Raw genomic sequence first — 67,549 nt, forward strand, 5'->3', positions numbered from 1 at the left:
CTTCCTTTCCACTCACCTCCACCAAGCCACCTCAGTTTTGGCAGGGCTTGCCAATGGTCTTTACAGTATCTGCTGACACCCATGCCAGGTGTACAAGCTAGACTTCTCGTGATCATGTCAAGAGGGTCTATCTGGCATGAAAAGTTACAGTCTTCAACTAGTTTATACCTCTGAGGGTCTTTTGCCAGTCCAAGCAGGAATATCTTTATTTTCTCCCGATAGTATACAGGTTAAAGGAATTGAGGTAAGGGATCTGGACTAATTAAATGGAGAGATACGGTTGTGAGGATCTTAGTAGGATGTGTTGCTTTAATCTTTCAGACCACTCAAAATCAATAAATAGGAAGCTCATGACAAAATAGAGACTAACCAAGTTATGGAGGGACTAAAGGAGATACAGGAAACACATCCATGCCAGGTTTAAATGCATGAACTAAGGCAGAAAGTGGAAAGTGGAAGATATTTTAAGTCTTCCCTTTTCCAAAATGGGGCAATTTAGCAAAAGAATTTGCTACTAGCAATGAAAAGGGGGGAATTGAGAGGGTAAGCTAAAGAATACAAGATGTAAAAATACAAGATGTAAGGGGTCCATAACATCGCCTGGTTACAATAACTCAAAAGAGGTCGCAAATAGCGTCGCTTAGTTTAAACTTTTGCTAACTCAAGGGAAATTTATTGCTTAGTCTAACCGTTTTGTCAGCCCAGGCATATTCTAAAAAGGGAGCCCTCCTCAGACAGAGGAAGAGGGGCCCCTAAGAGAGCAACGAAAAAAGGGTAGATAAGGAGAATAGGAAATTGCTGAGGCATGCAGGGCAAGAGAAGAGCCCAGAGCGGGAAAAAGGTCGGAAGGATGTGGCAAGGTAGACAACTGACTTCATCCCAAATCACCACTGAATGGGGAGGAAGACGTTGAGCCTTCATCGAATGGAAGCTACTGTGCATGCACTGGAAAGAAGGGACAGTATGTAAATGATATTCCGAAAAAGTCATGAATATGTCAATGAATTTTGATTAATACTACTGAATATGCATGAGTGGCTAATAAATGTACTGAGACACCACTCTCTGGCATGTAAGCTAGAAGGAGCAATCCCGCTTGAAACCGGCTTGTGGCGTAAAGCTGAAATAAAGACGTATCTGCTCTTTTAACCTAACATGGGTTAGAGAGTTTGATTCCGCAAATCAATACCGTCCTGACAAAAATTATTTGGATATTACCAACAATCCCTAATACCAGGGGCCTGTTCTGCAGGCCTCGTTTGGCCGCCGCAGGGGCGCCGCACTTAGAGGGCACAGCTTCCCTTCGCGGAGGCGCCCTCCCGCTCCCCCACGTCGCATCCCCGCGCGCCCGGAGGCGCGCGCAAAGTCCCTGAGCCCCGATAAGCACCGGGCCGACGGGAGCGGAGCCGCCAACAGAGCGGGGACAAGCGTAAAGGGCACGCGAGACAGCCAACCGAGGCGCTCGAACGGCCGGCGGCGCTCTGTCGACCCAATGAGCGCCGCCGAGAGGCGGGGATGGGCGGGACGGGGCGCGCCGAGCTGAGTCTAGCCGGTTCACGGCTGAGGGAGTGTTGTAGCGATCGCGCCGTCATGGCCGTGGGCATCGTTATGTCGCCGGCCACCTGGCGTGGTGGTGCCGCACTCTTCGGAAAATTCTCTCGCCAGGAGTTCTCCGCCAACGTTATCCGCGAAGAGGAGCCGTTATGGACGAGGAGGTAGCCGCGGCTTTGCCGTGCGTTGTCCCATTCTTCCCTTGCTGTGCCTTCCTACCCTTCCCACACCCTTGCGCTCTCGCAGGCCCTCTGGAACGAGCGCCCGTTGCGGTGCCGGCGAGTGCGGCGGGGCGAGCGGCGACGTTGCCGCGGGGCGGGCGGACGGGTCTTTCTGGCCGCTGATGCTCGCTACTGCCGCGCCTCCTCTAAAACCCGGCGATCCTTCGGTGCCACGGGGCTGCCGTGGCGCGTACTGGCTTGCTGGTGCCGCCTGGCTCGCCTAGCTTCCCAGCGCCCCCGTGTGGTGTGCGCGCGTGTGTAGAGGCGGGCGTATGACGCTGAAACGGCTTGGTGGCAGTCGCGGGCGCTTGCCGCGCGCGATATCTATCAGCCCTTTGGCGCTGCTAGTCGTGCTAGTTCCATTAGAATTAGTTGACCATTGGAATTAGTTGACCGTTTCCTACAGGTCGGTGGTATTCCCGTGTGCAAGGCGATAACCTTTGCGTCGATTTGGAAGTGTCTGACGTAGAGCCAGCCTCACTGCGCTAATCCAGAACGTTCTTTTGCCTGAGTACGCGGTGTTCTTGAGGACAGAGAGTTGGAAGTGTCTGACGTAGAGCCAGCCTCACCGCGCTAATCCAGAACGTTCTTTTGCCTGAGTACGCGGTGTTCTTGAGGACAGAGAGTCAACCCGGCCTCAGTCGGGATAACCCCAGGTTCTTAGTAAATGCCTTGGTCAAAAGTAGGATAGGAAGGCGATATTTGGCCATAACTGAAGGATGGTGAGCCACCGTTTGCCGCCTGAGTGGTTAAGCGGGGTCTTAATAAGAGAGTGAAATAAGCGCAAATGGAGGTGTTTTTCTTTGGATTTAAAATCGCTCCATGCTCGTAGCAGCAGGAGCCTGTGAAAATGTGTTTTGTGGATAGAAGGGAGAAGACTTTGCCAATCCAACGATCACTTAGGAAGAATCGCCGTGTTGTCTTGCGTTTGGGGTACGAGTTCAGTGGGGCGTAGCGATCTGCTTAAGCTATTGCCTTTCTCCGGAGCCAACCCCGTTTTAACCGTGTACTCTTCTTCCTCCAGTGCCTTGCGTTCCGTGATGTTTCAACGCAAGCTCCTATACTTTTTCCTAGCCGCTCGCGACAAGGCCGTTGTGAGGTTGTCCGAAGCAGAAGATTCTGGCGCACCTGTAAAGACCGTGGAAGCTTTCTGTACACCGAACGGTGCCTGTAAGTGGTGCGTAATTTAGTAGGCGCTGTCCCGTGGCCTGGTTTCCTCTTGATGTTGCAAAGAGGCACAGTAGGCTATTTGGGGTTTCCCAACACCGTAGTCTTTTGCCTCTAGCTTGTGACGGAGCTGAGCGTTTTGACTAAGGGTAGCGAGAGAAAGCGATGCTCATTTCTGGGTGCGTGCTTGTAGTGCAAAATGCCGTGCTGTTCGGAAGTATGGCCCGATGCCTGTTTTCACAGTTTCCCGACAGTGGTACTTGCTCAAATGCGGAGAAGAGGGCTTGGGGTTTTGAGCAGGTCGGAGACGAGGAAGGGGAAAGCTGTCTGAGGGGTGCTGGATGTTTCATTTTCAGCTATAGAAGTCAAGTTGGATGGCTTTTGCATGGGCTCGCAAAGCCTACATCCAGTTTTTCTTTTCTGCCAGAATGACTTAGGTTGCCCGAAGATATTATGGGAGGCTGGAACCCCGAGACAAATCTGGCTACTGGACCTGATTTGTAGTCCGTTACTGTCTAGCTGGGGGTGGGGAGGGGGTTAAAAAAAAGAAAACAAGGAAAAGAAACGATGGCAAGTTTCCATAGCTGCCCCTCCCGCCATTGTGCATAATCGGTCTTTGCAACTTTGCTTGAAATGTGTCAGTTGCAGAAAGGCAGTAATTTGAAGAGCAGCGCTTGAATGGCAAAGAAATAGTTCACCGCGTTCTGTGGATGGTTCTTTGCTCGCCTTCCTTCGCTTCCTGCCCTCTCCGCTCTTCTTTGTGTTGTAGCACGCTACGTTACGTAAAGTTATTTCCCCCTCCAGCTTCACAGGCGTTTGATGATTGTTGGCGAGAAGTGTGCTGCTAACCTGGGCCTGACCGATGGATTCCGGATGGCTGTGAGATACCCCCCTTCAGGCCCTTCCGTCTACCGCACGCGTCTCTGTATTCTGGGTGGCCGTCAGTTGGGCCAGCCTCCCGGGGAAGACGTTTGCACCGCAGGAGTTGCTGCACGCGTACGGATCGCCACCGAATGGATTTCACGTGTCGCCCGTCAGTCTAGCCTCCGTTGACATAGAATTGATTTTGGTGTGTGCCTGTATAGGGTAACCGATAGTTTTGAGCAGCATTTGCACAATAAAGATGGAGCTTGGGGATATCATCTCTGTCTCGCGTGTCTTACTGATGGAAATGGTCCTGCAAGTTAAAACGGTGGGTCTCCGTCTCCCAAAGATAATATAGGATGTGCCGTGTGTTTGAGGCCTTGCCGTCTTCCCCCAGCTTCCAAATGAAAGGGTGTGGGTTTTATCGCGTAACAGCAGCATCGACAAGCGGCAGGCGTAGAATTATAGAGGAATAAGGTTGGAAGAAAGCTTCCAGATATCATCTGTCATATGGCCCTGTCCCGAGGCCGAGCAAACTGTACCTGCATGATTTCTGTCCGGTGCTCGTCAGCCTGTTCTTAACCCATCTCGAAGCTTTGCCACTGCTTCCGCTTTCTTTCCAGTCACACATTTTGCGCTGTGGATAATTAATTTCTCCCACAGAAACTTTCCAAATTGGAAAAGACTTTGTGATTCTTTAGACCGTGTCAACAGTTTACAGGCTGGTTCGTCCCAGATCCATGAGTAGCAGGGCAGAGGGATCAGTGTATCCGCGCCTCCGGAAAAGAGAAACAGGGGACCCCAAAATAATTTAAAACACCTGCAATGATCTGAGGTGAAAAAAACTAATTTACTAAATACAGTGTCAGCAAAATCTAATCAGAGAGAAAGAGTGTGTCTAAAAGGTGGATAGGCCTCACCACAATGCTGCGGTAAGAAGCGCAGTCCATTTGAGCCAATGAAGAAAGGCATATCAAGAAGAGCAGATGGAGAAGCACAGGCGAAGAAGAGCAGGTGAAGAAGAGAGCATCAGGTGACCTTGCCAGGACATATATATCCTTGCTGAATGCAAAGCCCCCTGGGGAAATGTAGTTCTTCTCCTCCGGAAAAGCATCCGGAACTTGAGGATCAGCCATCAAACCACCAGTGCATTACATGATGTTATGGTGTGGAATGCTGATAACCAAAAATCATAAAACCATGACAGACAGCAATGTTGCGCTTCTGCTGTCTTTGATATTCGGCTGCCCTTCTGCATATTTCTTTTTTAATATGAACGGAACATTAAGAAAAAAAACAAAAAAAACCAAGGTAGTATTGTTCTGTAAATTAAAGGAGGGTTAGCTACAGGCACCATAAGGGTCGCATGGAATAAAGCAGGGAGATTCTCCTTGGCCCTCCTCTTGCTATTAATATGTTCATAAAAACTATGTTTTAATCGTCTCGAGCAATGGTGGCCACATTAAGGTCTCGCTGGGCTTTTGCCCGTCTAATTTTCTCCCTGCGTATTCTAGCAACATCCTTGCACTCTTCCCGAGTTGCCTGTCCCTTCCTGCGAAGATGGCACACTCCTGGCCTGCCCGGCGAATACGCGGTCGTTCGACGGGAGGGATCGGAACCAAAAAGCCCCCAGCGCGTTTGAGGAGGAGCAGATAAGGGCAATCCCTAATACCCGGGGCCTGTTCTGCAGGCCTCGTTTCCCCGCCGCAGGGGCGCCGCACTTAGAGGGCACAGCTTCCCTTCGCGGAGGCGCCCTCCCGCTCCCCCACGTCGCATCCCCGCGCGCCCGGAGGCGCGCGCAAAGTCCCTGAGCCCCGATAAGCACCGGGCCGACGGGAGCGGAGCCGCCAACAGGGCGGGGACAAGCGTAAAGGGCACGCGAGACAGCCAACCGAGGCGCTCGAACGGCCGGCGGCGCTCTGTCGACCCAATGAGCGCCGCCGAGAGGCGGGGATGGGCGGGACGGGGCGCGCCGAGCTGAGTCTAGCCGGTTCACGGCTGAGGGAGTATTGTAGCGATCGCGCCGTCATGGCCGTGGGCATCGTTATGTCGCCGGCCACCTGGCGTGGTGGTGCCGCACTCTTCGGAAAATTCTCTCGCCAGGAGTTCTCCGCCAACGTTATCCGCGAAGAGGAGCCGTTATGGACGAGGAGGTAGCCGCGGCTTTGCCGTGCGTTGTCCCATTCTTCCCTTGCTGTGCCTTCCTACCCTTCCCACACCCTTGCGCTCTCGCAGGCCCTCTGGAACGAGCGCCCGTTGCGGTGCCGGCGAGTGCGGCGGGGCGAGCGGCGACGTTGCCGCGGGGCGGGCGGACGGGTCTTTCTGGCCGCTGATGCTCGCTACTGCCGCGCCTCCTCTAAAACCCGGCGCTCCTTCGGTGCCACGGGGCTGCCGTGGCGCGTACTGGCTTGCTGGTGCCGCCTGGCTCGCCTAGCTTCCCAGCGCCCCCGTGTGGTGTGCGCGCGTGTGTAGAGGCGGGCGTATGACGCTGAAACGGCTTGGTGGCAGTCGCGGGCGCTTGCCGCGCGCGTTATCTATCAGCCCTTTGGCGCTGCTAGTCGTGCTAGTTCCATTAGAATTAGTTGACCATTGGAATTAGTTGACCGTTTCCTACAGGTCGGTGGTATTCCCGTGTGCAAGGCGATAACCTTTGCGTCGATTTGGAAGTGTCTGACTTAGAGCCAGCCTCACCGCGCTAATCCGGAACGTTCTTTTGCCTGAGTACGCGGTGTTCTTGAGGACAGAGAGTCAACCCGGCCTCAGTCGGGATAACCCCAGGTTCTTAGTAAATGCCTTGGTCAAAAGTAGGATAGGAAGGCGATATTTGGCCATAACTGAAGGATGGTGAGCCACCGTTTGCCACCTGAGTGGTTAAGCGGGGTCTTAATAAGAGAGTGAAATAAGCGCAAATGGAGGTGTTTTTCTTTGGATTTAAAATCGCTCCATGCTCGTAGCAGCAGGAGCCTGTGAAAATGTGTTTTGTGGATAGAAGGGAGAGGACTTTGCCAATTCAAAGATCACTTAGGAAGAATCGCCGTGTTGTCTTGCGTTTGGGGTACGAGTTCAGTGGGGCGTAGCGATCTGCTTAAGCTATTGCCTTTCTCCGGAGTCAACCCCGTTTTAACCGTGTACTCTTCTTCCTCCAGTGCCTTGCGTTCCGTGATGTTTCAACGCAAGCTCCTATGCTTTTTCCTAGCCGCTCGCGACAAGGCCGTTGTGAGGTTGTCCGAAGCAGAAGATTCTGGCACATCTGTGAGTACCGTGGAAGCTTTCTGTACACCGAACGGTGCCTGTAAGTGGTACGTAATTTAGTAGGCGCTGTCTCGTGGCCTGGTTTCCTCTTGATGTTGCAAAGAGGCACAGTAGGCTATTTGGGGTTTCCCAACACCGTAGTCTTTTGCCTCTAGCTTGTGACGGAGCTGAGCGTTTTGACTAAGGGTTGCGAGAGAAAGCGATGCTCATTTCTGGGTGCGTGCTTGTAGTGCAAAATGCAGTGCTGTTTGGAAGTATGGCCCGATGCCTGTTTTCAGGGTTTCCCGACAGTGGTACTTGCTCAAATGCGGAGAAGAGGGCTTGGGGTTTTGAGCAGGTCGGAGGCGAGGAAGGGGAAAGCTGTCTGAGGGGTGCTGGATGTTTCATTTTCAGCTATAGAAGTAAAGTTGGATGGCTTTTGTGTGGGCTCGCAAAGCCTACATCGAGTTTTTCTTTTCTGCCAGAATGACTTACGTTGCCCGAAGATATAATGGGAGGCTGGAACCCCGAGACAAATCTGGCTACTGTGCCTGATTTGTAGTCCGTTACTGTCTAGCTGGGGGTGGGGAGGTAGTTAAAGAAAGAAGAGAAGAAAGATGGCAAGTTCCCATAGCTGCCCCTTCCCCCATTGTGCATAATTGGTCTTTGCAACTTTGCTTGAAATGTGTCAGTTGCAGAAAGGCGGTAATTTGAAGAGCAGCGCTTGAATGGCGAAGAACTAGTTCACCGCGTTCTGTGGATGGTTCTTTGCTCGCCTTCCTTCGCTTCCTGCCCTCTCCGCTCTTCTTTGTGTTGTAGCACGCTACGTTACGTAAAGTTATTTCCCCCTCCAGCTTCACAGGCGTTTGATGATTGTTGGCGAGAAGTGTGCTGCTAACCTGGGCCTGACCGATGGATTCCGGATGGCTGTGAGATACCCCCCTTCAGGCCCTTCCGTCTACCGCACGCGTCTCTGTATTCTGGGTGGCCGTCAGTTGGGCCTGCCTCCCGGCTAAGATGTTTGCACCGCAGGAGTTGCTGCACTCGTACGGATCGCCACCGAACGGGCAACATGTGAAATCCGTCAGTCTAGCCACCGTTGACATAGAATTGATTTTGGTGGGTGCCTGTGGAGTGTAATGAAAAGATCTGAGCAGCATTTGCCCAATAAAGATGGAACTTGGGGATATCATCTCTGTCTCGCGTGTCTTACTGATGGAAATGGTCCTGCAAGTTAAAACGGTGGGTCTCCGTCTCCCAAAGATAATATAGGATGTGCTGTGTGTTTGAGGCCTTGTCATCTTCCCCCAGCTTCCAAATGAACGGGCGTGGGTTTTATAGCGTAACAGCAGCATCGACAAGCGGCAGGCGTAGAATTATAGAGTAATAAGGTTGGAAGCAAGCTTCCAGATATCATCTGTCGTATGGCCCTGTCCCGAGGCCGAGTAAATTGTGCCTGACTCATTTCCGTCCTGTGCTCTTCAGCCTGTTCTTCATCTATTTCAAAGTTTTGCCACTACTTCTGCTTTCTTTTCAGTCACGGATTTTGTGATGTGGAGAATTCATTTCTTTTGTAGAAACTTTCCCAAATTGAGAAGATTTTTTGATCGTTAATACAGCAGTTGTTGCGCTTCTGCTGTCTTTGATATTAGGTTTCCTTTCTCTGTTTTTCTTTTTCAATATGAACAAAACATTCAAAGAAGAAAACAACAGCATAGTATTTTTCTGTAACTAGAAGGAGGAATAGCTACAGATAACGGAAGGCTCACATCGAAGAAGAGAATAGAAATCATCCTTGGCTTTCCTCTTGCTATTGATATGTTCGTAAAAACAATGTTTTAATCGTCCCTAACAATGGTGGCCACATGAAGGTCTCGCTGGGCTTTTGCCCGTCTAATTTTCTCCCTGCGTATTCTAGCAACATCCTTGCACTTCCGGAGTTGCCTGTCCCTTCTTGCGAAGATGGCACACTCCTGGCCTGCCCGGCCAATACGCGGTCATTCGACGGGAGGGATCGGCACCAAAAAGCCCACAGCGCGTTTGAGGAGGAGCCGATAAGGGCAATCCCTAATACCCGGGGCCTGTTCTGCAGGCCTCGTTTCCACGCCGCAGGGGCGCCGAACTTAGAGGGCACAGCTTCCCTTCGCGGAGGCGCCCTCCCGCTCCCCCACGTCGCATCCCCGCGCGCCCGGAGGCGCGCGCAAAATCCCTGAGCCCCGATAAGCACCGGGCCGACGGGAGCGGAGCCGCCAACAGGGCGGGGACAAGCGTAAAGGGCACGCGAGACAGCCAACCGAGGCGCTCGAACGGCCGGCGGCGCTCCGTCGGCCCAATGAGCGCCGCCGAGGGCCGGGCCGGGCCTTGCCTTGGCTTGCCTTGTCAAGCCGAGCCGAGAGGGGGAGGTTCGCGGCTGAGGGAGTGTTGTAGCGAGCACGCGCCATCATGGACTGCGGTATCGTCAGGTCACGGGCCGCTTGGCGCGGTGGCGCCGCTCTCTTCGGAAAATTCTCCCGCCAGGAGTTCTCCGCCATCGTTATCCGCGAGGATGAGCCGTTGTGGACGAGGAGGTAGCCGCGGCTTTGCCGTGCGTTGTGCGATTCTTCCCTTCCTGTGCCTTCCAACCCCTCCCCCACCATAGCGCTCTCGCAGGCCCTCTGGAACGAGCGCCCGTTGCGGTGCCGGCGAGTGCGGCGGGGCGAGCGGCGACGTTGCCGCGGGGCGGGCGGACGGGTCTTTCTGGCCGCTGATGCTCGCTACTGCCGCGCCTCCTCTAAAACCCGGCGCTCCTTCGGTGCCACGGGGCTGCCGTGGCGCGTACTGGCTTGCTGGTGCCGCCTGGCTCGCCTAGCTTCCCAGCGCCCCCGTGTGGTGTGCGCGCGTGTGTAGAGGCGGGCGTGTGACGCTGAAGCGCTTGGTGGCAGTCGCGGGCGCTTGCCGCGCGCGATATCTATCAGCCCTTTGGCGCTGCTAGTCGTGCTAGTTCCATTAGAATTAGTTGACCATTGGAATTAGTTGACCGTTTCCTACAGGTCGGTGGTATTCCCGTGTGCAAGGCGATAACCTTTGCGTCGATTTGGCAGTGTCTGACTTAGAGCCAGCCTCACCGCGCTAATCCAGAACGTTCTTTTGCCTGAGTACGCGGTGTTCTTGAGGACAGAGAGTCAACCCGGCCTCAGTCGGGATAACCCCAGGTTCTTAGTAAATGCCTTGGTCAAAAGTAGGATAGGAAGGCGATATTTGGCCATAACTGAAGGATGGTGAGCCACCGTTTGCCGCCTGAGTGGTTAAGTGGGGTCTTAATAAGAGAGTGAAATAAGCGCAAATGGAGGTGGTTTGGTTTGGGTTTAAAATCGCTCCGTGCTCGTAGCAGCAGGAGCCTGTGAAAACGTGTTTTGTGGATAGAAGGGAGAGGACTTTGCCAATTCAAAGATCACTTAGGAAGAATCGCCGTGTTGTCTTGCGTTTGGGGTCCGAGTTCAGTGGGGCGTTGCAATCTGCTTAAGCTATTGCCTTTCTCCGGAGCCAACCCCGTTTTAACCGTGTACTCTTCCTCCAGTGCCTTGCGTTCCATGATTTTTCCCCGCAAGGTCCTTCGCTTTTTCCTAGCCGCTTGCGAGAAGGCCGGTGTCAGGTTATCCGAAGCAGAAGATTCTGGTGCACGTGTAAGTACCGTGGAAGCTTTCTGTACACTGAACGGTGCCTGTAAGTGGTATGTAATTTAGTAGGCGCTGTCCCATGGCCTCGTTTCCTTTTGATGTTGCAAAGAGGCACAGTAGGCTATTTGGGATTTCCCGACACCGTAGTCTTTTGCCTCTAGCTTGTGACGGAGCTGAGCGTTTTGACTAAGGGTAGCGAGAGAAAGCGATGCTCATTTCTGGGTGCGTGCTTGTAGTGCAAAATGCAGTGCTGTTCGGAAGTATGGCCCGATGCCTGTTTTCACGGTTTCCCGACAGTGGTACTTGCTCAAATGCGGAGAAGAGGGCTTGGGGTTTTGAGCAGGTTGGAGACGAGGAAGGGGAAAGCTGTCTGAGGGGTGATGGATGTTTCATTTTCAGCTATAGAAGTCAAGTTGGATGGCTTTTGCGTGGGCTCGCAAAGCCTACGTCGAGTTTTTCTTTTCTGCCAGAATGACTTAGGTTGCCTGAAGATATTATGAGGCTTTCTGCCTTGTCCGCTCTTTTGTGTTGCAGCCTGCTTCGGTACATAATGTTATTTCCTCCTCCAGCTTCACAGGCGCTTGATGATTGTTGGCCAGAAGTGTGCTGCTAACCTGGGCCTGACCGATGGATTCCGGATGGCTGTGAGATACCCCCCCTCAGGCCCTTCCGACTACTGCACGCATCTCTGTATTCTGGGTGGCTGTCAGTTGGGCCAGCCTCCCGGCTAAGATGTTTGCACCGCAGGAGTTGCTGCACTCGTACGGATCGCCACCGAACGGTCAACATGTGAAATCCGTCAGTCTAGCCACCGTTGACATAGAATTGATTTTGGTGGGTGCCTGTGGAGTGTAATGAAAAGATCTGAGCAGCATTTGCACAATAAAGATGGAGCTTGGGGATATCATCTCTGTCTCGCTTGTCTTACTGATGGAAATGGTCCTGCAAGTTAAAACGGTGGGTCTCCATCTCCCAAAGATAATATACGATGTGCCGTGTGTTTGAGGCCTTGCCGTCTTCCCCCAGCTTCCAAATGAAAGGGCGTGGGTTTTATCGCGTAACAGCAGCATCGACAAGCGGCAGGCGTAGAATTATAGAGGAATAAGGTTGGAAGAAAGCTTCCAGATATCATCTGTCGTATGGCCCTGTCCCGAGGCCGAGCAAACGCTACCTGCATGATTTCTGTCCGGTGCTCATCAGCCTGTTCTTAACCCATCTCGAAGCTTTGCCGCTGCTTCCGCTTTCTTTTCAGTCGTGGATTTTGTGATGTGGAGAATTCATTTCTCTCGAAGATAATTTACCAAATGGAAACGATTTTTTGATCTTTAAGACGGCAGTTGTTGCGCTTGTACTGTCTTTCATATTCGCCTTCCCTTCTCCATTTTTCATTTTTCAGTATGAACAAAACGTTTAAAAAAGAAAACAACTGCATACTATTTGTCCGTAACTAGAATGAGGGGTAGTTGCAAATATCAGAAGGCTCGCGTCGAATAAAAGAAGGGAGATCATCCTTGGCTGTCCTCTTGCTATTAATATTTTTTGTAAGAACAATGGTTTTATCATCTCGAACAACGGTGGCCACATTAAGGTCTCGCTGGGCTTTTTCCCGTTTAATTTTCACCCTGCGTATCCTAGCAACATCCTTGTACTCTTCCCGAGTTGCCTGTCCCTTGTTGCAAAGATGGACACGGTCATTTGACGGGAGGGATCGGCACCAAAAAGCCCCCAGCGCGTTTGAGGAGGAGCCGATAAGAGCAATCCCTAATACCCGGGGCCTGTTCTGCAGGCCTCGTTTGGCCGCCGCAGGGGCGCCGAACTTAGAGGGCATAGCATCCCTTCGCGGAGGGGCTGTTCCGCAAGGTCGCATCCCTACTCGTCACGATGCGCGCGAAGTCCCTGAGCCCCGATAAGCACGGGACTGACGGGAGCGGAGCCTCCAACAGGGCGGGGACAAGCGTAAAGGGCACTCGAGACAGCCAACCGAGGCGCTCGAACAGCCGGCGGCGCTCCGTCGACCCAATGAGCGCTGCCGAGGGCCGGCCCGGGCCTTGCCTTGGCTTGCCTTGTAAAGCCGAGCCGAGAGGGGGAGGTTCGCGGCTGAGGGAGTGTTGTAGCGAGCGAGCGCCATCATGGACTGCGGTATCGTCAGATCACGGGCCGCTTGGCGCGGTGGCGCCGCTCTCTTCGGAAAATTCTCCCGCCAGGAGTTCTCCGCCAACGTTATCCGCGAGGATGAGCCGTTGTGGACGAGGAGGTAGCCGCGGCTTTGCTCTGCATTGTGCGATTCTTCCTTTGCCCTTCCTACCTACCCCTCCACAACCCTAGAGCTCTCGTAGACCCTGTAGAACGAGCGCCCGTTGCGTTGCCGGCGAGTGCGGCGGGGCGAGCGGCGACGTTGCCGCGGGGCGGGCGGACGGGCCTTTCTGGCCGCTGATGCTCGCTTCTGCCGCGCCTCCTCTAAAACCCCGCGATCCTTCGGTGCTACGGGGCTGCCGTGGGGCGTACTGGCTTGCTGGTGCCGCCTGGTTCGCCTAGCTTCCCAGCGCCCCCGTGTGGTGTGCGCGCGTGTGTAGAGGCGGGCGTGTGACGCTGAAGCGCTTGGTGGCAGTCGCGGGCGCTTGCCGTGCGCGATATCTATCAGCCCTTTGGCGCTGCTAGTCGTGCTAGTTCCATTAGAATTAGTTGACCATTGGGATTAGTTGACCGTTTCCTACAGGTCGGTGGTATTCCCGTGTGCAAGGCGATAACCTTTGCGTCGATTTGGAAGTGTCTGACGTAGAGCCAGCCTCACTGCGCTAATCCAGAACGTTCTTTCGCCTCGGTACGCGGTGTTCTTGAGGACAGAGAGTCAACCCGGCCTCAGTTGGGATAACCCCAGGTTCTTAGTAAATGCCTTGGTCAAAAGTAGGATAGGAAGGCGATATTTGGCCATAACTGAAGGGTGGTGAGCCACCGTTTGCCGCCTGAGTGGTTAAGTGGGGTCTTAATAAGAGAGTGAAATAAGCGCAAATGGAGGTGGTTTGGTTTGGGTTTAAAATCGCTCCGTGCTCGTAGCAGCAGGAGCCTATGAAAATGTGTTTTGTGGATAGAAGGGAGAGGACTTTGCCAATTCAAAGATCACTTAGGAAGAATCGCCGTGTTGTCTTGCGTTTGGGGTCCGAGTTCAGTGGGGCGTTGCGATCTGCTTAAGCTATTGCCTTTCTCCGGAGCCAACCCCGTTTTAACCGTGTACTCTTCCTCCAGTGCCTTGCGTTCCATGATTTTTCCCCGCAAGGTCCTTCGCTTTTTCCTAGCCGCTTGCGAGAAGGCCGTTGTCAGGTTATCCGAAGCAGAAGATTCTGGTGCACGTGTAAGTACCGTGGAAGCTTTCTGTACACCGAACGGTGCCTGTAAGTGGTATGTAATTTAGTAGGCGCTGTCCCATGGCCTCGTTTCCTTTTGATGTTGCAAAGAGGCACAGTAGGCTATTTGGGATTTCCCGACACCGTAGTCTTTTGCCTCTAGCTTGTGACGGAGCTGAGCGTTTTGACTAAGGGTAGCGAGAGAAAGCGATGCTCATTTCTGGGTGCGTGCTTGTAGTGCAAAATGCAGTGCTGTTTGGAAGTATGGCCCGATGCCTGTTTTCACGGTTTCCCGACAGTGGTACTTGCTCAAATGCGGAGAAGAGGGCTTGGGATTTTGAGCAGGTTGGAGACGAGGAAGGGGAAAGCTGTCTGAGGGGTGCTGGATGTTTCATTTTCAGCTATAGAAGTCAAGTTGGATGGCTTTTGCGTGGGCTCTCAAAGCCTACCTTGATTTTATTTTTAATTCCAGAAAGACATGCGTTGCCTGAGGATATATTGGGGGGCTGGAACCCCGAGACAAATCTGGCTACTGTGCCCGATTTGTAGTCTGTTACTGTCTTGCTGGGTACAGGGAGGGGGTTAAAGAAAAAGGATAAGAAAGATCGCAAGTTCCCATAGCTGCTTCTCCCCCCATTGTGCATAATTGGTCTTTGTAACTTTGCTTGGAATGTGTCAGTTGCAGAAAGGCAGTAATTTGAAGAGCAGCGCTTGAATGGCGAAGAACTAGTTCACCGCGTTCTGTGGATGGTTCTTTGCTCGCCTTCCTTCTCTTCCTGCCCTCTCCGCTCTTCTTTGTGTTGTAGCACGCTACGTTACGTAACGTTATTTCCCCCTCCAGCTTCACAGGCGTTTGATGATTGTTGGCGAGAAGTGTGCTGCTAACCTGGGCCTGACCGATGGATTCCGGATGGCTGTGAGATACCCACCCTCAGGCCCTTCCGACTACCGCACGCGTCTCTGTATTCTGGGTGGCCGTCAGTTGGGCCAGCCTCCCGGCTAAGATGTTTGCACCGCAGGAGTTGCTGCATGCGTACGGATCGCCACCGAATGGATTTCACATGTCGCCCATCATTCTAGCCTCCGTTGACATAGAATTGTTCTGGTGGGTGCCTGTGGAGGGTAACCAATAGTTTTGAGCAGAATTTGCACAATAAAGATGGAGCTTGGGGATATCATCTCTGTCTCGCGTGTCTTACTGATGGAAATGGTCCTGCAAGTTAAAACGGTGGGTCTCCATCTCCCAAAGATAATATAGGATGTGCCGTGTGTTTGAGGCCTTGCCGTCTTCCCCCAGCTTCCAAATGAAAGGGTGTGGGTTTTATCGCGTAACAGCAGCATCGACAAGCGGCAGGCGTAGAATTATAGAGTAATAAGGTTGGAAGAAAGCTTCCAGATATCATCTGTCGTGTGGCCCTGTCCCGAGGCTGAACAAACGCTTCGTGAATCATTTCTGTCCTGTGCTTGTCACCCTGTTCTTCATCTATCTCAGAGTTTTGCCACCGCTTCTGCTTTCTTTTCAGTTGCAGATTTTGTGGAGTGGAGAATTAATTTCTCTTGCAGAAACTTTCCCAAATGGAGAAGATTTTTTGATTGTTAAGATGGAAATTGTTGTGCTTCTGCTGTCTTTTATATTTCGCTGCCTTTCTCTATTTCTCTTTTTTAATTAGAACAAAAAATTAGAAAAAGAAACAAAAACTAAAAGGTAGTATTGTTCCCTAACTTGTAGGACGGTTAGCTACAGGCACTGTAAGTCTCGTATCAAATAACAGAAGGGAAATCACACAGAATCACAGAATCACAGAATCACCCGGGTTGGAAGGGACCCCAAGGATCATGTAGTTCCAACCCCCCTGCCTAGCAGGGCCACCAAACATACACATTCAGATCAGGTTGCCCAGGACCCCATCCAACCTGGCCTTGAACACGTCCAAGGACGGGGCATCCACATCCTCCCTGGGCAGCCCGTTCCAGGGCCTAACCACTCTCCTTGTGAAGAACTTCCCCCTAACATCCAACCTAAATCTTCCCTCCTTCAACTTGGATCCATTTCCCCTAGTCCTGCTGTTGTCAGCCCTTTTGAAGAGTTTACTCCCCTCCTGGGTGTAGGTTCCCTTCAGGTATTGATAGGCTGCAATGAGGTCACCCCGCAGCCTTCTCTTCTCCAGGCTGAACAAGCCCAACTCCCTCAGCCTGTCCTCATAGGGGAGGTGCTCCAGACACCTGATCATCTTAGTCGCCCTCCTCTGGACCCTTTCCAAAATCTCAATGTCTTTCTTGTACTGAGGGCTCCACACCTGGACACAGTACTCCAGGTGGGGCCTCACAAGAGCCAAGTAGAGAGGGACAATCACCTCCCTGTCCCTGCTGGCCACCCCTCTCCTGATGGAGCCCAGGATCCCATTTGCCTTTCGAGCTGCCAGAGCGCACTGCTGGCTCATATTCAGTCTCTCGTCCATCAGGACCCCCAGGTCCTTCTCTGCCGAGCTGCTCTCAAGGACCGCTCCTCCCAGCCTGTACAGGTGCCTGGGGTTCTTCCGGCCCAAATGCAAAACCTTGCACTTTGCCGTGTTGAACCTCATTAGGTTCACCCGAGCCCAGCCCTCCAGCCTGTCGAGGTCCCTCTGAATGGCATCCCTTCCTTCCACCGTATCAACCGCACCACTCAGCTTGGTGTCGTCAGCAAACTTGCTGAGGGTGCACTCAATTCCGTCATCGATGTCATTAATAAAGATGTTAAAGAGCACCGGTCCCAAGACAGACCCTTGGGGGACACTACTTGTTACCGGCCTCCACCTGGACATAGAGCCATTGACCACCACCCTCTGTCTGCGGCCTTTCAACCAATTGCTTATCCATCGGGTTGTCCACCCATCAAATCCACTTCCCTCCAATTTGGAGATGAGGATGTGGTGGGGGACCATGTCAAAGGCCTTGCTCAGGTCCAGGTAAATGACATTGGTCGCCTTCCCTTCGTCTACCAATCATCCTTGGCTTTCCTCTTGCTTTTACTATGTTTGTAAAAACAATGTTTTAATTGTCTCGAGCAACGGTGGCCACATTAAGGTCTCGCTGGGCTTTTGCCCGTCTAATTTTCTCCCTGCATATTCTAGCAACATCCTTGCACTCTTCCCGAGTTGCCTGTCCCTTCTTGCGAAGATGGCACACTCCTGGCCTGCCCGGCCAATACGCGGTCATTTGACGGGAGGGATTGGAACCAAAAAGCCCCCAGCGCGTTTGAGGAGGAGCCGATAAGGGCAATCCCTAATACCCGGGGCCTGTTCTGCAGGCCTCGTTTCCCCGCCGCAGGGGCGCCGCACTTAGAGGGCACAGCTTCCCTTCGCGGAGGCGCCCTCCCGCTCCCCCACGTCGCATCCCCGCGCGCCCGGAGGCGCGCGCAAAGTCCCTGAGCCCCGATAAGCACCGGGCCGACGGGAGCGGAGCCGCCAACAGGGCGGGGACAAGCGTAAAGGGCACTCGAAACAGCCAACCGAGGCGCTCGAACGGCCGGCGGCGCTCCGTCGGCCCAATTAGCGCCGGAGAGGGCCAGCCCGAGCCGGGCTCTTCCGAGGGGACCCGAGCGGACCCGAGCCGAGCCGAGCTTGTTCGCGACTGAGGGAGTGTTGTAGCGAGCGCACGCCGTCATGGCCGACTGCATCGTCAGGTCGCCGGCCGCTTGGTGCGGTGGCGCCGTACTTTTCAGAAAATTGTCCCGTCCGGAGCTCTGCGCCAACGTTATCCGCGAGGAGGAGCAGTTGTGGACGAGGAGGTAGCCGCGGTATTGCTCTGCATTGTGGGATTCTTACTTTGCCCTTCCTACCTACCCCTCCCCCACCCTAGAGCTCTCGCAGGCCCTGTAGAACGAGCGCCCGTTGCGGTGCCGTCGAGTGCGGCGGGGCGAGCGGCGACGTTGCCGCGGGGCGGGCGGACGTGCCTTTCTGGCCGCTGATGCTCGCTACTGCCGCGCCTCCTCTAAAACCCCGCGCTCCTTCGGTGCCACGGGGCTGCCGTGGCGCGTACTGGCTAGCTGGTGCCGCCTGGCTCGCCTAGCTTCCCAGCGCCCCCGTGTGGTGTGCGCGCGTGTGTAGAGGCGGACGTGTGACGCTGAAGCGCTTGGTGGCAGTCGCGGGCGCTTGCCGCGCGCGATATCTATCAGCCCTTTGGCGCTGCTAGTCGTGCTAGTTCCATTAGAATTAGTTGACCATTGGGATTAGTTGACCGTTTCCTACAGGTCGGTGGTATTCCCGTGTGCAAGGCGATAACCTTTGCGTTGATTTGGAAGTGTCTGACGTAGAGCCAGCCTCACCGTGCTAATCCAGAACGTTCTTTCGCCTGAGTACGCGGTGTTCTTGAGGACAGAGAGTCAACCCGGCCTCAGTCGGGATAACCCCAGGTTCTTAGTAAATGCCTTGGTCAAAAGTAGGATAGGAAGGCGATATTTGGCCATAACTGAAGGATGGTGAGCCACCGTTTGCCGCCTGAGTGGTTAAGCAGGGTCTTAATAAGAGAGTGAAATAAGCGCAAATGGAGGTGGTTTGGTTTGGGTTTAAAATCGCTCCGTGCTCGTAGCAGCAGGAGCCTGTGAAAACGTGTTTTGTGGGTAGAAGGGAGAGGACTTTGCCAATTCAAAGATCACTTAGGAAGAATCGCCGTGTTGTCTTGCGTTTGGGGTACGAGTTCAGTGGGGCGTAGCGTTCTGCTTAAGCTATTGCCTTTCTTCGAAGCCTGTCCAATTTTAACCGTGTACTCTTCCTCCAGTGCCTTGCGTTCCGTGATGTTTCAACGCAAGCTCCTACACTTTTTCGTAGCCGCTTGCGAGAAGGCAGTTGTCAGGTTATCTGAAGCAGAAGATTCTGGCGCACTTGTAAGTACCGTGGAAGCTTTCTGTACACCGAACGGTGCCTGTAAGTGGTACGTAATTTAGTAGGCGCTGTCCCGTGGCCTGGTTTCCTCTTGATGTTGCAAAGAGGCACAGTAGGCTATTTGGGATTTCCCGACACCGTAGTCTTTTGCCTCTAGCTTGTGACGGAGCTGAGCGTTTTGACTAAGGGTAGCGAGAGAAAGCGATGCTCATTTCTGGGTGCGTGCTTGTAGTGCAAAATGCAGTGCTGTTCGGAAATATGGCCCGATGCCTGTTTTCACGGTTTCCCGACAGTGGTAATTGCTCAAATGCGGAGAAGAGGGCTTGGGATTTTGAGCAGGTCGGAGGCGAGGAAGGGGAAAGCTGTCTGAGGGGTGATGGATGTTTCATTTTCAGCTATAGAAGTCAAGTTGGATGGCTTTTGCGTGGGGTCGCAAAGCCTACATCGAGTTTTTCTTTTCTGCCAGAATGACTTAGGTTGCCTGAAGATATTATGGGGTTTTCTGCCTTGTCCGCTCTTTTGTGTTGCAGTTTGCTTTGGTACATAATGTTATTTCCTCCTCCAGCTTCACAGGCGCTTGATGATTGTTGGCCAGAAGTGTGCTGCTAACCTGGGCCTGACCGATGGATACCGGATGGCTGTGAGATACCCTCCCTTAGGCCCTTCCGACTGCCGCACGCATCTCTGTATTCTGGGTGGCTGTCAGTTCGGCCAGCCTCCTGGCTAAGATGTTTGCAGCGCAGGAGTTGCTGCACGCGTATGGATCGCCACCGAATGGATTTCACTTGTCGCCCTTCAGTCTAGCCACCGTTGACATAGAATTGGTTCTGGTGGGTGCCTGTGGAGGGTAACCAATAGTTTTGAGCAGAATTTGCACAATAAAGATGGAACTTGGGGATATCATCTCTGTCTCGCGTGTCTTACTGATGGAAATGGTCCTGCAAGTTAAAACGGTGAGTCTCCGTCTCCGGAAGATAATATCAGATGTGCCGTGTGTTTGAGGCCTTGTCGTCTTCCCCCAGCTTCCAAATGAAAGGGCGTGGGTTTTATCGCATAACAGCAGCATCGACAAGCGGCAGGCGTAGAATTATAGAGGAATAAGGTTGGAAGAAAGCTTCCAGATATCATCTGTCGTATGGCCCTGTCCCGAGGCCGATCAAACGCTACCTGCATGATTTCTGTCCGGTGCTCGTCAGCCTGTTCTTAACCCATCTTGAAGCTTTGCCGCCGCTTCCGCTTTCTTTTCAGTCGCGGATTTTGTGACGTGGGTAATTAGTTTCTCCCACAGGAACTTTCGCAAATGGAAAAGACTTTGTGTATCTTTAGATGGCGGTTATTGTGTTTCTGTATGCTTAGATATTCGGCTGACCTTCTCCATTTTTCTTTTTTAATATGAACAAAACATTAAGAAAAAAACCAAAAACTAAAAGGTAGTATTGTTCTCTAACTAGGAGGATGAGCTACAGGCCCTATAATGCTCGCATAGACTAAAGAAGGAGCCTTCTCCTTGGCCCTCTTGCTATTAATATGTTCGAAATAACAGTTTTTTGTTCGTCTCAAGCAATGGTGGCCACATTAAGGTCTCGCTGGGCTTTTGCCCGTCTAATTGTCTCCCTGCGTATCCTAGCAACATCCTTGCACTCTTCCCGAGTAGCCTGTCCCTTCTTGCGAAGATGACACACTCCTGGCCTGCCCGGCCAATACGCTGTCATTCGACGGGAGGAATCGGCACCAAAAAGCCCCCAGCGCGTTTGAGGAGGAGCCGATAAGGGCAATCCCTAATACCCGGGGCCTGTTCTGCAGGCCTCGTTTCCCCGCCGCAGGGGCGCCGCACTTAGAGGGCACAGCTTCCCTTCGCGAAGGCGCCCTCCCGCTCCCCCACGTCGCATCCCCGCGCGCCCGGAGGCGCGCGCAAAGTCCCTGAGCCCCGATAAGCACTGGGCAGACTGGAGCGGAGCCACCAACAGGGCGGGGACAAGCGTAAAGGGCACGCGAGACACCCAATCGAGGCGCTCGAACGGCCGGCGGCGCTCCGTCGGCCCAATGAGCGCCGCAGAGGGGTGTGCCGAGGCGTAGCCTGAGGCGAGCCGGCCAGGGCCGAGGCTGAGGGAGTGTTGTAGCGAGCGCGCGCCGTCATGGCCGTCGAGATCGTTAGGTCTCGGACCGCCTGACGCGGTGGCGCCGCTCTCTTCGAAAAAGTCTCCCGCCAAGAGTTCTCCGCCAACGTTATACGCGAGGAGGAGACTTCATGGACGAGGAGGTAGCCGCGGCGTTGCCGTGCGTTGTGCGATTCTTCCCTTCCTGTGCCTTCCCACCCCTCCCCCACCCTAGCGCGCTCGCCCGCCCTCTGGAACGAGCGCCCGTTGCGGTGCCGGCGAGTGCGGCGGGGCGAGCGGCGACGTTGCCGCGGGGCGGGCGGGCGGACGGGCCTTTCTGGCCGCTGGTGCTCGCTACTGCCGCGCCTCCTCTAAAACCCGGCGCTCCTTCGGTGCCACGGGGCTGCCGTGGCGCGTACTGGCTTGCTGGTGCCGCCTGGCTCGCCTAGCTTCCCAGCGCCCCCGTGTGGTGTGCGCGCGTGTGTAGAGGCGGGCGTGTGACGCTGAAGCGCTTGGTGGCAGTCGCGGGCGCTTGCCGCGCGCGATATCTATCAGCCCTTTGGCGCTGCTAGTCGTGCTAGTTCCATTAGAATTAGTTGACCATTGGAATTAGTTGACCGTTTCCTACTGGTCGGTGGTATTCCCGTGTGCAAGGCGATAACCTTTGCGTCGATTTGGAATTGTCTGACGTAGAGCCAGCATCACCGCGCTAATCCAGAACGTTCTTTCGCCTGAGTACGCGGTGTTCTTGAGGACAGAGAGTGAACCAGGCCTCAGTCGGGATAACCCCAGGTTCTTAGTAAATGCCTTGGTCAAAAGTAGGATAGGAAGGCGATATTTGGCCATAACTGAAGGATGGTGAGCCACCGTTTGCCGCCTGAGTGGTTAAGCGGGGTCTTAATAAGAGAGTGAAATAAGCGCAAATGGAGGAGGTTTGGTTTGGGTTTAAAATCGCTCCGTGCTCGTAGCAGCAGGAGCCTGTGAAAACGTGTTTTGTGGATAGAAGGGAGAGGACTTTGCCAATTCAAAGATCACTTAGGAAGAATCGCCGTGTTGTCTTGCGTTTGGGGTACGAGTTCAGTGGGGCGTAGCGATCTGCTTAAGCTATTGCCTTTCTCCGGAGTCAACCCCGTTTTAACCGTGTACTCTTCTTCCTCCAGTGCCTTGCGTTCTGTGATATTTCACCGCAAGCTCCTACGCTTTTTCGTAGGCGTTCACAAGAAGGCCGTTGTGAGGTTGTCCAAAGCAGAAGATTCTGGTGCACGTGTAAGTACCGTGAAAGCTTTCTGTACACTGAACAGTAGTGGTACGTAGTAGGCGCTGTCCCGTGGCCTCGTTTCCTCTTGATGTTGCAAAGAGGCACAGTAGGCTATTTGGGGTTTCCCGACACCGTAGTCTTTTGCCTCTAGCTTGTGACGGAGCTGAGCGTTTTGACTAAGGGTTGCGAGAGAAAGCGATGCTCATTTCTGGGTGCATGCTTGTAGTGCAAAATGCAGTGCTGTTCGGAAATATGGCCCGATGCCTGTTTTCAGGGTTTCCCGACAGTGGTACTTGCTCAAATGCGGAGAAGAGGGCTTGGGATTTTGAGCAGGTCGGAGGCGAGGAAGGGGAAAGCTGTCTGAGGGGTGCTGGATGTTTCATTTTCAGCTATAGAAGTCAAGTTGGATGGCTTTTGCGTGGGCTCGCAAAGCCTACGTCGAGTTTTTCTTTTCTGCCAGAAAGACTTGCATTGCCCGAAGATATAATGGGGGACTGGAACCCCGAGACAAATCTGGCTACTGTGCCCGATTTGTAGTCCATTACCGTCTAGCTGGGAGTGGGGGGGGGGTTAAAAAAAAAAAAAAGAAGGAAAAAAAACGATGGCAAGTTCCCATAGCTGCCCCTCCCCCCATTGTGCATAATTGGTCTTTGTAACTTTGCTTGGAATGTGTCAGTTGCAGAAAGGCAGTAATTTGAAGAGCAGCGCTTGAATGACGAAGAACTAGTTCACCATGTTCTGTGGATGGTTCTTTGCTCGCCTTCCTTCGCTTCCTGCCCTCTCCGCTCTTCTTTGTGTTGTAGCACGCTACGTTACGTAACGTTATTTCCCCCTCCAGCTTCACAGGCGTTTGATGATTGTTGGCGAGAAGTGTGCTGCTAACCTGGGCCTGACCGATGGATTCCGGATGGCTGTGAGATACCCACCCTCAGGCCCTTCCGACTACCGCACGCGTCTCTGTATTCTGGGTGGCCGTCAGCTGGGCCAGCGTCCCGGCTAAGATGTTTCCACCGCAGGAGTTGCTGCATGTGTACGGATCACAACCGAATGGATTTCACCTGTCACCCGTCAGTCTAGCCACCGTTGACATAGAATTGGTTCTGGTGGGTGCCTGTGGAGGGTAACCGATAGTTTTGAGCAGCATTTGCACAATAAAGATGGAACTTGGGGATATCATCTCTGTCTCGCGTGTCTCACTGGTGGAAATGGTCCTGCCAGTTAAAACGGTGGGTCTCCGTCTCCCAAAGATAATATAGGATGTGCCGTGTGTTTGAGGCCTTGCCGTCTTCCCCCAGCTTCCAAATGAAAGGGCGTGGGTTTTATTGCATAACAGCAGCATCGACAAGCGGCAGGCGTAGAATTATAGAGGAATAAGGTTGGAAGAAAGCTTCCAGATATCATCTGTCGTATGGCCCTGTCCCGAGGTCGATCAAACGCTGCCTGCATGATTTCTGTCCGGTACTCGTCAGCCTGTTCTTAACCCATCTTGAAGCTTTGCCGCCGCTTCCGCTTTCTTTTCAGTCGCGGATTTTGTGACGTGGGTAATTAGTTTCTCCCACAGGAACTTTCACAAATGGAAAAGACTTTGTGTATCCTTAGATGGCGGTTATTGCGTTTCTGCATGCTTAGATATTCGGCTGACCTTCTCCATTTTTCTTTTTTAATATGAACAAAACATTTAGAAAAAAAGCAAAAACTAAAAGGTAGTATTGTTCCCTAACTAGGAGGATGAGCTATAGGCTCTATAAGGCTCGCATAGAGTAAAGAAGAGGCCTTCTCCTTGGCCCTCTTGCTATTAATGTGTTCGAAATAACAGTTTTTTGTTCGTCTCAAGCAATGGTGGCCACATTAAGGTCTCGCTGGGCTTTTGCCCGTCTAATTTTCTCCCTGCGTATTCTAGCAACATCCTTGCACTCTTCCCGAGTTGCCTGCCCCTTCTTGCGAAGATGGCACACTCCTGGCCTGCCCGGCCAATACGTGGTCATTCGACGGGAGGGATCGGCAACAAAAAGCCCCCAGAGCGTTTGAGGAGGAGCAGATAAGGGCAATCTCTAATACCCGGGGCCTGTTCTGCAGGCCTCGTTTCCCCGCCGCAGGGGCGCCGGACTTACAGGGCACAGCTTCCCTTCGCGAAGGCGCCCTCCCCCTCCCCCACGTCGCATCCCCGCGCGCCCTGAGGCGCGCGCAAAGTCCCTGAGCTCCGATAAGCACTGGGCCGACGAGAGCGGAGCCGCCAACAGGGCGGGGACAAGCGTAAAGGGCACGCGAGACAGCCAACCGAGGCGCTCGAACGGCCGGCGGCGCTGTGTTGAACCAATGAGCGCCGCCGAGGGCCGGGCCGGCCCATCCGAATAGAGTCGAGCAGAGAGGGGGAGGTTCGCGGCTGAGGGAGTGTTGTAGCGAGCGCGCGCCATAATGGGCGGCGGGTTTGTCAGGTCACGGGCCGCATGGCGCGGTTGCGCCGCTCTCTTCGGAGAAGTCGCCCTTCAGAAGTTTTCCGCCAACGTTATACGCGAGGAGGAGACTTCATGGACGAGGAGGTAGCCGCGGCTTTGCCGTGGGTTGTGCGATTCTTCACTTGCCCCCCCTTCCCACCCCTCCCCCACCCTAGCGCGCTCGCCCGCCCTCTGGAACGAGCGCCCGTTGCGGTGCCGGCGAGTGCGGCGGGGCGCGCGGCGACGTTGCCGCGGGGCGGGCGGGCGGACGGGCCTTTCTGGCCGCTGGTGCTCGCTACTGCCGCGCCTCCTCTAAAACCCGGCGCTCCTTCGGTGCCACGGGGCTGCCGTGGCGCGTACTGGCTTGCTGGTGCCGCCTGGCTCGCCTAGCTTCCCAGCGCCCCCGTGTGGTGTGCGCGCGTGTGTAGAGGCGGGCGTGTGACGCTGAAGCGCTTGGTGGCAGTCGCGAGCGCTTGCCGCGCGCGATATCTATCAGCCCTTTGGCGCTGCTAGTCGTGCTAGTTCCATTAGAATTAGTTGACCATTGGGATTAGTTGACCGTTTCCTACAGGTCGGTGGTATTCCCGTGTGCAAGGCGATAACCTTTGCGTCGATTTGGAAGTGTGTGACATAGAGCCAGCCTCACCACGCTAATCCAGAACGTTCTTTCGCCTGAGTACGCGGTGTTCTTGAGGACAGAGAGTCAACCCGGCCTCAGTCGGGATAACCCCAGGTTCTTAGTAAATGCCTTGGTCAAAAGTAGGATAGGAAGGAGATATTTGGCCATAACTGAAGGATGGTGAGCCACCGTTTGCCGCCTGAGTGGTTAAGCGGGGTCTTAATAAGAGAGTGAAATAAGCGCAAATGGAGGTGGTTTGGTTTGGGTTTAAAATCGCTCCGTGCTCGTAGCAGCAGGAGCCTGTGAAAACGTGTTTTATGGATAGAAGGGAGAGGACTTTGCCAATTCAAAGATCACTTAGGAAGAATCGCCGTGTTGTCTTGCGTTTGGGGTACGAGTTCAGTGGGGCGTAGCGATCTGCTTAAGCTATTGCCTTTCTTCGAATCCTGTCCAATTTTAACCGTGTACTCTTCTTCCTCCAGTGCCTTGCGTTCTGTGATATTTCACCGCAAGCTCCTACGCTTTTTCGTAGGCGTTCACAAGAAGGCCGTTGTGAGGTTGTCCAAAGCAGAAGATTCTGGTGCACGTGTAAGTACCGTGGAAGCTTTCTGTACACTGAACAGTAGTGGTACGTAGTAGGCGCTGTCCCGTGGCCTCGTTTCCTCTTGATGTTGCAAAGAGGCACAGTAGGCTATTTGGGGTTTCCCGACACCGTAGTCTTTTGCCTCTAGCTTGTGACGGAGCTGAGCGTTTTGACTAAGGGTTGCGAGAGAAAGCGATGCTCATTTCTGGGTGCGTGCTTGTAGTGCAAAATGCAGTGCTGTTCGGAAATATGGCCCGATGCCTGTTTTCAGGGTTTCCCGACAGTGGTACTTGCTCAAATGCGGAGAAGAGGGCTTGGGATTTTGAGCAGGTCGGAGGCGAGGAAGGGGAAAGCTGTCTGAGGGGTGCTGGATGTTTCATTTTCAGCTATAGAAGTCAAGTTGGATGGCTTTTGCGTGGGCTCGCAAAGCCTACGTCGAGTTTTTCTTTTCTGCCAGAAAGACTTGCATTGCCCGAAGATATAATGGGGGACTGGAACCCCGAGATAAATCTGGCTACTGTGCCCGATTTGTAGTCCATTACCGTCTAGCTGGGAGTGGGGAGGGGGTTAAAAAAAAAAAAAGAAGGAAAAAAAACGATGGCAAGTTCCCATAGCTGCCCCTCCCCCCATTGTGCATAATTGGTCTTTGTAACTTTGCTTGGAATGTGTCAGTTGCAGAAAGGCGGAAATTTGAAGAGCAGCGCTTGAATGGCGAAGAACTAGTTCACCGCGTTCTGTGGATGGTTCTTTGCTCGCCTTCCTTCGCTTCCTGCCCTCTCCGCTCTTCTTTGTGTTGTAGCACGCTACGTTACGTAACGTTATTTCCCCCTCCAGCTTCACAGGCGTTTGATGATTGTTGGCGAGAAGTGTGCTGCTAACCTGGGCCTGACCGATGGATTCCGGATGGCTGTGAGATACCCCCCCTCAGGCCCTTCCGACTACCGCACGCGTCTCTGTATTCTGGGTGGCCGTCAGTTGGGCCAGCCTCCCGGCTAAGATGTTTCCACCGCAGGAGTTGCTGCATGCGTACGGATTGCCACCGAACGGGCAACATGTGAAATCCATCAGTCTAGCCTCCGTTCACATAGAATTGTTTTTGGTGGTTTCCTGTGGAGTGTAATGAAAAGAACTGAGCAGCATTTGCACAATAAAGATGGAGCTTGGGGATATCATCTCTGTCTCGCGTGTCTCACTGGTGGAAATGGTCCTGCCAGTTAAAACGGTGGGTCTCCGTCTCCCAAAGATAATATAGGATGTGCCGTGTGTTTGAGGCCTTGCCGTCTTCCCCCAGCTTCCAAATGAAAGGGCGTGGGTTTTATTGCATAACAGCAGCATCGACAAGCGGCAGGCGTAGAATTATAGAGGAATAAGGTTGGAAGAAAGCTTCCAGATATCATCTGTCGTATGGCCCTGTCCCGAGGTCGATCAAACGCTGCCTGCATGATTTCTGTCCAGTGCTCGTCAGCCTGTTCTTAACCCGTCTCGAAGCTTTGCCGCCGCTTCCACTTTCTTTTCAGTCGGGGATTCTGTGATGTGGGTAATTAGTTTCTCCCACAGGAACTTTCCCAAATAGAAAAGAGTTTGTGGTACTTGACATGGCAACTGTTGTGCTTCTGCTGTCCTTGATATTGGGCTTCCCTTCTCCATGTTTTATTTTCGTATGAACAGAGCATTAACAAAAAAAAATAAAGTAGTATTGTTCCACTATCAGATGAACGGTTAGCTACAGGCACTGTAAGGCTCGTATCGAATAAAGCATAGAGATTCTCCTTGGCCCTCCTCTTGCTATTAATATGTTAATAAAAACAATCTTTTAATCGTCTCGAGCGACGGTGGCCACATTAAGGTCCTGCTGGGCTTTTGACCGTCCAATTTTCTTTCGCTCCCCCACGTCGCCTTCGTGCGTGCCCGAAGGCGCGCCCAAAGTCCCTGAGCCCCGATAAGCACCGGGCCGACGGGAGCGGAGCCGCCAACAGGGCGGGGACAAGCGTAAAGGGCACGCGAGACAGCCAACCGAGGCGCTCGAACGGCCGGCGGCGCCCCGTCCGCCCAATGAGCGCCGCCGAGGGCCGAGCCTAGCCGAGCCGAGCCGAGCCGAGGAGGTTCGCGGTTGTGGGATTGTTGTAGCGAGAGCGCGCCGTCATGGACTGCGATATCGTCAGGTCGTCGGCCGTCTATAGCAGTGGTCCCGCTGTCTTCGGAAAAGTCGCCCTTCAGAAGTTTTCCGCCAACGTTATACGCGAGGAGGAGACTTCATGGACGAGGAGGTAGCCGCGGCGTTGCCGTGCGTTGTGCGATTCTTCCCTTCCTGTGCCTTCCCACCCCTCCCCCACCCTAGCGCGCTCGCCCGCCCTCTGGAACGAGCGCCCGTTGCGGTGCCGGCGAGTGCGGCGTGGCGAGCGGCGACGTTGCCGCGGGGCGGGCGGACGGGCCTTTCTGGCCGCTGATGCTCGCTACTGCCGCGCCTCCTCTAAAACCCGGCGCTCCTTCGGTGCCACGGGGCTGCCGTGGCGCGTACTGGCTTGCTGGTGCCGCCTGGCTCGCCTAGCTTCCCAGCGCCCCCGTGTGGTGTGCGCGCGTGTATAGAGGCGGGCGTGTGACGCTGAAGCGCTTGGTGGCAGTCGCGGGCGCTTGCCGCGCGCGATATCTATCAGCTCTTTGGCGCTGCTAGTCGTGCTAGTTCCATTAGAATTAGTTGACCGTTTCCTACAGGTCGGTGGTATTCCCGTGTGCAAGGCGATAACCTTTGCGTCGATTTGGAAGTGTCTGACGTAGAGCCAGCCTCACCGCGCTAATCCGGAACGTTCTTTCGCCTGAGTACGCGGTGTTCTTGAGGACAGAGAGTCAACCCGGCCTCAGTCGGGATAACCCCAGGTTCTTAGTAAATGCCTTGGTCAAAAGTAGGATAGGAAGGAGATATTTGGCCATAACTGAAGGATGGTGAGCCACCGTTTGCCGCCTGAGTGGTTAAGCGGGGTCTTAATAAGAGAGTGAAATAAGCGCAAATGGAGGTGGTTTGGTTTGGGTTTAAAATCGCTCCGTGCTCGTAGCAGCAGGAGCCTGTGAAAACGTGTTTTGTGGATAGAAGGGAGAGGACTTTGCCAATTCAAAGATCACTTAGGAAGAATCGCCGTGTTGTCTTGCGTTTGGGGTACGAGTTCAGTGGGGCGTAGCGATCTGCTTAAGCTATTGCCTTTCTCCGGAGCCAACCCCGTTTTAACCGTGTACTCTTCTTCCTCCAGTGCCTTGCGTTCCGTGATGTTTCACCGCAAGCTCCTACACTTTTTCCTAGCCGCTCGCGACAAGGCCGTTGTGAGGTTGTCCGAAGCAGAAGATTCTGGCGCACCTGTAAAGACCGTGGAAGCTTTCTGTACACCGAATGGTGCCTGTAAGTGGTACGTAATTTAGTAGGCGCTGTCCCGTGGCCTCGTTTCCTCTTGATGTTGCAAAGAGGCACAGTAGGCTATTTGGAGTTTCCCGACACCGTAGTCTTTTGCCTCTAGCTTGTGACGGAGCTGAGCGTTTTGACTAAGGGTAGCGAGAGAAAGCGATGCTCATTTCTGGGTGCGTGCTTGTAGTGCAAAATGCAGTGCTGTTCGGAAATATGGCCCGATGCCTGTTTTCAGGGTTTCCCGACAGTGGTACTTGCTCAAATGCGGAGAAGAGGGCTTGGGATTTTGAGCAGGTCGGAGGCGAGGAAGGGGAAAGCTGTCTGAGGGGTGCTGGATGTTTCATTTTCAGCTATAGAAGTCAAGTTGGATGGCTTTTGCGTGGGCTCGCAAAGCCTACGTCGAGTTTTTCTTTTCTGCCAGAAAGACTTGCATTGCCCGAAGATATAATGGGGGACTGGAACCCCGAGACAAATCTGGCTACTGTGCCCGATTTGTAGTCCATTACCGTCTAGCTGGGAATGGGGAGGGGGTTAAAAAAAAAAAAAAGAAGGAAAAAAAAACGATGGCAAGTTCCCATAGCTGCCCCTCTCCCCATTGTGCATAATTGGTCTTTGTAACTTTGCTTGGAATGTGTCAGTTGCAGAAAGGCAGTAATTTGAAGAGCAGCGCTTGAATGGCGAAGAACTAGTTCACCGCGTTCTGTGGATGGTTCTTTGCTCGCCTTCCTTCGCTTCCTGCCCTCTCCGCTCTTCTTTGTGTTGTAGCACGCTACGTTACGTAACGTTATTTCCCCCTCCAGCTTCACAGGCGTTTGATGATTGTTGGCGAGAAGTGTGCTGCTAACCTGGGCCTGACCGATGGATTCCGGATGGCTGTGAGATACCCCCCCTCAGGCCCTTCCGACTACCGCACGCGTCTCTGTATTCTGGGTGGCCGTCAGTTGGGCCAGCCTCCCGGCTAAGATGTTTGCACCGCAGGAGTTGCTGCACGCGTACGGATCGCCACCAAACAGGCAACATGTGAAATCCGTCAGTCTAGCCGCCATTGACATAGAATTGTTTTTGGTGGGTGCCTGTGGAGGGTAATGAAAAGCTTTGAGCAGCATTTGCACCATAAAGATGGAGCACGGGGATATCATCTCTGTCTCGCGTGTCTTACTGATGGAAATGGTCCTGCCAGTTAAAACGGTGGGTCTCCGTCTCCCAAAGATAATATAGGATGTGCCGTGTGTTTGAGGCCTTGCCGTCTTCCCCCAGCTTCCAAATGAAAGGGCGTGGGTTTTATCGCGTAACAGCAGCATCGTCAAGCGGCAGGCGTAGAATTATAGAGGAATAAGGTTGGAAGAAAGCTTCCAGATATCATCTGTCGTATGGCCCTGTCCCAAGGTCGAGCAAACGCTGCCTGCATGATTTCTGTTCAGTGCTCGTCAGCCTGTTCTTAACCCATCTCGAAGCTTTGCCGCCGCTTGCACTTTCTTTTCAGTCGGGGATTCTGTGATGTATGTAATTAGTTTCTCCCACAGGAACTTTCCCAAATAGAAAAGAGTTTGTGGTACTTGACATGGCAACTGTTGTGCTTCTGCTGTCCTTGATATTGGGCTTCCCTTCTCCATGTTTTATTTTCGTATGAACAGAGCATTAACAAAAAAAATAAAGTAGTATTGTTCCACTATCAGATGAACGGTTAGCTACAGGCACTGTAAGGCTCGTATCGAATAAAGCATAGAGATTCTCCTTGGCCCTCCTCTTGCTATTAATATGTTAATAAAAACAATCTTTTAATCGTCTCGAGCGACGGTGGCCACATTAAGGTCCTGCTGGGCTTTTGACCGTCCAATTTTCTTTCGCTCCCCCACGTCGCCTTCGTGCGCGCCCGAAGGCGCGCCCAAAGTCCCTGAGCCCCGATAAGCACCGGGCCGACGGGAGCGGAGCCGCCAACAGGGCGGGGACAAGCGTAAAGGGCACGCGAGACAGCCAACCGAGGCGCTCGAACGGCCGGCGGCGCCCCGTCCGCCCAATGAGCGCCGCCGAGGGCCGAGCCTAGCCGAGCCGAGCCGAGCCGAGGAGGTTCGCGGTTGTGGGATTGTTGTAGCGAGAGCGCGCCGTCATGGACTGCGATATCGTCAGGTCGTCGGCCGTCTATAGCAGTGGTCCCGCTGTCTTCGGAAAAGTCGCCCTTCAGAAGTTTTCCGCCAACGTTATACGCGAGGAGGAGACTTCATGGACGAGGAGGTAGCCGCGGCGTTGCCGTGCGTTGTGCGATTCTTCCCTTCCTGTGCCTTCCCACCCCTCCTCCACCCTAGCGCGCTCGCCCGCCCTCTGGAACGAGCGCCCGTTGCGGTGCCGGCGAGTGCGACGGGGCGAGCGGCGACGTTGCCGCGGGGCGGGCGGACGGGCCTTTCTGGCCGCTGATGCTCGCTACTGCCGCGCCTCCTCTAAAACCCGGCGCTCCTTCGGTGCCACGGGGCTGCCGTGGCGCGTACTGGCTTGCTGGTGCCGCCTGGCTCGCCTAGCTTCCCAGCGCCCCCGTGTGGTGTGCGCGCGTGTATAGAGGCGGGCGTGTGACGCTGAAGCGCTTGGTGGCAGTCGCGGGCGCTTGCCGCGCGCGATATCTATCAGCCCTTTGGCGCTGCTAGTCGTGCTAGTTCCATTAGAATTAGTTGACCATTTCCTACAGGTCGGTAGTATTCCCGTGTGCAAGGCGATAACCTTTGCGTCGATTTGGAAGTGTCTGACGTAGAGCCAGCCTCACCGCGCTAATCCAGAACGTTCTTTCGCCTGAGTACGCGGTGTTCTTGAGGACAGAGAGTGAACCCGGCCTCAGTTGGGATAACCCCAGGTTCTTAGTAAATACCTTGGTCAAAAGTAGGATAGGAAGGAGATATTTGGCCATAACTGAAGGATGGTGAGCCACCGTTTGCCGCCTGAGTGGTTAAGCGGGGTCTTAATAAGAGAGTGAAATAAGCGCAAATGGAGGTGGTTTGGTTTGGGTTTAAAATCGCTCCGTGCTCGTAGCAGCAGGAGCCTGTGAAAACGTGTTTTGTGGATAGAAGGGAGAGGACTTTGCCAATTCAAAGATCACTTAGGAAGAATCGCCGTGTTGTCTTGCGTTTGGGGTACGAGTTCAGTGGGGCATAGCGATCTGCTTATGCTATTGCCTTTCTCCGGAGCCAACCCCGTTTTAACCGTGTACTCTTCTTCCTCCAGTGCCTTGCGTTCCATGATTTTTCCCCGCAAGCTCCTTCGCTTTTTCCTAGCCGCTTGCGAGAAGGCCGTTGTCAGGTTATCCTAAGCAGAAGATTCTGGTGCACGTGTAAGTACCGTGGAAGCTTTCTGTACACCGAACGGTGCCTGTAAGTGGTATGTAATTTAGTAGGCGCTGTCCCGTGGCCTCGTTTCCTTTTGATGTTGCAAAGTGGCACAGTAGGCTATTTGGGGTTTCCCGACACCGTAGTCTTTTGCCTCTAGCTTGTGACGGAGCTGAGCGTTTTGACTAAGGGTAGCGAGAGAAAGCGATGCTCATTTCTGGGTGCGTGCTTGTAGTGCAAAATGCAGTGCTGTTCGGAAGTATGGCCCGATGCCTGTTTTCACGGTTTCCCGACAGTGGTACTTGCTCAAATGCGGAGAAGAGGGCTTGGGATTTTGAGCAGGTCGGAGGCGAGGAAGGGGAAAGCTGTCTGAGGGGTGATGGATGTTTCATTTTCAGCTATAGAAGTCAAGTTGGATGGCTTTGCGTGGGCTCGCAAAGCCTACATCGAGTTTTTCTTTTCTGCCAGAATGACTTAGGTTGCCTGACGATATTATGAGGCTTTCTGCCTTGTCCGCTCTTTTGTGTTGCAGCCTGCTTCGGTACATAATGTTATTTCCTCCTCCAGCTTCACAGGCGCTTGATGATTGTTGGCCAGAAGTGTGCTGCTAACCTGGGCCTGACCGATGGATTCCGGATGGCTGTGAGATGCCCACCCTCAGGCCCTTCCGACTACCGCGCGCGTCTCTGTATTCTGGGTGGCCGTCAGTTGGGCCAGCCTCCCGGCTAAGATGTTTGCACCGCAGGAGTTGCTGCACGCGTACGGATCGCCACCAAACAGGCAACATGTGAAATCCGTCAGTCTAGCCGCCATTGACATAGAATTGTTTTTGGTGGGTGCCTGTGGAGGGTAATGAAAAGCTTTGAGCAGCATTTGCACCATAAAGATGGAGCACGGGGATATCATCTCTGTCTCGCGTGTCTTACTGATGGAAATGGTCCTGCCAGTTAAAACGGTGGGTCTCCGTCTCCCAAAGATAATATAGGATGTGCCGTGTGTTTGAGGCCTTGCCGTCTTCCCCCAGCTTCCAAATGAAAGGGCGTGGGTTTTATCGCGTAACAGCAGCATCGTCAAGCGGCAGGCGTAGAATTATAGAGGAATAAGGTTGGAAGAAAGCTTCCAGATATCATCTGTCGTATGGCCCTGTCCCGAGGTCGAGCAAATGCTACCTGCATGACTTCTGTCCGGTGCTCGTCAGCCTGTTCTTAACCCATCTCCGAGTTTTGCCACTGCTTCCGCTTTCTTTTCAGTCGCGGATTTTGCAACATGGAGAATTAATTTCTCCAACAGAAACTTTCCCAAATGGAAAAGACTTTGTTATACTTGAGATGGCATTTTTTGTGCTTCTGCTATCTTTGATATTGGGCTGCCCGTCTCCTTTTTTTTTTTAATACGAACACAACATTAAAAAAAAAACCACCAATGTATTTTTCTGTAACTAGAAGGAGGGGTAGCTACAGCCACCCTTCCACTCGCATCGAACAAAGAAGGGAAATTTTCCTTGGCCCTCCTCTTGCTATTACTATGTTCAAAAAAACAATTTTTTATTCATCTCAAACAGCGGTGGCCAGATTAAGGTCTCGCTGCGCTTTTGCCTGTCTAATTTTCTCCCTGCGTATCCTAGCAACATCCTTGTACTCTTACCGAGTTGCCTGTCCTTTCTTCCAAAGATGGCAAACTGCTGGCCTTCCCGGCCAATAGTCGGTCCGGAATAGTCAGACTGAAAGGATCGGCACCAAAAAGCCCCCAGAGCGTTTGAAGAGGAGCCGGTAAGGGCAATCCCAAACACCCGGGGCTTGTTCTGCAGGACCCGTTCCACCGCCGCAGGTGCGCCGCACTTAGAGGGCACAGCTTCCCTTCGCGGAGGCTGCCATCTGCCCCCCCCAGTTCGCATCCTGAGCTGCGATAAACACCGGGCCGACGGGAGCGGAGCTGCCACCAGGGCGGGGATAAGCGTAAAGGGCACGCAAGAAAGCCAACCGAGGCGCGCGAACGGCCGGGCCAGGCCGGGTCGGACTTACCCGAGCCGAGCCGAGCCGAGCCGAGCCGAGCCGAGGAGGTTCGCGGTTGTGGGAGTGCTGTAGTGAGCGCGCGCCGTCATGGCCAGCTGGATCGTCAGATCGCCGGCCGCCTGGCGCGGTGGCGCCGCTCTCTTCAGAAAAGTCACCCGTCAGGAGTTCTCCGCCAACGTTATACGCGAGAAGAGGAGGAGCCGTTGCGGACGGGGAGGTAGCCACGGCTTTGCTGTGCGTTGTGCGATTTTTCCCTTGCCCTTCCCTCTCACGCCTACACCACTGTATCGCGCTCGCAGGATCTCTGGAAGGAGCGCCCGTTGTGGTGCCGGCGTGAGAGGCGGGGCGAGCGGCGACGTTGCCGCGGGGCGGGCGGACGGGCCGCTGATGCTCGCTACTGCCGCGCCTCCTCTAAAACCCGGCGCTCCTTCGGTGCCACGGGGCTGCCGTGGCGCGTACTGGCTAGCTGGTGCCGCCTGGCTCGCCTAGCTTCCCAGCGCCCCCGTGTGGTGTGCGCGCGTGTGTAGAGGCGGGCGTGTGACGCTGTAGCGCTTGGTGGCAGTCGCGGGCACTTGCCGCGCGCGATATCTATCAGCCCTTTGGCGCTGCTAGTCGTGCTAGTTCCATTAGAATTAGTTGACCGTTTCCTACAGGTCGGTGGTATTCCCGTGTGCAAGGCGATAACCTTTGCGTCGATTTGGAAGTGTCTGACGTAGAGCCAGCCTCACCGCGCTAATCCAGAACGTTCTTTCGCCTGAGTACGCGGTGTTCTTGAGGACAGAGAGTGAACCCGGCCTCAGTTGGGATAACCCCAGGTTCTTAGTAAATGCCTTGGTCAAAAGTAGGATAGGAAGGCGATAGTTGGCCATAACTGAAGGATGGTGAGCCACCATTTGCCACCTGAGTGGTTAAACGGGGTCTTAATAAGAGAGTGAAATAAGCGCAAATGGAGGTGGTTTGGTTTGGGTTTAAAATCGCTCTGTGCTCGTGCTGTCTCTGATGCATGGATTTGGATGTGAATGAGCAAAATCATTTGTTGCATGTTGTCACATAAGTTATATGCCCTCATGAGTTTTCTTTTTCTTGCTTTCCCTTCCACCCCTGCAACTTTTCCATCCACCTTTATGTGTCAAAAGAGCATTCTAGAAAACACTCTTCAACTGTTCATGCAAGTGCTTATCCAACCAGTCCCATGAGGCATTTGTTCTTCTTCTAGAGGTGTCCTTGTTTCTCATGCTTTTTATCTTGCTCCACAGCTTCTGCTCTGAAAACTTTTGCTTGTTTTCCCATATGGTCGTAGCAGCAGGATCCTTTAAAAATATGTTTTGTACATAGTAGGGAGAGGACTTAGCCAGTTCAAAGATCACTTTAGAATTGCTGTGTTGTCTTGCGTTTGGGGTACGAGTTCTGTGGGGTATAGTGATCTGCTTAATCTATTGCCTTTCTCTTAATTCAATCCTGTTTTAACCATGTGCTCTTTCTCCAGTGCGTTGTGTTCCATGATATTTCACCACAAGCTCCTAGGCTTTTTCCTAGCTGCTCGTGAGAAGGCTCTTGTCAGGTTATCTGAAGCTGAAAATTCAAAAGGTAACTAAAAGCTTTGTGCATCATTTGCTCTATAAAGATGAATCATGGGCATATCATCTCTGTCTCGCGTGTCTTACTGATGGAAAATTTTCTGTATGTTAAAACAGTGGGTCTCTGTCTCCCAAAGATAATATAGGATGTTGTCATGGTTTTGTTTTTTTTTCAGTATTCCACATCATAACATCATGTAGTGCACTGGGAGTTAAAGTGTTAATGCTCCAATTCCAGGTGCCTATCCCTATACATCATGGAAGTAATGGGATCTGGCCCTTGCGGGTGAGCTGGTCTCTTACTGCCATGCAGTGGATGCTGGAGGGTGCTTTCCTATCTGTTCCAAACTTTTCAGGTTTGACTTGTTCTCGGGAACTCACTCTCTCTCCTATTTTATTTGATTCATTAGTCTCACTTTTAATTAGATTGCATTATGTTATTTTATCTTGCATTCCAATATCATAGTTAGTAAAATAAGATTTCCTCCATGGACCGTTGCCGCTTTTTTTTTTTTTCCTTTCTTGAGCCCATCTTCCATCTCCCTATCCCTTTTCTCTGCTCTCGGAGAGCTTTTTTAGGGATCTTTATCAGCAGTTCAGGTTTCAGTGCTGAAAAACTTGACCTTGAAAACCCTGGCGTCCTGCCAGTATTCTGGGATATTTGTAAACTTTGAGCTCTGCTTAGTCTAGGCAGTGCTTTTTATTTTTTTTTCTTCATCTTGTCAGCTTTCATTCATTAACCCCTTTTCAGCAGCTACCAGCGATGAACCCACTCTTTGTTGTGGGGATGCTGTGTAAGGGAATAAAAGCAATCATGTTCCTCACGACTTATTGGCCCATTATCAATGTCATGACTTCTTGTGGAACTGTGTTCGTATATAACCAAATAAGGGCACTGATGGAGACACCTGCCTGGTACTTATATGCAGTGTGGTATGATTTGTATTTTGACACTTAAATCCCAGATGAAATAGCTAATTTTACAAATAACTACATCCCAAATGGAATAGCTAATTTTACAAACAACACGATGTTCAGACCAGTTTCCAGGCTTTCTTCTCAGTTAGTCACACGTTTTTCAAATGCCGAATTAATGCTCCCTTTTGTGGGCATACTGCTGTGCGTGTTACCAGTCGCCTTGAATGTACTCCTGTGTATTCGTGGTATGTGGAAGGAGTCTTCTCCAAAACAAGAGAATGCTGACTGGCAGAGAATGTGGAGAGATTTAGGAAAGGTCTTAGAAGCATGGGGACCCGCAATGTCATGGGATTTCCCTCTTGAACACCTGTGGGATCCCAAGAAACTAAGCCAGTATTTGAGTCAGGGACAATGCGGCTTACATAAATCTAAGGAGGTACAATTTACCTGGGGTTTGGCTTGTGCTTACCGTGCCCTATATAATAATATTCTGGAGAGAGAGTGTTTCCGAGCTGAGGTTCAAGCCTAAGGGGAAAATCCCCAAGTCAAATCTGATCAATCACAGGAGACACCAGTAACAATACCAGTTGCTCCTGTGGAGGGCAAGAAATGGAAACGAGTGTCTTTGCGTCTTGAACGAAAAAGAGAAGAGGAGGAGGAGGAGGTGGAGGAAGATCCAGGTGAGGGGCCCTCCTCAGAACCACCATCATCGACAAAGGCAAAAGTAAAAACTAAGAGACGTGCAGAAGAGAGTAATGTCTCTATTACTACTCGCTGGCCTCTAAAGATGACTGAAATCCAAGGCTCAAGAAAGGAGTTTACACAGCGCCTGAAGGAAACTCATATTTCCTGGTTGGTTTGCTGTTGGGACAGCGGGGCCAGTAGCTTGTTTCAAGATGGTAATGAAGCTCACCAACTAGGAAACACTGCCAGAGATCCCGCTATTGACAGAGTGATTAGTCGATGTTTGGATGGGGCTGCCAACCTCTGGGAACAAGTGTTAGTAGCCATGAAGTAAAGGGATCCCTTCAAAGACGGCTTGAAGCCTGTGATGAAAGGGTGGGATACAGTTGAAAAGGGTATCCAGTATTTGAGGGAAACAGCCATGGTGGAAATGTTGTATGACCCTAACTTTGTTCCTAACCACCCACGCCAAGACCAAGACCCTGAGAGAGTGAGGACAAAGCCTGATATATGGTGGAAACTCACAACAACAGCACCAGAAAGATACGCCGGTACACTAGCAGCAATGTTTGACAGATACGAGGACCAACAGAGAAGAGGTATCGTAAGCTAAAGAGGCCCCACCATACAATGAACTACCAGAAAATGAAAAGAAATATGCCCTGTTCACAGATGGATTGTGTCGTATTGTGGGGAAGCATCGCAGATGGAAATCTGCTGTGTGGAGCCTCACACGACAAGTTGCAGAGGCCACTGAAGGGAAAGGAGAATCAAGCCAATTTGCAGAGGTAAAGGCTGTCCAACTGGCCTTAGATGTGGCTGAACGGGAGAGGTGGCCAATGCTTTATCTTTACACTGATTCATGCATGGTGGCAAATGCTTTATGGGGATGGTCACAGCAGTGGGAGCAAACTAACTGGCAGCAGAGGGGTAAACCTTCTTGGGCTGCTGAACTGTGGAAAGACATTGCTGCCCGAATAAAGAATATGGTTGTGAAGGTGCGCCATGTAGATGCTCATATGCCCAAGAGTCGGGCTACTGAAGAACAGCAAAATAACCATCAGGTAGACCGAGCTGCCAGAATTGAGGTGGCTCAAATAGACCTGGACTGGCAGAACAAGGGTGAATTATTCCTAGCTCGATGGGCCCATGAGACCTCAGGTCATCAAGGGAGAGATGCAACATATAAGTGGGCTAGAGACCGAGGAGTGGACTTAACTATGGACGCTATCGCACAGATTATTCATGACTGTGAAACATGTGCCATCATCAAACAAGCCAAGAGGATGAAACCTCTCTGGGAGGAAGGGCGATGGCAAAAGTACAAATATGGGGAGGCATGGCAGGTTGATTATATCACCTTGCCACGATCTCGCAATGGTAAGCATTATGTGCTTACTATGGTGGAGGCAACCACTGGGTGGCTCGAAACATATGCAGTACCCCATGCTACCGCCCAAAACACCATATTGGGTCACGAGAAACAAGTCCTGTGGCAACATGGCACCCCAGAAAGGACTGAGTCAGATAATGGGACTCATTTCAAAAATTCTCTTGTAAATACTTGGGCCAAAGATCATGGCATTGAGTGGATTTATCATATTCTCTGCCATGCAAAAGCCTCTGGTAAAAGTGAACAATACAATGGGTTGTTAGAAACTGTGTTGAAAGCAATGTGTGGCGGAACATTTAGGCACTGGGAGAAGCATTTGGCAGAAGCCACCTGGCTGGTCAACACCAGAGGATCTATGGATCGTGATGATCCTGCACAATCTAGATGCCTGCATACTGCAGAGGGAGATAAGGTCCCTGTGGTACACATAAGCAGCATGTTGGGAAAAGCAGTTTGGGTCCTTCCAGCTTCTGGGAAGAGCAAACCTCACGGTGATATTGTTTTTGCCCAGGGACCAGGGTACACTTGGTGGGTAATGCAGAAAAACGGGGATGTTCAGTGTGTACCACAAGGAAACTTGATGCCGAGGGAGTGCAGTTAGTAATTCTCCGTATATGTATATAGACATGTGTGTGTAATGCATTTTAATCATTATTTGTTTGTATATATGTATATATATATAAGTATGATGTAGTGATGTAGAATAGTGGGTGGAATGTCATGGTTTTGTGTTTTTTTGCTTTTCAGTATTCCCCATCATAACATCATGTAGTGCAGTGGCAGTTTATGTGTTAATGCTTCAATTCCGGGTGCCTATCGCTGTACACCAGGAAAGTTGTTGAATCTGGCCCTTCCTGGTGGGGTGATCTCTTACTGCCTTGCAGTGGATGCTGCAGGGTGATTTCCTAGATGTTCAAAGCTTTTCAGGTTTGACTAGGTCTCGGGAACTCTCTCTCTCCTATTTTATTTGATTAATTTGTCTCAATTTCAATTAGATAGTGTCATATTGTATTATCTTGAACTGACATATAATAGTTAGTAAAATAAGTTTTCCTTGATAGATCATTGACGTTGCATTTTCTGTTTTCCTTCCTTGAGCCCAGCTCCCATCTCCCTATCCCTTTTCCCTTTCCCTTCCCATTTTGAGAGGACGGGGGGGTGCCCAGTGGCCTAATGCTCCCCTGTCACAGGCATAGATTGATGTAGTTAACTCCATGACTGGAATTGAGCAACATGTTAAGTTTTTCCTAATATCCACCCTGAAGCTCCCCCCAGCACAAGTGATGGCCATTATTAGGTGGGTCACCTGGTCGTAGAAGGAGATCGGGTCGGTCAAGCAGGACCTGTCTTTAAGGGACCCGCGCTGGCTAGGCCCGGTCCCCTGGTTGTCCCGCACACGCCCTGTGATGTCGCTCCGGGTGATCTGCTCCACGAGCTTCCTCGATACCGAGGTCAGGCTGACAGGCCTGTAGTTCCCCGGATCCTCCATCCGACCCTTCTTGTAGGTGGGCGTCTGTCTCGCTCCAGCTATCGGTAGCGAGATGGTTCGTTATATGCGTATACCCGACGTGAGATTAAGACTCAGAAAGGAGCCAACTGTTTGCCCAACCAGTTTATTGTGAAAGGTTTTGGTTAGCTAGGCCTGGGGATGGGAGGTGAGACGAAGAAAGCAATAGCAAAATGACAGAAAAGAAAAGCGAGGATTTGTTACAGGAACGCAGAGATTGTTACCACCGCAGTGTCACAATGTTTCATGAGTCTGGTTGGCAGCGGGGGTGGGGGGTGCAGGTTCTCTTTCTCGGTCGATCACAGGCGGAAGGAAAACACAACAAGGGAATAGCGCGCACAAAGTTTCGGCAGACTCCACACGTATATATACTGTCTGGCTCTCCTTGGCTTGCTCATGGTAAGGGCACGTCCAGCACAGGTGCAACAGTCAGAACAGACAGAAGTAAAGAAGGCACTGGGAATTGAGGGGCGTTTATTCCGCTCCGCGGCCCCATCTTCCAGCTCAGGGGGCTGAGTACCCTGAGGATAGCTGGTCTGACTGCTAAAGACAAAAGTGAAGAGGGCATTGAGAACTTCAGCCTTTTCCTCCTCCTCGGTGGTGACGTTCCACACCGCATCGAATAAAGCAGGGAGATTCTCCTTGGCCCTCCTCTTGCTATTAATATGTTCATAAAAACAATGTTTTAATCGTCTCGAGCAACGGTGGCCACATGAAGGTCTCGCTGGGCTTTTGCCCGTCTAATTTTCTCCCTGCGTATTCTAGCAACATCCTTGCACTCTTCCCGAGTTGCCTGTCCCTTCTTGCGAAGATGGCACACTCCTGGCCTGCCCGTCCAACACGCGGTCATTCGACGGGAGGGATCGGCACCAAAAAGCCCCCAGCGCGTTTGAGGAGGAGCCGATAAGGGCAATCCCTAATACCCGGGGCCTGTTCTGCAGGCCTCGTTTCCCCGCCGCAGGGGCGCCGCACTTAGAGGGCACAGCTTCCCTTCGCGGAGGCGCCCTCCCGCTCCCCCACGTCGCATCCCCGCGTGCCCGGAGGCGCGCGCAAAGTCCCCGAGCCCCGATAAGCACCGGGCAGACGGGAGCGGAGCCTCCAACAGGGCGGGGACAAGCGTAAAGGGCACGCGAGACAGCCAACCGAGGTGCTCGAACGGCCGGCGGCGCTCCGTCGGCCCAATGAGCGCCGCCGAGGGCCGGGCCGGGCCGAGCCGGGCCGAGAGGGGGAGGTTCGCGGCTGAGGGAGTGTTGTAGCGAGCGCGCGCCGTCATGGCCGGCGGGATGGTTAGGTCGCCGGCCGCCCGGCGCAGTGGCGCCGCACTCTTCGGAAAAGTCGGCCGCCAGGAGTTCACCGCCAGCGTTATCCGTGAAAAGAGGATGAACCATTGTGGACGAGGAAGTAGCCGCGGCGTTGCCGTGCGTTGTGCGATTCTTTCCTTGCCCCCCCTTCCCACCCCTCCCCCACCCTAGCGCGCTCGCCCGCCCTCTGGAACGAGCGCCCGTTGCGGTGCCGGCGAGTGCGGCGGGGCGAGCGGCGACGTTGCCACGGGGCGGGCGGACGGGCCTTTCTGGCCGCTGGTGCTCGCTACTGCCGCGCCTCCTCTAAAACCCGGCGCTCCTTCGGTGCCACGGGGCTGCCGTGGCGCGTACTGGCTTTCTGGTGCCGCCTGGCTCGCCTAGCTTCCCAGCGCCCCCGTGTGGTGTGCGCGCGTGTGTAGAGGCGGGCGTGTGACGCTGAAGCGCTTGGTGGCAGTCGCGGGCGCTTGCCGCGCGCGATATCTATCAGCCCTTTGGCACTGCTAGTCGTGCTAGTTGCATTGGAATTAGTTGACCATTGGGATTAGTTGGCCGTTTCCTACTGGTCGGTGGTATTCCCGTGTGCAAGGCGATAACCTTTGCGTCGATTTGGAAGTGTCTGACGTAGAGCCAGCCTCACCGCGCTAATCCGGAACGTTCTTTCGCCTGAGTACGCGGTGTTCTTGAGGACAGAGAGTCAACCCGGCCTCAGTCGGGATAACCCCAGGTTCTTAGTAAATACCTTGGTCAAAAGTAGGATAGGAAGGAGATATTTGGCCATAACTGAAGGATGGTGAGCCACCGTTTGCCGCCTGAGTGGTTAAGCGGGGTCTTAATAAGAGAGTGAAATAAGCGCAAATGGAGGTGGTTTGGTTTGGGTTTAAAATCGCTCCGTGCTCGTAGCAGCAGGAGCCTGTGAAAACGTGTTTTGTGGATAGAAGGGAGAGGACTTTGCCAATTCAAAGATCACTTAGGAAGAATCGCCGTGTTGTCTTGCGTTTGGGGTACGAGTTCAGTGGGGCGTAGCGATCTGCTTAAGCTATTGCCTTTCTCCGGAGCCAACCCCGTTTTAACCGTGTACTCTTCTTCCTCCAGTGCCTTGCGTTCCGTGATGTTTCAACGCAAGCTCCTACGCTTTTTCCTAGCCACTCGCGACAAGGCCGTTGTGAGGTTGTCCGAAGCAGAAGATTCTGGCGCACCTGTAAAGACCGTGGAAGCTTTCTGTACACCGAACGGTGCCTGTAAGTGGTACGTAATTTAGTAGGTGCTGTCCCGTGGCCTCGTTTCCTCTTGATGTTGCAAAGAGGCACAGTAGGCTATTTGGGGTTTCCCGACACCGTAGTCTTTTGCCTCTAGCTTGTGACGGAGCTGAGCGTTTTGACTAAGGGTAGCGAGAGAAAGCGATGCTCATTTCTGGGTGCGTGCTTGTAGTGCAAAATGCAGTGCTGTTCGGAAATATGGCCCGATGCCTGTTTTCAGGGTTTCCCGACAGTGGTACTTGCTCAAATGCGGAGAAGAGGGCTTGGGGTTTTGAGCAGGTCGGAGGCGAGGAAGGGGAAAGCTGTCTGAGGGGTGCTGGATGTTTCATTTTCAGCTATAGAAGTCAAGTTGGATGGCTTTTGCGTGGGCTCGCAAAGCCTACGTCGAGTTTTTCTTTTCTGCCAGAATGACTTACGTTGCCCGAAGATATAATGGGGGGCTGGAACCCCGAGACAAATCTGGCTACTGTGCCCGATTTGTAGTCCGTCACTGTCTAGCTGGGGGTGGGGAGGGGGTTAAAAAAAAAGAAAAAGAAGTAAAAAAACGATGGCAAGTTCCCATAGCTGCCCCTCCCCGCATTGTGCATAATCGGTCTTTGTAACTTTGCTTGGAATGTGTCAGTTGCAGAAAGGCGGAAATTTGAAGAGCAGCGCTTGAATGGCGAAGAACTAGTTCACCGCGTTCTGTGGATGGTTCTTTGCTCGCCTTCCTTCGCTTCCTGCCCTCTCCGCTCTTCTTTGTGTTGTAGCACGCTACGTTACGTAACGTTATTTCCCCCTCCAGCTTCACAGGCGTTTGATGATTGTTGGCGAGAAGTGTGCTGCTAACCTGGGCCTGACCGATGGATTCCGGATGGCTGTGAGATACCCCCCCTCAGGCCCTTCCGACTACCGCACGCGTCTCTGTATTCTGGGTGGCCGTCAGTTGGGCCAGCCTCCCGGGGAAGACGTTTGCACCGCAGGAGTTGCTGCACGCGTACGGATCGCCACCGAATGGATTTCACGTGTCGCCCGTCAGTCTAGCCTCCGTTGACATAGAATTGGTTCTGGTGGGTGCCTGTGGAGGGTAATGAAAAGCTTTGCGCAGCATTTGCACAATAAAGATGGAGCACGGAGATATCATCTCTGTCTCGCGTGTCTTACTGATGGAAATGGTCCTGCCAGTTAAAACGGTGGGTCTCCGTCTCCCAAAGATAATATAGGATGTGCCGTGTGTTTGAGGCCTTGCCGTCTTCCCCCAGCTTCCAAATGAAAGGGCGTGGGTTTTATCGCCTAACAGCAGCATCGTCAAGCGGCAGGCGTAGAATTATAGAGGAATAAGGTTGGAAGAAAGCTTCCAGATATCATCAGTCGTATGGCCCTGTCCCGAGGCCGAGCAAACGCTACCTGCATGATTTCTGTCCGGTGCTCCTCAGCCTGTTCTTAACCCATCTCGAAGCTTTGCCGCCGCTTCCGCTTTCTTTTCAGTCGCGGATTTTGCGACGTGGAGAATTAGTTTCTCCCACAGGAACTTTCCCAAATGGAAAAGACTTTGTGATGCTCGAGACGGCAATTGTCGCGCTTCTGCTGTCTTTGATATTCGGCTGCCCTTCTCCATTTTTCATTTTTCATACAAACAAAGCATTAAAAAAAAAAACCCCAAAAAACGTAGCATTGTTCCATAACCGGAAGGAGGGGCACTACAGGCACCGTCAGGCTCTAACGTGTAATCACGTCTCGTGCTTTGTTAGGCCTCTGGCTTTGCTTTAGTCTTTGTTGAATTGCGATTGCATTCAAGGCTGACTGGAGTGGGGGATTGTCAAAATGCTAATAGATATTTGCATTAAAAGTTGAATACTTGAAACTCGCCGAGTGAAATTATTGTGTGGCCGTTCCTCAAAGAATCTTGATTTGTCAGCAGTAGATCCGCTTGCGGGACTGGCGATCGCAGCTGTGAATGACTCTGAATTAAACCGTTTGAAGAAGCGGAATGAAACAACTTGTTACGTTTTTCCTAATATCCAACCTGAAGCTCCCCCCCGGCGCAGCTGATGGCCGTTACCTCTTGTCCCACCGCTAGTTACCTGGGAGAAGCGGCCAATCCTCACCTCGCTACAACCACCTTTCGGGTAGTTGTAAAGAGGCGATAAGGTCTCTCTCTCTGCCCTGAGCCTCCCCTTCTCCAGACAAAACAATCCCAGCTCCCTCAGCCGCTACCCATAGGTCTTGCGCTCCAGTCCCTTCACCAGCTTCGTTGCCCTCCTCCTCTGGACACGCTCCGGAGCCTCAACGTCTTTCTTGTAGTGAGGGGCCCAAAACTGAACGCAGTACTCGAGGTGCGGCTTCACCCGGGCCGAGTACAGAGGGATGATCACCTCCCTAGTCCTGCTGACTGCACGATTTGTGATCCAAGCCAGGATGCCGTTGGCCTTCTTGGCCCCCTGGGCACGCTGCTGGCTCGTGTTCAGGCGGCTGTTGACTAATGCCCCCAGAACCGTTTCCTCGGTGCAGCTTTCCAGCCACCCTGCCCGAGCCCGTAGCGTTGCATGAGGTTGTTGTGAGCAAAGTGCGGGACCTGGCGCTTGGTCTCGTTGAAGCTCCTACAATTGGCCTCAGCCGAGCGATCCAGCCTATCCGGATCCCTGCGTAGGGCCTTCCTACCCTCAGGCAGATCAGCCCTTCCTCCCAACATGGTGTCATCTGCAACCTTCCTGAGAGTGCGCTCAATCCCCTCGTCCAGATCAGACCAACCAAGATATTGAACAGGACCGGCCCAAATACTGACTTTCTGTGGTATGACGCTGGTGACCAGCACCAGTTGTACTGAACTCCATTCACTACCACTCTCTGAGCCTGGCCGTCCAGCCAGGTTTTTACCCGGCAGAGTACGCCTGCCCAAGCCATGGGCTGCCATCTTCTCTTCGAGAATACCATGGGAGACATTCTGTGATCAGTGGCTACGGAGTCACAGAATCACAGAATCACAGAGTCGTATGGGGTTGGAAGGGACCTCCAGAGATCATCGAGTCCAACCCCCCTGCCAAAGCAGGTTCCCTACACCAGGTTGCACAGGTAGGCATCCAGGCAGGTCTTGAACATCTCCAGAGAAGGAGACTCCACCACCTCCCTGGGCAGCCTGTTCCCGTGCTCCGTCACCCTCACTGTAAAGAAGTTCCTTTGCACATTTGTGCGGAACTTCCTGTGCTGCAGTTTCCGGCTGTTTCCCCTTGTCCTGTCTCCATTCACCACTGAAGAGTCCATCCTCGCCATTCTGCTCCCCACACCTTAGATATTTATAGACCTGGATCAGGTCCCCTCTCAGTCTTCTTTTCTGAAGGCTGAACAGACTCAGTTCACTCAGCCTTTCTTCATAGGGGAGATGCTCCAGGCCCCTAACCATCTTTGTGGCCCTCCGCTGGACTCTTTCCAAGAGATCTCTGTCAGATCCCTGTTCATTATGGCGGTAATGAAAATGTAGCAAGCGGAGATAAAAAGTGGGAGTCGGGGTGTCAGGAAGGATTATTTATGTTTTACAATGAATTTGTATACGATGCCTTACAAAAGATTAATAACGGATCTGAAGTTAGCATGTTTTGGATCTCTACTGTACTCAAACGCTTCCTTACTTAAAGCTATGATAATATGATCTACTAAGGAAAAGGGATAACATAAAGAAGACCAAAAGCTGTAAGTCTTCATGGGGCTTTGAGACTACAGTACCCATAAGAGCTTGCCTCCAAGCTGTGCTATCCTACGCAATTCTTAAATAATTCTTCCTAAGTATTGATGACAAGCATTGGTCTGACCTGCCGGAATTGTCCCTTAGGGGCAGTTACAAGATGTACAGAGCATACAACACTTTGAATGAGCTGAACAAAAGCATGGGATCAAGCAAAATACATATATAAATGCTGTGATAATGCACAACAGGTAGAACAAAATGGTTTTCACCCATAGATTACCTGGAAGACAGGAAAAGAAATCAGAGTCCAAGCCCTTCCGGGTTTGGACATGAATATGGGTTAGTTTTTGTATACCTTGGGTGATCTCTTTTACAACATTACAGCTGTCATCAATCTTCAGACATCAGGTGGAATCTTTCCATTTACCACAGACCCCCCCTTCTCCGGCCAGTAGAGAACCATTCAGTGTTGAAATGTTGCTGTATGCATTTGCGTGGCTTGATCAGCCAGGAGATCAAGGGCACAGGCTGTTTCATTGGTGATAATTTCAAGGACAGCTTGTAGCCTAATTATACGGTTTTTACTGTAGATACGTTCTTGAGCACCACTAACCCATTCCTTAGGGTTCCACGTTATTGGTCCACAATGCTTAATTATGCTCTGAGGAGTCCGGTCATCTTTACCCTAAGATTGGACACTTCCACTTGTTATGGAGGTATCAATGGATTACCATTCTTGTTCGAGATGTTCCATAAACTTCCCTATTCCGTCAATTAAACTTAACTTCCATATACAATCAAAACAGTTTGTCCCACTCCCTCCAAAAACACCAAGTCAAATAATAGAGTTCTCCAACTTCCATAAACACCTAGCACTTATTCTCACAGTCAGGACACTCAATTATAAGAACCGGTCCGGTTACTTCATTTATATTCCCAGTTTTCCTTAGCCATAATGGCCACAGATCAAATAATGGCCCTTCAGTGCCCAAGTGCCACTCTCAAAGGGGTCCTTTGCCTTACTCCAGGGGGATAGCAATTGAAAGTAAGTCATGTTCCCACCTCCAGAAGAGTGTTGCAGTAGCTGGGGTGAGCGGTTAGGTGGTTAGTAAAAAAAAAACAGGACCAGGCCCCATGTGGGGGAAGATGTAACTGTGGACGAGTCACCAAAGTGCTTGATAGACCTTATCACTATGAAACCTTGGGAGACTGGAGTGTAAGAAAGAGAGCAAATGACATCTGTTTGCATCTATGGGTAAACAGGAGGTTCTTTTGTATGTGCTATTAATCTTGTCACAATTGAGAAACCTTTCATCCTTTATCGATGTTTTTTGGGAGAAGTTAGGGCCAATCAACTGATTAGAGGAACTGTTAGAGGAACAAGAACTTCTTGTTTGTAACGTGAATGGTGAATAAGATGAATGTGATGTAATGTGAACGGCATATAAGATGTATGTTGAACACAATAAAGTAGAACTATTCTGATGATACAAGAAACTGAGAGAGCTCTCTAACTCGACTGAGTGCTGACAACTGGCACCAGAACAGGGACCTGAAACTTAACATCATTTGAAGACTGACCATTGAGAGAAACGCAGAGCACGTTGAGAGAAACACGGAGCACGTTGAGAAAAACCTGAGTGCATTGAAAGAAACGCAGAGCAACCTGTACAGGAGTGCGTTGAGATAAATGCAGCAATCTGAGGTTTCATCATTCCCAACTGCTCCAATTGCCTTTAGCTGGATGAAGGTAAGCGACTGTGTTACCATGGGGAATAATATGATCTTGGAACAAAAGAATGTCCTAGTTACTTTTCAAATTTTTCTTAAAAAATGGGGAAAGACGGTGTCCACGGCCACTTTACAGCAAATGCTTGTATGGGCTACCAAGAGTGACGCCTCAATCACAAATCAGACCATTTACAATCCTGAGCACCGAATTGGTGTGAGTCTATGGGACGCTGTAACTAAGGGTGACAGCATAATCAGCTCTTGTGCTTTGTTAGGCCTCTGGCTTTGCTGTAGTGCTTGTTGAATTGCGATTGCATTCAAGGCTTACTGAAGTGGGGGAGTATGAAAATGCTAATAAATATTTGGATTAACAATTTGTTAGGAAATTATCTCTAGATCTGAGTCAGTGACAGGGGCAAAAAGCTCAGAGAAAAAAAAAAAAGTGAGAGGGGGGAAAGAAAAAAGAAACTACCCCACCTTTTGCAATGCGGCTAGCCCTGGAGCAGGCCATACACTCCTGGAGAGGTGGAGAGGGGGAAGAGTACAAAGATAGCAGATAGGTCTAACAAAAAAAACAATGGCAACGATCTGAGAAGGAATGTTAATTTACTAAATCCAACAAAATCAAACAAAATGAGTGATAAAATAGTGTCCAAATACAAGTTATTATGTCAGCAGACTGCAGGGGAAGCATGTGCTTTTATCTGCATCAAACTGAGAGAAAGAGAGAGAGAGCGCGAGAGCGAACAAGCAGCTGGTGTCCTTCCAGGAGCTCCACCTTTCTTCATCTGCCTGCCAGGTCCTCTGGGAATGCTGTTCCTCCCCTCCCCTCTGAGAACCCAAAAGGCCCAAAAAGGCAGTCCATGGAACCAGAACATTAACTCTTTAACTCCCATTCTTTTACATGGTGTTCTGATGTGGAATAACAACAACAAAAATCACAAAACCACAACATTTCACCCCTTATTCCACACCACTACATCATGCTTAACATATATCTATATACAAACAAAACAGTAATTAAAATGCATTACATACGCACATATCTATATACATACATATACATGGAATCACAGACTGCACTCCCTCAACATCAAATTCCCTTGTGGTACACACTGAACATCCCCATCTTTCTCCATCACTCACCAAGTATACGCAGGTCCCTGGGCAAAAACAGTTCCACGAAGAACTTTCCAGAAGCCCTTTCCAGAAGCTTTCCTTGCCCTTTCCAGAAGCTGGAAGGACCCAAACCACTTTTCCCAACATGCTCTTTATGTGTACCACAGAGACCTTATCTCCCTCTACAGTACATAGGGATCTAGATTGTGCAGGACCATCTTGACTGACTGACCCTCTAGTGTTGAACAAGTAGGTGGCTTCTGCCAAATGCTTCTCCCAATGCTTAATTGTTCTGCCACCCATTGCTTTCAACAAGATTTTTAACAACTCGTTGTAGCATTTGATCTTACCTGCAGCTGATGCATTGTAGGGGATATCATAAATCCACTCAATGATATGTTGTTTGACTCAAATAGCCACAAGTGAATTTTTGAAATGAGTTTCATTATCTGACTCAATTCTTTCTGTGGTGCCATGTCACCACAGGACTTGCTTCTACAAACCCAAAATGGTGTTTTAGGCAGTAGCATGGGGTACTGCATATGTTTCAAGCCACCCAGTAGTTGCTTCCACCATGGTAAGCACATAATGCTTACCATCACGGGTTCATGGCAAGGTGATATAATTGACCTGCCACGCTTCCCCATATTTATACTTTTGCCATTGCCATTCCCCCCAAAGAGGTTTCATCCTCTTGGCTTGTTTAATTATGACGTGTGTCACAGTCATGGATAACCTGTGCAATGGCATCCATAGTTAAGTCCACCCCTCAGTCTCTAGCCCACTTATGTATTGCATCCCTTCCTTGATGGCCTGAAGTCTCATGGGCCCACCAAGCTAGAAATAAGTCACTCTTGTTCTGCCAGTCCAAGTCTATTTGAAGCACCTCAATTTTGGCAGCTCGATCTACCTGATGGTTATTTTACTGTTCTTCAGTAGCCTGACTCTTGGGCACATAAGCATTTACATGACACACCTTTACAACCATATTCTTTATCCATGCATCAATGTCTTTCCCAGTTCAGTAGCCCAAATAGGTTTACCTCTCCAATGCCAGTTTTGTTGTTTCCACTGCTGTAACGATCCCCCATAAGGCATTTGCTACCATCCATGAGTCAGTGTAAAGATAGAGCATTGGCCACCTCTCCCGTTCAGCAACATCTAAGGCCAGTTGGACAGCCTTTACCTCTGCAAATTGGCTTGATTCTCCTTTCCCTTCAGTGGCCTCTGCAACTTGTTGTGTGGGGCTCCACACAGCAGCTTTCCATCTGCGATGCTTCCCCTCAATATCGCACTATCCATCAGCGAACAGGGCACATTTCTTTTCATTTTCTAGTATTTCATTGTATGGTTGGGCTTCTTTAGCACGCTATATCTCTTCTACTGCTGATGTTCCAAACTTTTTACCTTCAGGCCAGTCCATGATGACCTCTAGGATTCCTGGATGGCTGAGGTTCCCCATCCGCGCTCGTTGCGTAATCAGCACAATCCACTTACTCCAAGTGGCATCAGTAGCATGATGGGTGGAGGGAACCTTTCCTTTAAACATCCAGTTCAGCACTGGCAGTCAAGGTGCTAGAAGGAGCTGCATTTCAGTACTGAATACATCAGAAGCAGTTCAAACCCGTTCATATGCAGCTAAGATCTCCTTTTCACTTGGAGTGTAGCACTCTTCCGACCCCCTGTATGCACGACTCCAGAATCCCAGGGGTTGGCCTCAGGTCTCTTTTGAGGCTCTTTGCCATAGACTCCAAGTGGGCCCTTTCTCTCCAGCAGCAGTGTAGAGGATGTTCTTTACATCCTGTCCCATCCATACTGGTCCCAGAGCCAGGGCACAGGCTATCTCTTGTTTAACCTGCTCAGAAGCCTGCTGCTGCTCATGACCCCATGTAAAATCATTCTTCCACATCGCCTGATAAAGGGGGCTTACAATGAGGCTGTAGTTTGGAACATGCATTCTCCAAAAGCCCACAATGCCCAGAAAAGATTGTGTCATTTTCTTGGTAGTGGGTGGAGAAATAGCAGTGAGTTTGATCTGCTGGGGTGTGATGATGCCCATGTTGCCACTTTATACCTAGGAACTGAATCTCCTGGGCAGGTCCTTTCACTTTGCTTTGCTTAATAGCAAAACCAGCTTGATGAACAATTAGGATTATTCTCTCTCCTTCCTTGAAAACTTTCTCTGCTGTATTGTCCCATACAGTTATTATTAACCTAGCCGCTGGTGTGAAAAGGAATAAGAAACTCTTTTATAAATACATTAACAGTAAGAGGAGGACAAAGGAGAATATCCACTCTTTGCTGGATGAGGCTGGGAATGTGACCACTGAGGATAAGGAAAAGGCGGAGGTTCTGAATGCCTTCTTTACGTCTGTCTTTAAAAGTCAGACCAGTTATCCTCAGGATACCCCTCTCTCTGACCTGGTAATCTCGGCCGGGGAGCACACTAACCCCTCTGTGATTCTGAAAGAAACAGTCAGAGACCTACTGCTCCAGCTGGACTGTCACAAGTCGATGGGGCCAGATGAGATCCACCCGAGAGTGCTGAGGGAACTGGCGGAGGTGATAGCCGAGCCGCTTTCCATCATCTGTCAGCGCTCCTTGTTGACTGGTGAGGTCCCAGAAGACTGGAGGCTTGCCAATGTGACTCCCATTTATAAGAAAGGTTGTAAGGAGGATCCGGGGAACTACAGGCCTGTCAGCCTGACCTCGGTGCCAGGGAAGGTTATGGAGCAGATCGTCTTGAGGGAGATCATGTGGCATGTGCAGGGTGACCGGGGGATCAGGCCTTGCCAGCATGGGTTCATGAAGGGCAGGTCCTGTTTGACCAACCTGATCTCCTTCTATGATCTAGTGACCCATCTGGTGGATGAAGGAAAGGCTGTTGATGTGGTCTACCTAGACTTCAGCAAAGCCTTTGACACTGTCTCCCACAGCATTCTCCTGCAGAAGCTGGCAGCCCGAGGCTTGGATGGGTACACTCTTGGCTGGGTAAGGAGCTGGCTGGAGGGCCGGGCACAGAGAGTGGTGGTGAATGGAGTCAAATCCAGCTGGCGACCGGTCGTGAGTGGTGTTCCCCAGGGGTCGGTGCTGGGGCCTGTCCTCTTCAATATCTTTATTGATGACCTGGATGAGGGCATCGAGTGCACCCTCAGTAAATTCGCAGATGACACCAAATTGGCTGGAAGTGTGGATCTGCCTGGGGGTAGCGAGGCCCTACAGAGGGATCTGGACAGGCTGGAGAGCTGGGCTGGAGCCAATGGGATGAGTTTCAACAAGGCCAAATGCCGGGTCCTGCACTTTGGCTACAACAACCCCAGGCGACGCTACAGGCTTGGGGCGGTGTGGCTGGAGGACTGCGTAGAGGAAATGGACCTGGGGGTATTGATTGATGCTCGGCTGAACATGAGCTGACAGTGTGCCCAGGTGGCCAAGAAGGCCAATGGCATCCTGGCTTGCATCAGAAACAGTGTTGCAAGCAGGAGCAGAGAGGTGATTGTTCCCCTATATTCAGCACTGGTGAGGCCGCACCTCGAGTACTGTGTCCAGTTTTGGGCCCCTCACTGCAAGAAAGATATTGAGGCCCTGGAACGTGTTCAAAGGAGGGCAACAAAGCTGGTGAGGGGTCTTGAACACAGGCCATATGAGGAGAGGCTGAAGGAGCTGGGAATGTTCAGCCTGGAGAAGAGGAGGCTCAGGGGAGACCTTATTGCTCTCTATAACTTCCTGAAGGGAGGTTGTAGTGAGCTGGGGGTCGGCCTCTTCTCTCGTGTCATTAGTGATAGGACCAGGGGGAATGGTTTCAAGCTACGCCAGGGGAGATTCAGGCTGGACATGAGGAAGTATTACTTTTCAGAAAGGGTGGTCAGGCACTGGAATGGACTGCCCAGGGAGGTGGTGGAATCACCGACCCTGGGGGTGTTTCAAGGAAAGACTGGATGTTGTGTTGAGGGACATGGTTTAGTAGGAGCTATTGGGAATAGGTGAACGGTTGGACTGGGTGATCTTTTAGGTCTTTTCCAACCTTAGTGATTCTATGATTCTATGATTCTATGATTATGTCATCTGTGTACTGCAGGTGCTCAGGAAAAATGCCCAGTTCCAATGCATTTTGGATCAAGCCATGGCAAATGGTTGGACTGTGTTTTCAACCCTTGGGCAAATGGTTCCAGGTATACTGAACACCCCTCCAGGTGAAGGCAAACTGTGGCCTGCATTCTGTGGCCAAAAGAATGAAAAAGAAGGCGTTAGCAATGCCAGTGGTGGCATACGATTTGGCTGCTTTTGACTCCAGTTCATACTGGAGTTCTAACATGTCCGGCACAGCAGCACTCAGTGGGGGTGTGACTTCATTCAGGCCACGGTAGTCCACCGTCAGCCTCCATTCTCCTCTGGCTTTACGCACTGGCCATATGGGGCTGTTAAAAGGCGAGTGAGTTTTGCTGATCACTCCTTGACTCTCTAATTGGAGAATCAACTTCTGAATGGGGAGCAAGGAATCCCTGTTGGTGTGGTACTGCCGTCTGTGTACTGTTTTTGTGGCAATCAGTACCTGTTGCTCTTTTATTTGCAGCAGCCCCACAACAGACCAATCTTCTGACAGGCCAGGCAAAACAGACAGCTGCTTAATGTTGTCTGTGTCCACAGCAGCTCTTCCAAAAGCCCATCGATACCCCTTAGGATCCTTGAAATGTCCCCTTCTGATGTAATCGATACCAAGTACATATGGAGCCCCTGGGCCCGTCACAATAGGATGTTTTTGCTAGTCTTTACCAGTGAGTCTTATTTCGGCCTCCAACACAGTCAATTCTTGAGAGCCCCCGGTCACTCCAGAAATATGAATTAATTCTGTCCCTTCGTCACTTGAGGACATTAGAGTGCACTGTGCACCAGTGTCTACCAGTGCCTCATATTTCTGCGGTTCTGGTGTGCCAGGCCATTGAATCCACCCAGTTCAATAAACAGTATTATCCCTTTCCCGCACTGACTGAGGGGAGGGCCCCTCTATTCATTACCTGTAGTAACTATAGCAACTTCACTGGTGATTGATCTGTTTTGTAATTCTCTCACCTGTGCTCATAGTACAGGCGTGGTTTGGTTATGCCACTTCTTCATGTCTTCTCCACGGTTACATAGGCAACGCCAGAAGGCAATATGCGATGTAGTCTTACTATTGTTTTTTCTTGAGCAGGAAGCTATTTGCCTTTGGTAGCTGAGATTTTTGATGATACAGGTGAGGAGGAGGGTTCCTCACCTTCAGTTAGTTGGATTTTAATTAGTCTGATCAGCTCCCTCATTAGACTCCTTTGATCATTCTGATCTTCATCAAGTGTTTCTGATACTCCTGTGGGCTCGTCATGATTAATCAATAGAGACAATTGCTCTTGCATTTCTTCTAGTCTGTCTGTTACTTGTGAGATGGCAGAAATGGAAGCGTGAGTTGGGTGTAGCTTTTATTCAAAGTCTTGAAGTGTCAGAATCAGGTCAGAAACCGGGGGTCTTCTGTCTGGGTCTTCATATCTATTGAACATTACTACTAGTGTACCACTGTACCTGTCCGGTGCTAATCTTGAGAGCTTTTGCCATATATCAGGTGTACTCCTCACTCTCTCAGGATCATGGTCATGGTGTGGATCGTTAGGGACACACGTGGGATCATACAGTATTTCCACCGTGGCTGTTTCTCTCAAATATTGGATGCCTTTCTCAATAGTATTCTGTTCTCTCATCTCGGGCACCAGGTCATCTTTGAAGGGATATCTTTCCTTCACAGCTAATAACACCCAGAGGGTGAAGACTGTTCAGACATCTACTAATACCTCTGTCAGTAGCTAAGTCTTAGGCAATGTCTCCTAGTTAGTAAGCTTTGTTACCATTTAGGGACACACTACTGGCCCCGCAGTCCCAACAGCATAGCAACCAGGTGACAATAGTTTCATTCGGGTGCTGTATGAACTCCTGTCTTGAGCCTTGGATTTGTTCATTTTCATGGGTCTGAATGGTGAGACGGGCCCCATAAGTGAAAGTAATAAGGCAAGAAGGCTTCACAGTATCTGAAAGGTGCTTACAGCAAGAGTGGGTTTGGTCTCTTCTCACTGGTGACAGGTGACAGGATGAGGGGAAATGGCCTCAAGTTGCACCAGGGTAAGTTTAGGTTGGATATCAGGAAAAACTTCTTTACTGAAAGGGTTGTTATGCAGTGGAATAGGCTCCCCAGGGAGGTGGTTGAGTCACCATCCCTGGATGTGTTTAAAAACCGTTTGGATGTGGTGCTCAGGGACATGATTTAGCGGAGGTTTGTTAGAGTTAGGGTAGTATGGTTAGGTTGTGGTTGGACTTGACAATCTTTAAGGTCTTTTCCAACCTCAGTGATTCTATGATTCTATGATTCTATACCCATAGCACCCCTTAAAACTATGCTACTTAAGCAAAAAGAGGGAATGGAGAAGGCACTTCCAACAGAAAGGCTTGCTAAAGCTAAGTATGTATTGAACTTTTTAAATCGAGGATGTGAATATGGAGGAGAACCAACAGCCCTCATTTCATTTCAGTTAACGAGGAAAGAGTGAATATTCAAGGAAAAACTATGATGCTAGTAAAGAATCTGGAATCAGGTCAGTGGGAAGGCCCATTCCCACTGACAACTTGGAGGAGAGGAATAATCCTTAGGATAAACTGTACTGGTTATTGTCACTGTCTTTGTGATTGTTAAATGTTTATGACATATGAAAATGTAAATGTTTATGGTATATGAAAGTGTAAATGTTAATGGTATATGGAAATGTAATTGTTAATGGCATATGGAAGCATAAATATTAATGCTATATGGAAGTGTAAACATTAATGCTATATGGAAGTGGAATTGTTAATGGTACATGGATGTGGGAAGTGTAATTTAGGGTACAAATACTGGAATTGTGAAAAACAAACAACAACAACAACAGAAACAACAAAAAAAAACAGCAAAAAAAGTTTAAGAAGAGCAGTGAGTTAGAAACATTAAAATTTGTGATGTGCTCTAGCCAAAGCATATAAGTGCCAGCAGGAGAACACATCCCCTGCACCGCCCCCCCCGTGGCTTGTAAGCAGAACGTAAACAAAGCGTTACTTGCGATTGGGACAAAACAGGACATTGGAAGCAAGAATAGCCTTTATCTGCAGAGATCTAGGAAACCCAATATCCCAGTGTTAGCACTGGAAATCTCTGGAGAAGGTGGAACTGAAATATGTTAGTAGTTATGTAAAGTCTGGAGAATGAAAAAGTTTGGGAAAGACACAGGTTGAGGAAGGCAAATAAGAGCAAGGTTTAACTGTGGCAATTAGACACAGAATGAATGAACTTGAACAATATGCACTTGGTCAAGTTCCTTATTAAACGTGACCCTTTTGCTGCGTATGGCAGTGCTGGTTCTCCCATCCTGCCTTGAAGTAGATGACACTGGAGCTGGGCTCATCCCTCTTGTGCTGTCCCACAGTACTCAGTCTATGTTACTGTGAGTGTTGGACCGAGGCACCGGCTCTGTCAGCCTCATCTCAAGTCTGTTGTACCTCAATGGCATCTCCTGGTGGTGGGTGATGAGGTCGTAGAGGCTGTCAAATACCGGGTTGTCAGTTAGAAAGAACCTGTGGATGCTGGCGTCCTGCCACCAATGGATATGGAAATGCTGCACTTTCTCATTACACAAGATGGACAGAAAGTAGTCCCCAATGAAAATTTTACTCTCCTTGACGATGAAGAAGCCATCAGGGGCCCCTGTCTCGGTGCAGTACTCCATCAGCAGCCTCTCAGTGACATGCCCTCCACTGCTCCCTGCTCCCATCTTGCTGTGGAACCATTCCTGAGTGAGATGCTGAAAGGTGCGACGGGCCCCATAAGCGAAAGTAAAAAGACAAGAAGGCTTCACAGTGACTGAAAATAAGGGGGGTGAAGGGGAATAGTTAGAAATAGTTTACAGAAGCAAGAATGTAGAGCTTGTTAGAAAATAGGGGATGGCAGACACTGTGTTGGATGAAGGCCATAAAGATAAGGGTTTGAGAACAGCCCGAGGACATTTGGCAGGGAGGTGATTAGATGTCCACAGGGCAAGAAGAAACTGGTTTGGGTGGATGTCCCCCCTGAAAGGCCAGGAGTTTACAGTGAAAACGGTCAGAAGCCTTCGCAAGGAAAACAACAAATCTTCATCCCATGACCCACTACGCATGCGCAAGAGGGGAGGGTCTGCATGCTAACGAACTCTCGGGGGTGTAATGAATATTCATCCGAATTCCGGGAAAAGTATTGATTATGTATTAGTTTCGCCTATATCTGTAGCATGATTTTTCTAGACGGTGTGCAAGTTAGGTGGATCTATCCCCCTTGCACCTAGGTGTCTGCGCAGCATTGAATAAAACCGTACCTGCTTTGTAATCTTACTTGGGTTACAGAGTTTGATTCCGCACGTCAATGCAGCTCGATGTTGGCGCTCACCTCCTTCTGCACAGGTCGTCTTCCCTGTCTGTTCCCAGCCAGGACAACGTAAAGCAGGTTCCATGTGTAAGTGATGGGGTCTTCCACCATTTGGCAATCTACTGTTTGCTCCTTTGTTACACATGGACACATAGTTCCTTGCTACTCGCCTCCGTCGAGCCACCTCAGGTTCGGCAGAGCTTGCCAATGGTCTTTATAGCATCTGCTTACACCCATGCCAAGTGTACAAGCTAGATGTCTCGTGATTATGTCTAGAGGCTCTTTCTGGCACAAATAGTTACAATCTTTCGGTTTTCTCCCTCCGTGTCTGCTGAACTTGTTTACACCTCCGAAGGTCTTTTACTAGCCGGAGCAAGAATGTCTTTATTTTCTCCCAATAATATGCAGATTGAAGGAAGTAAGGGGCCTGGACAAATTAATTGAGGGGGCTTGGAAAGTGTACAGAAACAGGGATTGTAATGAAAGAAAGAAATTGGGAAGAACAGTAGCAGTTGCACTAGAGCAACTTATGTTTAGCGTGTTACCAATCGAGGTTTTGATTGAGTTATGATGATTATGTTATTAATATAATTAGTGCTATTCTTTTATAGTGTGGTAATAGTTTGCTAATAAATGAAAAAGGAGAAAGTTGTTAGAGAGGATGTAAAGCTAAAAAAGGAAACGTGACTATATTCAGGGGTCTCTTTGGAGGTTTTGCAGGATGGATACAGAACTTGCTAAAAATAGGGTTAGTTTGTCTTATTGGTTTTCTCTGTGTTTTAATTTGTGTTCCATGCTTGTTGCAGTGTATACAAAAAATGATACACGATGCTATGAATCGTGCTTTTTTTATTAATAAAGAAGGGGGGAGATGTGGGGGAAGATGTAACTGTGAGTGAGTTACCAAAGAGCTTAACAGACTCCTTGATAGACCTTATCACTGAGTGTTGGGAGACTGGAATGTAAGACAAAGAGAAAACAGAGTCTAAGGATAAATAGAAGGTTCTTTTGTATGCACTGTTAATCTTGTCACAATTGAGAAACCTTTCATCCTTTATCACTGTTGTTTGGGAGAAGTTAGGACCAATTAACTGATTAGAGGAACAGGAACTTCTTGTTTGTAAGTGAATGGTATATAAGATGTATGTTGAACACAATAAAGTAGATCTGTTCTGATGCTACAAGAAACTGAGAGAGCTCTCTAACTCTACTGAGCGCCTACAGCCTATGGCTCTGAATGGATAAGCACCTGTACTCAGGGTTAAGGAGTGTTTATGGAATACTTTGTTGACATGTAAAGGCAGATGGGAAAGTTGTAAGGGAGGGTGGAAAAGATAAAAAAAGGGAACTTGTGAATGTATATAAGTTATGTGAGAACCTGTAATAACCAATTTGGATTGTTCGCATCTGAGTCTGTGCCTCATCACCACAAATGGCGCCCTGTATCAGGGACTTGACAGCTTGATGGGTGTTCAGCTGACCAGCGACAAGCCCCTCTGAACTCAAGACTGCTGAAAGGAAGTAGCATCAGGTCTGCTCAAAGGAAGCAAGACCAGCTGTGTAGCATCATCATCTCTGCTGGACAGAGGTGAGCAGTGGGGAACTATGTGATATGTCCAAGGAACAAAAAGAAGTTTATCAGATGATGGAGGGTATTCTCTGAAAGCATTGTGTGAACGTAGATTCTTTTGGTTTGAAACATCTCCTTGTATGGGTTTCCAACAGTGCAGATGGAGTGACTAGTGTCTCCATCTGTGATATAGATATATGGGACCAAGCAGGGTTGAAACTCTGGGACACTGCTACACGTTCAGATAGTGTAACACAAGGTCTTTTAGGGCTGTGGAGAACTGTTTTTGAGACTTTAAAGAAACATATGAGTTTGGCAGGTTTTGTCAGAGTCCACAGTGCCTCCGTTGTTAGGTGCGACCTTATCGGTGGGATGAGTCAGACAACCCACTGGATCCTGGGCCCGTGGACCAGGAGACAGAATCCAATCTTTCCCTCTCCCTCCACCATCACCCGCCACGTTGCTTCTGCCCTCTGCTACCCCCCACAGTCTAAGGAATTAGCCTTTAGTGCTTTCTTGAAAGTCCCAGACGCTGGAAAGCTGCAAAAATCTCTTATCACCATTAAACAGGATCCTACTGAGACCTGTATGTAGTTTATTGATAAGCTGAAAGATAGCCTTGACAAACAAAATGAGAATGAGGAAGCCCAGGAGATACTGTTAAAAAACCTCGCAATAGAAAATGTGAATGAGGACTGCCAAAAAGTGCTTTGCTCCTTATCTAACAGTATGCTTCTGCAAATGATAGACGCATGCAATAAAATAGGGACTATGCTGTGGGAATACAAGAAAAACTGTTCAGAGCAGAAGCTGTGGAGCAAGATAAACAGCATGAGAACCAAGGACACCTCTAGAAGAAGAAATAACATCTCATGGCTCTGATTGGATAAGCACCTGTGTGAACGGTTGAAGAGTGTTTTGTAGAATGCTCTGTTGACATGTAAAGGTGGATGGGAAAGTTGTAGGGGTGGATGGGAAAACTAGAAAAAGAAAACTTGTGAAGGTATATAAGTGATGTGAGAACTTGTAATAAACGATTTGGATCATTCACATCTGAGTCCACGCATCAGACGTTGCACTATGCAGTATCAGTGTAACAAGATGGCTTCAGTGTTCTGAGACATGAATTTGAACTCATGACACTGCTTCGCGTGTGGACAACCAGGTCGTTTACACAGAAACTGTCCTCATAAAAAAGCCCCCAGTACATCTGAGGTGTAAAGGATGACATTATGTGAAACAATGCCATTCTCGCTTTGCTAAAGGTGAGCAATCCATGCAGGGAAACAGGGCTCAGAGCACTTGATGGGGGCCTGTGACATTACAAGTAGCCCCAGTGCAGACATCAACTCTGCTGTCACCCGTGGGGACCTGGCCGCTTCTGAACCAGTAACCCTTGATTCCACGGCAGTGTGAGCAGTGGCTACCATTGGGAAATGGATTGAGTGCTTTGCTTTTGGGGCATCCATCAGCCACAATACAAAGTCTTTTTGTATTGCCCGAACTTATAGACACTGCTTATACAGGAGAGGTTAAAACTATGGTCTGGACACCCATGCCCCTATGTGAAGTACCAACAGGAGCTCATATTGCTCAACTGATGTATTTTCGGGCACAGTCGGTGTCAGCTGTGCCAGTGGACAGGGGGCCACAGGGTTTGGATCTACAGGGCCCCCCGAATATTATGGATACAGGTGTCAGATGCTCAATCTACCTTAACCTGTACACTGGAATTGGGCAAATCCCCACAAAGATTTGACATTTCAGGAATTTTGCATCATTTACATAATTTAGCTCAGGAACAACTGCAGGCTGGACATATAGTCCCCAGTATCAGCCTCTGGAACTTGCCAGCGTTTGTCATATGGAAGAAGAGCGGAAAGTGGTGACTACTGCATGATTTGCAACAGATTAATGCTGTGATTGTAGATATGGGAGCTTTACAACTGGGACTCCCATCTTCCTTCAGTGATACTGGAAAATCGGTGCCTAACTGTTAATAACTTAAAAGACTGCTTTTTCACCATTCCTCTAGATCCCAAAGATACTCCCAAGTTTTCTTTCTCCATTCCTTCTGTAAACGCATCAGCACCAACCCAGTGGTATCATTGGATGGTATAACCACAGGTTATGAAAAACAGCCCTACAATCTGTCAATGGTTTTTTACCAGAGCCTTAAGCCCTGCAAGGGAAAAACTGTTTAATGCTGTTAATTACCATTACATGGATTACATTCTTGAGGCAACCAAGTAGACTCAAGAAATGCAACAGGCAGGGCTGTAGTCATTGACAGCATAAGAAGGTGCGGTTTAGAGGTAGCTCCAGGAAAGGTCCAAGAGAGTTCGCTATGGAAGTATTCAGGATGACGAATTACAAATGAGACTATCGCTCTGTAACTGCCTTAAACTAAATTCAGACATTCGAACTCTAACTGATATGCAAAGGCTGCTAGGGACTATAAATTAAATCAGGCCTTTGCTGGGAATATTTAATGAAACCTTGCATCTATTGTTTCAGTTATTAAAGGGTGATCCAGCTTTAAATTCCAAAAGATCACTGACACCTGCAGTGCAGCAAGCTTTGAAGGAGATTGCCATAACTAAGTCTCACGGGCAAGCCCAGCAATATGACCCAGCCCTTCCATTTTAAGTAATAGTACTGGATCCGGTTTTCCAACCTTGTGTTCTTCTCCTTCAGTGGGATAATACTTTGAATGATTCTCTTTTAATACTGGAATGGATCTTTTTGCCTCATCAGTTTTCCAAAATGATCACTACAAATGTTGAAAAGATTTCTGCTCTTTATGCAAGGAAGATGAAGGTTGTTGTTGCTGAGCGGGTCTAAACCTTCTATAACTACATTACCTGTGCTTACAAACACGTTATAATGACCGTCCCAATGTTCATCGCCTTTTCAGGTGGTAATGGAGGAATTCACCAGGGTGAAATCAACACACCCACTGGGGCATAAATTATTACAAATGCATTTTATTATACAGGAAACATCAAAATGTTCTTTGGTACCCCTAGACACCTTGACTATATTCACAGCTGCGTCAAGGAGAACAGGTTGGTCAGTAATCATACAGCAGCACATCTCCAGATGATGGCAATTGAACATTCAAATAAAGAACTCTCCGCAAAACATAAAATTAGCTGCAGAAGTAAGAGTGCTTCAAAACTGGTCCAGTCCAATCACCATTGTTACTGATTCATCCTGTGTTACAGGAATAGTGACTAGAATTGAAGAATCGTATTTAAGGGACATTTCTAAAGAACAGCTGTTAATGCTTCTGTATACTCTTTCGCGTCTAGTTAAATCTCAATGAGAACCATTATTGATAACACACATTCAATCACATAACAGTTTGCCAGGACCTCTGGTAGAGAGAAACAGAACACTAAGGCACTGCAAAAGTCTTACGACCTTAGCTTAACACGGGCATGGCACACAGTCTGGAAAAGAGGAGACTCAGGGGAGACCTCATGGCACTGTACAAACACCTGAAGGGAGGTTGTGGTGAAGAGGGATTTGGCCTCTTCTCCCAGGCAACGAGCAGGACACGGGCCAGGACACATGGCCGCAAGTTGTATCAGAGGAGGTTTAGGTTGGACATAAGGAAAAACTTCTTCTCTCAGAGAGTGGCCAGGCACTAGAATGGCCTGCCCACGGAGGAGGTAGAGTCGCCGTCCCTGGCAGAGTTCAAGAGGCGTTTGGATGACGTGCTGCGTGAAATGGTTTAGTACTAGTGGTGGCAATGGTGATGAGGAGATGGTTAGACTGGATGATCTTATAGGTCATTTCCAACCTTGTGATACTATGATTCTATGAATTACAGTGTGCCCTGATTGCCAACAGATGACATCTTCTCTATCTTACAGAGCTAAACCCCAAAGCCTAACAGCTTTAGAATTTTGGCAGACAGATGTCACACAAAACCTAGAACTTGGAAGACTTAAATACGTGCACATCTCAGTGGATACTTTTTCCAGAACCATAGCAGCAACACCAAATACTGGAGAACAGGCCTGCAATACCTACAAACATTTTTTTTATGCCTCTGCCACACTTGAGGTACCAAAAACTATTAAAAACCAATAACAGACTAGGATATAAATATATACATATATATATATACACATATATAAATACCTGTAAAATCAATGAATATTAACATGTTATAATTACAAAATAAACAACAGTTTGACAAAGCAGACTACAAAAACGGAATAGTTAGAAAAATTAACCCTACCCTAGGTACACTAACAAAACTACAGCAGAACAGATCACCAGAAGAGACGACTCCTAACCAGTAGCCAGCTCTTAAATAGGTCTAGGAGGGGTGGAGACAGGCTCCACCCCTTCCAGCAGCACAGGTGAATTGCCTTCACCTGTGCTCCTCTGGCTGACTCATGGCTCACCTCAGGTGATCAATCAGAGGTTCAGGCCGTGACTCAGCAGTTCTCATACACTCCACCCCTTCATGGCATGAACCAATGATCAGGTTGACTAAAGGGTAAGCTTTCCCTAATACAGAGATCTGCTATATCGTGACGCTTATACAATTTTTATCGCAATGCATGTTGGTACAATTCAAGACTAGTGATGATCAGTGAATTTCCATATTCTTTTATGGGCCAGTGCTTGATGACGTTACTGGAGGCATGTGGCTGTGAGGTGCAGGCCCATTCTATGTTCCATCAGTCCTATATAGACCATCACTGGGTGTTGTACGTGATCTGACAGCAACACTGGAACACTTTGATGGCATTTTGTTCCTTCCAATGATCCTCAAGGCTCACAGACTCACGGGGAATAATACAGATGTTTTAGAGGTACCAGGAGGGGAATGTCTGCTCTCCAGGGCAAGATAAAGGCCATATTTCCATCCTGGGTCAACACTTCGTTTTGTACTGGGGCATGTCCTGGCTGCCTGTACCACACCTTCTGGCCAGATGTCTGCGGCTGCATAATGATATCAGGCACCAAAGGAGGTGTCCTGATCTGCCACAGGGACATGATGGGGGTCCCTTTAGCAGTGAAGATTGGAGTGTTGACCACAATATCAGTACGCCATGTACCTATTACTGGAGGGACTACTGAGCCTCCCACCTCCAACACTATCCCCCAAGGTGCAAGTAGGCCACACCATTTGGGTCCTACCTGCACCATCCAAGGCCAATTTATTTTATGGGTACCCAGTTCTAAATTCTCAGGGGCAGGAAGCAGAAGATGATTTTCGTTACCAATCTGGGGTCTTACCTGATGATCAGTGCCCGTAATTTGGATCCTAAGCGGGGAGGCCCATGTCGTCTGCAACATTCTCAGGGCACTGTGTCTGCTGTCTTGGGGTCTTTCATTCAGGTCCCGCAAGGTTTCATACAGTCTTTTCATCCACCCCTGCAGGGACTGGGAGTCTGTCTTCAGGGCAGCCTTAAGAATACCATTATAACATTCAATGAGGCCTGCCCCCATTGGATTATACGGCAGGTGGAATCACCATTCAATGTTATTTTCTTCTGCCCAGCTCTGTATCATTGCACCAGTAAAATGAGTCCCTTGGTCACTCTCGATGACTTGAGGTGTCCCGTAGGCAGACATCAGTTTAGTGAGTGCCTCGATGGTATATGCCTGGTTTGCTCTTGGTACTGGACAGGCCTGTAGTAGCCCACTTGCAGTGCCGACACAGGTCAGGGCGTATCTTGCCCCCTCAGAGCCAGGAAGGGGCTCGATGTAATCGACCTGCCATCGCTGGAGAGGATTATGTCCCCTAGCAAGATGGGCTGTTGTTTCAAGCAATGATCTTGGTCTCATCTTGGAGCAAGCGTTGCAATCCCGTCATGCCTGGACGATATCAGGTAGTTGTATGGGTAGTCCCCATGCTTTAGCAGCTGCCCACATTGTCTTTTGTCCAGCATGCTGTAGCTTCTGATGTAACCAATGGGCGATGTTCTCAGATAGTGAATTCTCAATCCATCGAACTCGGGCCAGTGTGTTGGCTTCATCGTTTCCCGGTGACTGTAGGGGCTGATGACCAGAAACATGGTAGACACGTACAGTCCTGTGTTTGACCGTATTCCATATATCTAACCACGTCTTTGCCCCAGATCGGTCGGGCGTGGATAGTCCATTCCTGGGTGGCCCACTGTGCAATCCAAAGAGTGAGCCCCTGGTACACAGTCCAACTATCTGTACAGATATTCAGGATACCATCACCGGGTTCCTTGGTTATAACCATCCACACGGCTCGCAGTTCTGCCCGTTGGCTGCTCTGACCATCCTCCTCAAACCAGATTGTCTCAGTGGAAGGATGGTATGCTACTGCTCTCCATTTGCTCGGGTTGCCCTTGCTGGACCCATCTGTGTACCAGGCATCTTCAGGGATAGGATATTTTCCCTCCTGAACGGGACTCTTCTCTGGTGGAGCCACCAGTGTTTCTTTTGGTGCATCACTGGGATACGCCACTGGGCCTAGGATCTTCTGGAGTTCTTCTTTCAAGGGTGATGAAGATAGACTGCTCCTCTGGATGAGGTTGGTGACCCATCCTGCCACTGTATGTGCTTGGGCCACCACGTCTTAAAAAGGTGGGTCAGACCTTTCACCCACCCCTGAATCGGCAGAGTGGTCTTGACTATAGCTTCAGCTGTTTGAGTTATTGGCTCTACTGCCTGTAATGCTGAATAGGCAGCCAATAACTGTTTTTCAGTCATACTGTATCTTTCTTCTGCTCCCTGACAAACCTGAGACCAGAAACAAATGGGGGTCCGAACAGAACTCTGGTGTTGCCACAGGCCCCAACCAAAGCCGTCTTGAGTAACTTGAATGTCCAACTCAGCTGGGAAGGTAGGATCAAACATACCCAATGCCTGGGCTTGTTTAACTTCAAGTTTTGCTTGTTCGAAAGCATCCTGTTCTGCTTTCCCCCCAGTCCCATAGCTGCCCCTTTTTTGTGAGTCTATACAGTGGCCTTAGCAGCTGCGCTAGGTGAAGTGTAAAGGAATGCCAGTAACCCAATATACCTAGAAACTCCCGCAGCTGCTTTGATCTTGTAGGGACTGAGAATGCCTGAACCTTATCTATGACAGCACTGGGTAGCACTTTGGTCTTTCCTGATGTCATGGTTCTATGTTTTTTGTTTTTTGGGTTTCAGCATTCCACGTCAAAACATCATGTAGTGTATGGGGCATTAAAGTGTTAATGCCCCAGTCCCAGGTACCTATCCCTGTACATTACAGAAGTCACGGGATCTGGCCCTTCCGGGTGGGGGGGGCGCCCTCTTGCTGCCATGCAGTGGGTGCTGGAGGGTGCTTTCCTAGCCGTTCCAAGCTTTTCAGCTTTGACTCGGTCCCGGGAACTCTCTCTCTCATCTTGTCTGATTTATTAACCTCAGTTTCAATTAAATTGTATATATTGTGTTATCTTGTATTCCAATATTATAGTAAAATAAGTTTTCCTCCATAGATTGTTGCCGCTGGTCTTTTCCTCCCTTCCTTCCTTCCCATTTTTGTGGGACTGGGGTGGGGGGGGAGGGCAGAGGCCTGTTGCCCCCTGTAGCAGACGTAGATTGATCTAGTCAACTCCGTGACAGATTTTTGGTGCACAACGTGGAGCACGCTGCTTTTTAGCTTTTAGAAAGAATCTTTTTTTCTCTCTGCTCTTAGAGAGCTTTGTTAGGGAGCATTATCAGTAGATGAGGTTTCTGTGCTGGAAAACCTGACCTTGAAATATTAGGTGTACTGCCAGTGCTCTGGGATATTTGTAAACTTTGAGCACTGCTTAGTCTGGGTAGT

The 67,549-nt window shown here is 50.5% G+C and overlaps 7 protein-coding genes and 1 pseudogene across 10 annotated transcripts; all 8 read left to right on the plus strand.

Moving 5' to 3' along the window:
* The first annotated feature begins 3,991 nt into the window (after positions 1–3,991).
* On the plus strand, positions 3,992–9,255 carry LOC125687575 (adenosine 5'-monophosphoramidase HINT1-like). Of its 2 annotated transcripts, none has more exons than XM_048932770.1 (3): positions 3,992–5,956; positions 6,950–7,102; positions 7,727–8,005. In XM_048932770.1, the coding sequence occupies exons 1-3, from the start codon at positions 5,757–5,759 to the stop codon at positions 7,746–7,748; spliced, it is 375 nt and encodes a 124-aa protein (XP_048788727.1). In that variant the 5' UTR covers positions 3,992–5,756; the 3' UTR covers positions 7,749–8,005. The 2 variants fall into 2 exon arrangements, with proteins under 2 accessions (XP_048788727.1, XP_048788726.1); XM_048932769.1 differs by having other exon boundaries at positions 4,040–5,956; positions 6,950–7,055; positions 7,889–9,255.
* Positions 9,256–9,379: 124 nt separating this feature from the next.
* Positions 9,380–11,597, plus strand: LOC125687584 (adenosine 5'-monophosphoramidase HINT1-like). The gene is made up of 3 exons (XM_048932782.1): positions 9,380–9,601; positions 10,591–10,696; positions 11,260–11,597. The coding sequence occupies exons 1-3, from the start codon at positions 9,477–9,479 to the stop codon at positions 11,419–11,421; spliced, it is 393 nt and encodes a 130-aa protein (XP_048788739.1). The 5' UTR covers positions 9,380–9,476; the 3' UTR covers positions 11,422–11,597.
* Positions 11,598–12,819: 1,222 nt separating this feature from the next.
* Positions 12,820–15,209, plus strand: LOC125687586 (adenosine 5'-monophosphoramidase HINT1-like). The gene is made up of 3 exons (XM_048932783.1): positions 12,820–12,944; positions 13,934–14,039; positions 14,873–15,209. Exons 1-3 carry the CDS (start codon positions 12,820–12,822, stop codon positions 15,032–15,034), a joined length of 393 nt encoding a protein of 130 aa, XP_048788740.1. The 3' UTR covers positions 15,035–15,209.
* Positions 15,210–17,675: 2,466 nt separating this feature from the next.
* LOC125687574 (adenosine 5'-monophosphoramidase HINT1-like) lies at positions 17,676–19,796 on the plus strand. The gene is given in 4 exon segments (XM_048932768.1): positions 17,676–17,800; positions 18,790–18,895; positions 19,459–19,584; positions 19,587–19,796. Coding segments are annotated over 4 exon segments (468 nt in total). The 3' UTR covers positions 19,698–19,796.
* Positions 19,797–21,028: 1,232 nt separating this feature from the next.
* On the plus strand, positions 21,029–23,423 carry LOC125687585 (adenosine 5'-monophosphoramidase HINT1-like; annotated as a pseudogene).
* A 1,165-nt stretch (positions 23,424–24,588) lies between these two features.
* LOC125687583 (adenosine 5'-monophosphoramidase HINT1-like) lies at positions 24,589–27,056 on the plus strand. The gene is made up of 3 exons (XM_048932781.1): positions 24,589–24,787; positions 25,784–25,889; positions 26,719–27,056. Exons 1-3 carry the CDS (start codon positions 24,663–24,665, stop codon positions 26,878–26,880), a joined length of 393 nt encoding a protein of 130 aa, XP_048788738.1. The 5' UTR covers positions 24,589–24,662; the 3' UTR covers positions 26,881–27,056.
* A 120-nt stretch (positions 27,057–27,176) lies between these two features.
* LOC125687572 (uncharacterized) lies at positions 27,177–40,390 on the plus strand. 3 transcript variants are annotated; one of them, XM_048932759.1, is made up of 2 exons: positions 27,177–28,151; positions 36,082–40,375. In XM_048932759.1, exon 2 carries the CDS (start codon positions 38,614–38,616, stop codon positions 39,766–39,768), a length of 1,155 nt encoding a protein of 384 aa, XP_048788716.1. In that variant the 5' UTR covers positions 27,177–28,151; positions 36,082–38,613; the 3' UTR covers positions 39,769–40,375. The 3 variants fall into 3 exon arrangements, with proteins under 3 accessions (XP_048788716.1, XP_048788715.1, XP_048788717.1); XM_048932758.1 differs by lacking the exon at positions 27,177–28,151 and adding an exon at positions 31,501–32,588; XM_048932760.1 differs by lacking the exon at positions 27,177–28,151 and adding an exon at positions 33,309–34,812 and having other exon boundaries at positions 36,082–40,390.
* LOC125687561 (adenosine 5'-monophosphoramidase HINT1-like) lies at positions 28,027–30,237 on the plus strand. Its single transcript, XM_048932735.1, has 4 exons — positions 28,027–28,151; positions 29,127–29,272; positions 29,511–29,569; positions 30,076–30,237. The coding sequence occupies exons 1-4, from the start codon at positions 28,027–28,029 to the stop codon at positions 30,235–30,237; spliced, it is 492 nt and encodes a 163-aa protein (XP_048788692.1).
* Positions 40,391–67,549: the final 27,159 nt, after the last annotated feature.

Source organism: Lagopus muta, assembly GCF_023343835.1.
Source record: "Lagopus muta isolate bLagMut1 chromosome W unlocalized genomic scaffold, bLagMut1 primary SUPER_W_unloc_1, whole genome shotgun sequence".
Taxonomy (NCBI): domain Eukaryota; kingdom Metazoa; phylum Chordata; class Aves; order Galliformes; family Phasianidae; genus Lagopus; species Lagopus muta.

Coding starts and splice junctions, on each gene's coding strand:
- LOC125687575 (XM_048932769.1), top strand. CDS start 5,757: ATGGGCGGGACGGGGCGCGCCGAGCTGAGTCTAGCCGGTTCACGGCTG. Junction 5,957..6,949: donor GAGCCGTTATGGACGAGGAG/GTAGCCGCGGCT, acceptor TTCTTCCTCCAG/TGCCTTGCGTTCCGTGATGT. Junction 7,056..7,888: donor CAGAAGATTCTGGCACATCT/GTGAGTACCGTG, acceptor TTCCCCCTCCAG/CTTCACAGGCGTTTGATGAT.
- LOC125687584 (XM_048932782.1), top strand. CDS start 9,477: ATGGACTGCGGTATCGTCAGGTCACGGGCCGCTTGGCGCGGTGGCGCC. Junction 9,602..10,590: donor GAGCCGTTGTGGACGAGGAG/GTAGCCGCGGCT, acceptor CTCTTCCTCCAG/TGCCTTGCGTTCCATGATTT. Junction 10,697..11,259: donor CAGAAGATTCTGGTGCACGT/GTAAGTACCGTG, acceptor TTCCTCCTCCAG/CTTCACAGGCGCTTGATGAT.
- LOC125687586 (XM_048932783.1), top strand. CDS start 12,820: ATGGACTGCGGTATCGTCAGATCACGGGCCGCTTGGCGCGGTGGCGCC. Junction 12,945..13,933: donor GAGCCGTTGTGGACGAGGAG/GTAGCCGCGGCT, acceptor CTCTTCCTCCAG/TGCCTTGCGTTCCATGATTT. Junction 14,040..14,872: donor CAGAAGATTCTGGTGCACGT/GTAAGTACCGTG, acceptor TTCCCCCTCCAG/CTTCACAGGCGTTTGATGAT.
- LOC125687583 (XM_048932781.1), top strand. CDS start 24,663: ATGGGCGGCGGGTTTGTCAGGTCACGGGCCGCATGGCGCGGTTGCGCC. Junction 24,788..25,783: donor GAGACTTCATGGACGAGGAG/GTAGCCGCGGCT, acceptor TTCTTCCTCCAG/TGCCTTGCGTTCTGTGATAT. Junction 25,890..26,718: donor CAGAAGATTCTGGTGCACGT/GTAAGTACCGTG, acceptor TTCCCCCTCCAG/CTTCACAGGCGTTTGATGAT.
- LOC125687561 (XM_048932735.1), top strand. CDS start 28,027: ATGGACTGCGATATCGTCAGGTCGTCGGCCGTCTATAGCAGTGGTCCC. Junction 28,152..29,126: donor GAGACTTCATGGACGAGGAG/GTAGCCGCGGCG, acceptor TTCTTCCTCCAG/TGCCTTGCGTTCCGTGATGT. Junction 29,570..30,075: donor GGGCTTGGGATTTTGAGCAG/GTCGGAGGCGAG, acceptor TTCCCCCTCCAG/CTTCACAGGCGTTTGATGAT.
- LOC125687572 (XM_048932759.1), top strand. CDS start 38,614: ATGCTTTATCTTTACACTGATTCATGCATGGTGGCAAATGCTTTATGG.